A 66,255-nucleotide genomic window follows, 5' to 3' on the forward strand; every position below is an offset into this window, starting at 1 on the left:
CAAAACTATTTTAGTCTCTTACAATAGTGTTATGTATAACGTAGTTACTACAGTGAGAATATTACGTAATCAATTTGTTTCCAAAACTACAGCGTTATACATAATAATTAGGATCCGAGTTTTATGAAAAATTATATTTAATATTAGATTTGTCACATTAATTAATATATTTAATATTATGTTCCAAAATTGATAAATCATTATAATATTCTATTGTAAATTTTATAAATTAAATTTAAATGTCAATGGCACTCTTGTAAATAAATTTCAACTCTAGGATTTATTTGCTAAATGTCTCCAAAAATATATATATATATATATATATAGATTAGAATCTTACCAACTATCTACAGTAAAACCTCTATAAATAAATAATTTTAGGATCAGAACATTTTCTTAATTTATAATGATATTTTAATTTATTTATAAATTAATATTTAGATAGTTTAAATTAATACTTATTAATTTATAGATGTATTTTTTTATTTTTTAAAATTTTTAAAAATTATAAATTGAGATAATTTTATAAAAAAATTAGAAATTGAGATAATTTTATGGAAAAAATATGATTAGACTTTTGGATATTGTAAATTTTATGGTTTTGAAATTCAGATTATAATTTGAGAATAAATTACAAATAAATTCACTTACACATATGACATACTTAATTTGAAATTTATGAATAATAATATCAATCATATTTTAATAGCCTATAAAACTATCAAAATAAAAATTATGCATATCTAAAAATTAAAAACTTAAAAAATAATTTGCTTTTATATGATATGCTATATAGTATTTATATGAAAATATAACATAACATTTGTTTTATAGAGATGAAAAGAAAATTCAATTTTTAAAGAATATATTAAATCAACATATGTAAATTTACACCATTATTAATTTATGATATTATTAGGACCATATTTTCTATGAATATTTCAAATAAATTTATTATTTTATTATCTTATCAAATTTTGTTATTTTTTATACTGGCCTGACTCGAAACCAACAAAATTAATTAATTTGTTTATTAATCTATAGAGTATTAATTTATAGAGGTTGTACTATATATAAAAATATAAAATATATTGAAAAAGGGTAAATGGAATTTTTTGTTCTTTTTGTATCTTGTGTCAAAAACCTTATAAAACTACAAGAAATTTTATATGAGTGTCATATCAAAATTCTGGTGGAAGTCTAACGATAAGGCACGAGGCTTGCATTGGGTAGCTTGGACTAAAGTGTGTAAGGATAAATGTGAAAGGGGATTGAGTTCGTTTTCTGGAGCAATTTAATGATGTAATGTTGGCTAAGCAGTATTGGCGGTTAATCCATCATCCCACATCTTTAATGGCTCAAGTGATGCGTGGTCGATATTATAGGAATAAACATCCTCTATTGGCCAAAAAAAACACATTCTCCTTCTTTTGCTTGGAAGAGTATTTTTCCAACTAAAGGTGATGTGTCTGTATTTTATAGGTTTTAACCATAGTTTTTAGGTTTGTTTTGAATCTTTTATTGAGTCAAAGTGTGCTTTTAGAGTCTTTTTAGTCTTTTGTGAGTCTGTACAGGTTCTATGTCACTTTGGAAGGAAACTGAGTGTTTCGGAGATGGAATCATTCATTTGGAGCTAAATTGGTTGAAGACCGATCGGACAAGCTTGCAGTTGGAGCAAATGCAGAAAAACATCCGAGATCGGCTGATTCTCATTCGAGATCGACCAGTCCCGTACCCGACTCAAGTTTTCCTTTTTCGTTTTAAACCGACTTTTAGGATTTTATTTTACTATTTAAGCATGAGGCTCGACCTCTAGAAAGATAACTTTTATTCTACACAGCTTTTGAATACTTGTAAGCTTTGGGAGAAGATCTCTTATCCTTTCTAACCTTTTGGAGAAGAATTCTGAACCCTTTTATTTCTCTTTGCAATTCAATTATGATTTCTACATCTTTGATTTGCTGTTCTCTTACTTCTATGTCTAAGTAGTTTCACTATTGGGTTTCTGGTTTCAAAAAGGAGTTTATGATTCTCTAAACTTAGGTTGTTAGATTTGGGATTGATCTTATAGTTCTTCATCTACTGTTGTTCTTAATGCTTAAGCTAGACTGATCACCTAGATTAAGATCTTAGGTTTAATTCATCGTGGCACCGAAAGTGTTGTTGAGATACTTGAAAGAAACATAGGTGAGCAAGGTGGACCTTAGCCAACGGAAGTTGAAGTTGAGGCACCTTGTGAACAAATCAAACTTGAACTTTAATGCTTGCTTGTTTAGCTAGATTCAAACGGAAGTTTAGGTTTTAGTTATTTTTTTGCATAGTTAGCTAACGCTGCTGAAGTAGATTAGCTTTATAATTGTGACTTGAGTTTAAGAACGGTGCTTAATGCTTTCCCAATCTATCATCTAAATTTGTGGTTGTATCCCCTAACTGTTTCCCTACGCCCAATATCTTCTTTTGAATTCAAAACTCTTATTTTATTTTCTGTTTTCAACCGGTTACTTGAAACACAAGCTTTCTCTTTGCCTTAGCTATATTTGATCTATACAATTTCATAGTGCATCGTTTGGTCTCTGTGGATTCGATCCTGAAGTGTTACGACGATACTACTAGATCGTGGTTGAGTGCACATTAGTTTTTAATTGACCTTTGATCAATTTGGCGCCGTTGTCGGGGACCAAAATGTTGCCTTTGAAATTTTAGATTCACGTTTTGTCTAAGGTTTATTTTACTTTATTTACTGATTTGTTCTTGGGTTCTTTCTCTTTTATTTCAGGTGCATGCAAACAAGAAGCCACAAGCCTACTGATTTGCGTAACCTGCAAAACAAGGAGTTAGCACAGCTTGAACGCGAAAACCGCAAAGCAAGAGCCCAGATCAACGCTATGGCCGACAGAGAAGAAACAAATGCTCGCCAACCCAACCCTCAGTTAGGCATCGCTCAACAAAAGCGGAGGCAGGACCGGCAAGAGCAAGCTTCACCGAATCCGCCAGCAAGGCAAACCACCTTGAGGTATGAAGATGCTCACAACAGGTTGTTTGCAAATCGATCTGCAATTCAACCCAGCTCCTGGAGGCAAGACTATGAGCTTAAGCATAGTCTAATCAATTTGGTTCAGAATCATGTGTTCAACGGGTTGCCATCGGAGAGTCCTCTAGATCACATCGAGGCTTTTGAAAGGCTGACTAGTACGACAAGGTCCAATGGTGTACCCTACGACTACCTCATGTTGACATTGTTCCAGTTTTCTTCGGCGGACAAGGCGCTGAGATGGCTGAATCTTCTGGATCCTGGATCGCTCACCACTTGGGCACAATGTAGAGCAGCTTTTCTGAATCACTTCTACACAAAATCGCGCTCAGCCAAACTGCGAAGCAAAATCACTACATTCTCTCAAGGAGGCATGGAGACTTTTTGCGAAGCGTGGGAGAGGTTCAAGGAATATCTGAGAGACTATCCTCACCACGGTTACACCCAAGAGAACCTGATGAACATCTTCTATGGAGGTATCGAACAGAAGTACCAGATGGCGTTAGACACAGCTAGCAGAGGAGATTTCTCCACCAACACCGCAAATGAGGCCAATGCACTGATTGAAAATCTTGCGGCAAGCAATAGCAATCATGGCACACAATACGATCGTACGGTACGGGTCAATGTTGTCAAGACTGATGCTATTAAGGACCTCACAGCCAAGGTGAATCTCCTACTGAAAAGGGATCACCAAAACGTTAACTTGTGCGAGGAGCAAGCCGGGGGGATATGCAGAATTCGGAGCTGAGACATACCTTGAGGGTACGGAAGAGATGAATTACATAGGACGGCAAGGAAACTTTCAGAATCGAGGTTTCAACCAGAATTTCATGAATCATCCTAACTTATCCTACAGAAGTAACAATGTTGAAAATCCTCAAGATCATGTCTATCCGCCGCGACCTCAGCAGGGCAATTTCGCACAGGGCTTCCCAAACAAAGGGACAGGCTTTGGAGGATCGAATTTCCAGCAGAAATCTCAAGGCAACAACTTCTCACATGGTTATCAGGCACTTCCACCGCAATCTGCTGCCCCACAAGAAAGTAAATTGGAACAGATGATGCATGCATTGCTGGAAAATCAAAAGAAAAATGCCACTGAGGTGAATGTCAAGATCGATAGCATGTATTCAGAGCTAAATGGAAGAATAGAAACGTTAAACGCTCACATGCGAGTGTTAGAGAACCAAGTGGCACAGTCTGCAGCGAGAGTCAAGGCACCTTCAGGAACACTTCCAGGGAAAAACGAGGCTAATCCAAAAGAATTCTTGAATGTCATCACCCTTCAAAGCGGCAAGGAACTGAAAGAACCGCAGCAGAAAGAAGGGACTGATCGATCCACGACACAGAAAAGTAACTCCGATGAGGTTCCTAACGCAGCTACGGACGACATTGAAATATCTGGTACAGAAACTGCAGAGGGAGAACAACCCAGCAAACCCCAGCCGCAATATGTACCTAAACTTCCTTTTCCCACACGTCGCAAATATAAGATACAAGAGCGGGAGTACGCAAAGCTGAAATCAGTGGTAGGAGAGCTTCAGGTCAGACTCCCTTTCATTGAGGCAGTCCGGATGGTTCCATCTCTTAAGAAGTATATGAAGAAGATCCTTATCGATAGGCTCAGTTTGGAGAAAGGAGTAATGTATCTCACGCAAGAATGCAGTTCAATGCTCCAAAATCGAATGCCGGAAAAATGTGGAGACCCAGGACCATTTACTCTGCCTTGTACAATATGAGATCTCAAGTTCAACAATTTCCTCTGCGATTTAGGGGCAAGTGTGAGCTTGATGCCACTCAGTGTTGCAAACCGGCTAGGTCTGTACACTTTCAAGCCGACCCAAGTCACCTTGGGCCTAGCTGATCGGTCTACCCGACGTCCGGAAGGAATATTGGAGAATCTGTCAGTGCAAATTGGAAATTGCTACATACCCACTGACTTCATTGTTTTGAAACTTGACGAGGAATCTCAAGAACCCATTCAAGTTGGAAGATCTTTCTTGGCCACATCTGGTGCAATGGTAAACGTCCGAGAAGGAAAAATTGATATGCACATGGATGATTTGGTCTTGAGATTCTATCTGGAGAAAGTAGCTAAGAAACCCACAATCAATAGCCAAACCTTCTGGATTGACACCATAGGAGAAATAGCTGATGAAATCTATGAAGAAGTATGTTCGAGTGATCACTTGGTTGTGGCATTGACAAATAAGGAACCAGAGTTGGAATACTTGTATGAAGAGACCGTGAGAATGGCAGAAACACTCGATGCTGCAGAAAATTTGGAATGCGAGGTCCTTTTTGTCAATTTGCAAACTGGACTCACCAATCCTGACATCGGACTGACCGATCCCGACATCGGACTGACCAATCCGGCTCTTTTTGCGGAAATCACAAACAAACGTAGTGGAACGACCATTCCTGTTTTTGGATCGGTTGATCCTGAACTCTATTCTGAGGCCAAAGAAAACCAGGAGGACTGAAGCGAACTAAAGGCTCCAAAATTGGACTTAAAGCCACTCCCAGAAGGGCTCAGGTATGCTTATCTTGGACCAAACTCAACATATCCAGTAATTATTAACTATAACCTGAATAATGTTGAGACCGCACTCTTGCTCTGTGAGTTGAGAAAATATAGGAAGGCATTGGGCTATTCCTTGGACATTTCAGGTATTTCACCGGAGTTATGCTCTCACCGCATCCACCTTGAAGATCCTTCGAAGTCTTCTATAGAACACCAACGAAGGCTAAACCCAAACCTCAAGGAAGTGGTGAAAAAGGAGATCCTTAAATTGTTGGGAGCCGGAGTTATTTTCCCGATCTCCGATAGCACCTGGGTGAGTCTGGTCCATGTGGTACCAAAGAAATGAGGGGTGAGAGTAGTTGCGAATGAAAAGATTGAGTTGATCCCCACCAGAACAGTCACAGGACATCGAATGTGCATCGATTACCGCAAGCTCACTGCAGTCACCAGGAAAGATCATTTTTCCCTTCCATTCATCGACCAAATGCTTGAGCGCCTAGCCAATCACCTTTATTATTTATTTCTGGATGGTTACTCTGGTTTTTTCCAAATCCCGATACACCCGGATGATCAGGAGAAAACGACTTTCACATGCCCGTACGGCACCTTCGCTTACCGGCGGATGCCTTTTGGGTTATGCAATGCCCCGGCTACCTTCCAGCGTTGCATGATGTCCATCTTTTCTGACTTGATACAGGATATCATGGAGGTATTTATGGATGATTTTTGGTTTATGGCTCATCTTTCTCTTCTTGTTTGTCTAATGTGTGCAAGGTTCTTGAACGTTGCGTGGACAAACACCTTGTTCTGGATTGGGAAAAATGCCATTTTATGGTCACCAATGGGATTGTCCTTGGTCATCAAATTTCCGAGAAGGGGATAGAGGTTGACAAGGCTAAGATTGAAGTGATGTCCGGTCTGCAGCCGCCTAAAACAGTGAAAGATATACGTAGCTTCCTCGGTCATGCTGGATTTTATCAACGGTTCATAAAGGACTTCTCCAAAATAGCTAGACCACTCACCCAGCTGTTATGCAAGGACATCTACTTTGAGTTTAATGCAGAGTGTTTAGAGGCTTTCCTCACAATTAAGCAGGCACTGGTATCAGCTCCAGTAGTTCAGCCACCCGATTGGAACCTGCCATTCGAAGTTATGTGCAATGCAAGCGATTTTGCTGTTGGAGCGGTTTTGGGACAGCGCAAGGATAGTAAGTTACATGTTGTCTACTATGCTAGCAGGACACTCAATGGAGCACAAACCAAATATGCCACGACAGATAAAGAATTGCTCGTCATAGTTTTTGCGGTTGAGAAATTCAAATCCTACTTGGTTGGCTCCAAGGTGATTGTCCACACCGACCATGCTGCACTGCGCTATCTATTGACAAAAAAGGAAGCTAAACCAAGACTGTTACGATGGATCCTACTCCTGCAAGAATTCGACCTTGAAATAAAGGACAAGAAGGAGCGGACAATGGAGTGGCAGATCACCTTTCTAGACTGAGGATTGATGCTGAGATTCCTATCGATGATCGGCTTCCTGAGGAGAATGTGTATGTAGTCGCAACATATGAGGAATGTTTCAAGGACTAAGCCGACGCTAAGGTCCTCCAGCAAATCGGTGATGATTCCCCATGGTATGCTGACATCGCAAACTATTTGTGTGATGCAGAGGAACCACCCAACTTTACTGGTTATGCGAAGAAGAAATTTTTGCGGGATGTGCAGCGCTACTTCTGGGATGAGCCATACCTTTACAAACATTGTGCTGATGGCCTTTACAGAAGATGTGTCCTAGAACAAAAAGTTCCGGGAATTCTTTTTCACTGTCAAGGATCCAACTACGCAGGCCACTTCGCTATGTTCAAAACTGCGACCAAGGTACTTCAAGCAGGCCTCTGGTGGCCTACTCTGTTCCGTGATGCACACAATTTTGTCTCCCAATGCGATGCTTGCCAGCGATGTGGGAACATAAGCAAAAGGAATGAGATGCCACAGAATTTTATCTTGGAAATCGAAGTGTTTGACTGTTGGGGAATCAATTTCATGGGACCCTTTCCACCCTCCTATGGCAATCTCTACATACTTGTGGCAGTAGATTACATCTCCAAATGGGTCGAAGCATTAGCAAGCCCCACCAATGATTCGAAGGTTGTTCTCAAGATGTTCAAACACATAATTTTCCCACGGTTTGGTGTCCCGCGGGTGGTAATAAGCGATGGTGGTACTCACTTTATCAATAAACTTTTCGAGAATCTTCTAAAGAAGCATGGAGTAACACACAAGGTCGCTACACCATATCATCCTCAAACTAGTGGGCAAGTTGAGATCTCAAACCGTGAAATTAAAAGCATCTTGGAGAAGAAGGTGAACTCAACAAGGAAGGATTGGTCTGCTAAACTCGATGATGCTTTATGGGCCTATCGGACCGTTTATAAAACACCTATTGGCACCACACCATTCAAGTTGGTATACGGAAAATTCTGCCATTTACCTGTCGAGTTCGAGTACAATTCACTTTGGGCGACAAAGCACATGAACTTTAATGTCAAGACCGTGGTCGAACGAGGCCTGATTCAGCTGAATGAACTTGATCAGATCCGCCTGAATGCCTATGAGAGCACCAAAATCTACAAGGAGCGCACTAAAGCGATGCATGACAAGAAAATTGTTCCTAAGAATTTTGCTGCTGATGACTTGGTTTTACTCTTCAACTCTCGATTGAAGATCTTTCCTGGCAAGCTATGTTCTCGCTGGTCTGGACTTTTCCGCATCAAGGAAGTTATGCCCTATGAAGCCGTTGTTCTCTGGAACCACGATGGTAAAGAGTTTACCGTTAACGGTCAGCGCCTAAAGCCATATCTTGCTGATCATGGTCCAACTGAGGAATCTACCATCCCTCTGATGGATCCCCATGCTGCCAGCATGAACAGTCAGGCTCGCGACTTTAAACAAGCGCTCATGGGAGGCAACCCAATGGGGTTAGTTCTGTTTTCCCTTATCTTTTCATATTTTTCCTTAGGATCTTGTTTTTTTTTGTTTTCGTTTAGGTGTTCGCCGCTGGTCATGTTGGTATTGAGTCTTCATGAGACAAGTTTGAAACGCAGAAGATGCATTCAAAGAATGTTCCTCGGCTGTTTCAGGATCGGCCAATCTATTTCTGGATCAGCCGATCCCCCGTTCCAGGTAAGTAAATTTGTGGAACATGAGAAAAAAGAAGGGAATTGGTTTCTTCTGGTTATTGGACTTAAATTGAAACGGGTTAAACCGGGATCGTGCCCAATACCAGAATTTTAAACCTAATTTCATCTTCTTCCTTCCTCTCTTCCCTCTCGCCGACCCCGATTGGACATCCACCTTTCTCTCCCTCTCGATTTTTCTTTATTTTGTTGATGTTTGGATTCAATCCAATCGGATTACACCCTTTCCATTTCCCACATTTAGAATCGGAGTCGAACAAGGTAAGTTTTTCACTTCCCCATTCTTGTGTTTGATTCTCGACAATTTCCAGGTTCAATTTTTGGTTTTCATAATTCTTTCAAATCTTCTTTCATTGAGCTGCGAATTGTTGGTTGGATAGTTCTAGGGAAGTTTTGGAACTAGATTTAGGCTGTTGTGGCTTGAATTTAGATATAGGGTTGTAACTTATGTTGGTTGCTTAGGAGAATTTCCAATTGATTTCACTATCTCACTTATTGGAATTCTCTTCTTTTCAAGAATATGCCTAAACGACGCCGCAGTGGTAAGGAACCTGCCACTCCAACCATCGAATCACCAACACGAGTTTGGACTGATGAGGATGCTAAGTGGTTACAATTGTTGGGTCAGTGTAAGATGGAGCCGACTTGGTTTGCTGACCGAGAGCTCTTTGGGAGGATGGCCATACTTGCAGATTTTGATGAATTGGTGAGGAACATGGGGTTTGGTTCTTTTGCTGAGAAGGCATGTGGCTTACCTGAGCAACTTGCACGAGAGTTTCTCGCTATTGTATGGGTCGATCTATTTGACGGTCCTGACTTGTTAGCTGAGCGTTGTTCGATCAGCTTCTTTTTCCTCAAGAAGCACTACACCATCTCCATGCTCGACCTTTGTGACATTTTTGGTTTCCCTCGAAACAAGCAATGCAAGATGGAGAAGCTCGACAGCAGGTCAGATGTTTGGAATCTGATTGGAGCTGGAAGCTATGTCTCACGCGGAGCCAGGCAATCTCGTATTTACAACCCAGTCCTTCGGATCACTGCTAAATTCTTGAGAAACACCATTTATGCTAGGGCTGATACTAACACATTGCAACTACCTGAGTTGTGGATGTTCTTTCACAGTCTTCGTCGGTTCCTACATCCTCCGACTTCTCCAGTTCACCATCAGACTCATGACATTAACTTTGGATTCTTGCTTTCTACGGAGTTCGAGAAGGTCCGAAAAGACATGGCCAAGGCTAAGAATAAGAGGATACTCATTGGTAGCTTGGTGACTCCTATCATCGAGTATTGTGGCATTTCCTTGCCATCACCCACTTCAGCCAAGAATAGGAGGCTCCTTGACCTCAAATTTTTGTTTACCGTTGAGATCCTCGTGCGTAAAAATTGTGTCTACAGATTTCAGGACAGAGCTGGTCACCTTCGTTACATGAGGATTCTTATGCCATCCTGCACTTCACTTCGCAAGACGGAGAACATCGCCTTTGAGCCTCCTATTTTAGCACTATGCGATCTTGAAGAGGTGAGTCGGATGGAGGAGAGTAGATATGCTTCCCGCAAGCCCACACATAGTACACAGTCGGCAGCTGCCTCAGCATCCTCCCATCCAGCTCGCTCGTTCCCACCGTTTCCTCCCTTTGATGTGAGCCAATTTGTTGCTACTCATCCTATCAAGGAACCTCAATATGAGTTTGAAAGGTGGGTCTACGACACTCAGAGGAAGAACAACATGCTGCTCACTCGACTGGCTACTTGGCTTCAGGGACTTGCATCGTCCTGTTTTGCACCACCACCGTCGGATCCTATTGCTGCCAGTGACGACGAGGATGCAGCTACTGAGCTTCTCTGTTATGACCATTCTGAGGCCCCCTCACCTTCTCGCTAGACTGCTGCCTCACCGCGAGTTGTTCTTTAACCTTTTTTCTAGGATTTTTCTATTTTCCTATATGTCGTCGGAGGTCCCTTTTTCTTGGCTTTGCTTTCACACTGGGACGGTGTGAAGTAAGGTTGAGGAGGGATGTCTCCAAGTTACTAATGTCGTTTTCTTTGGTTGTTTCCTTTTAATTTTTCGAGTCTTTAAGTCCTTTTCTTATTTTTATTAAGTCAAAAATGTTGGGAAACTATGATCATTTCTAGGAATCTTTTGCTTTGAACTAAGACTCTTATGATTGTTTTAGTACTTTTGATTTTTGAATGAGGCTTGGAAAGAACATGAGCAGTCTCAACACGCCCCAAAAGACCCTCACCAAAGAGAACACTAAGCTGATCCGATGTTGTCTCTAGCTTTGAAAGGACTTAACCGGATCTAACTTCTTGCCTTGGGACTTGGTATACATCGAACAAGACTCCTCCTTTAAGCCTTACAAGACATGCATCTCCTCGTAAAGTATGCTTCCCCTCTCTCTTCCCTTCAATACTCAATAAAAAAAAGTAAAGAAGAAAGAAAGAAGAAGAAGAGGATATAGGTAATAAAGAAGTGAACCAAGGGTTGTGCGTAAACCCGTGCATCCTTCGGAATTCATGGAAACCTGTCCAAGGAAAAAGAGCAGAGGATCGATAAAAAAATACAATGATACCCTAGACAATTAGGGAAAAATCCATCCTTTCGAAGTGAGAAAAGAGAGAGGAAAGAAAGCATATGAAGGAGGTCTTGGGCATTAAAGGTTGAAGGATTCAATAAGTTCGGTGATCGATATTCCCTCGGTGAGACCACACAATTTCACTAATCTGATTTACAGATACAACTATGGGGATGTTGAAGGTTCTTAAAGGTTGAGGAGTTCAGAGTAGGGAGTGTTGATCCTAATCATGGGCAGAGTACAAAAATTAGTTATTAGTTTGATTTGATGAAGAGTGCAAAGAAGATGTTCCCAAGAATATGTGAATTTTCACTTTCAAACATTTTCTTTGTTCCTGAATTTTTATCTGTTCTTGCTTGAGGACAAGCAAAGATTCAAGTCCGGGGAAACTAATGTGTCTGTATTTTATAGGTTGTAACCATAGTTTTTAGGTTTGTTTTGAGTCTTTTATTGAGTCAAAGTGTGCTTTTAGAGTCTTTTTTAGTCTTTTGTGAGTCTGTACAGGTTCTAGGCACTTTGGAAGGAAACTGAGTGTTTTGGGGATGAAAGCATGCATTTGGAGCTAAATTGGTTGAAGGCAGATCGGACAAGCTTGCAGTTGGAGCAAACGCAGAAAAACATCCGAGATCGGCTGATCCTCATTCGGGATTGACCAGTCCCGTACCCGACTCAAGTTTTCCTTTTTCGTTTTAAACCGACTTTTAGGGTTTTATTTTACTATTTAAGCACGAGGCTCGACCTTTAGAAAGATAACTTTTATTCTACGCAGTTTTTGAGTACTTGTAAGCTTTCAGAGAAGATCTCTTATCCTTTCTAACCCTTTGGAGAAGAATTCTGAACCCTTTTATTTCTCTTTGCAATTCAATTATGATTTCTACATCTTTGATTTGCTGTTCTTTTACTTCTATGTCTGAGTAGTTTCACTATTGGGTTTCGGGTTCAAAAAGGGGTTTATGATTCTCTAAACTTAGGTTGTTAGATTTGGGATTGATCTTATAGTTCTTCATCTATTGTTGTTCTTAATGCTTAAGCTAGACTGATCACCTAGATTAAGATCTTAGGTTTAATTCATCGTGGCACCGAAAGCGTTGTTGAGTTACTTGAAAGAAACATAGGTGAGCAAGGTGGACCTTAGCCAACGGAAGTTGAAGTTGAGGCACCTTGTGAACAAATCAAAATTGAACTTTAATGCTTGCTTGTTTAGCTAGATTCAAACGGAATTTTAGGTTCTAGGTATTTCTTTGCATAGTTAGCTAACGTTGCAGAAGTAGGTTAGCTTTATAATTGTGGTTTGAGTTTAAGAACAGTGCTTAATGCTTTCCCAATCTATCATCTAAATTTGTGGTTGTATCCCCTAACTGATTCCCTACGCCCAATATCTTCCTTTGAATTCAAAACTCTTATTTTATTTTATGTTTTCAATTGGTTACTTGAAACACAAGCTTTCTCTTTGCCTTAGCTATATTTGATCTATACAATTTCATAGTGCATCGCTTGGTCTCTATGGATTTGATCCTGAAGTGTTACGACGACACCACTAGGTCGTGGTTGAGTGCACATTAGGTTTTAATTAAACTTTGATCAAAAGGACTAGTGGAACAAGAGGCAAGGTGGGCGGTAGGTTCTGGATGTAACATCTCGGTATGGCGTGATCCCTGGATACCGGACCATCAACCACGACCAGCTAATGGTAGGGGGAGATTACTACATCCTAATCTGATGGTTAATCATTTAATTAATCCAATTACGAGGGATTGACATTTGCTTATTTATTGAGGAGTTTATGGATCCGGCGGATATTCTGCTTATTCGGAGTATGGCGGTCAGTAAATCTTTTAAACCGGATAGTTTGATTTGGCATTATATTAAATCCGGAAAGTATTAAGTTAAATTGGGATATCGGCTAGCACGGAATTTACTCAGGAAAGTTAAATACGGGTTGTCGTGTATGGCCTTCCGGGCGCAAGCTTGGAAGCTTGAAGTCCCTCCGAAGGTTCAACATTGTTTTTTTGGCAGATTGCGTCTGGTACTCTTCCCATGATGGACCGGATTGTTCATTGGGGTGTCCGATGCGATGTTACGTGTAAACGGTGTGGTTATGCGGTGGAGACTACAAATCACGCTCTTTTTCAGTGTATCCGTTCGCGTAAGGTATGGGATATGTCTCCGATTCTGTTACTTCCGGATGGTTTTACCTATGGATCTGTGTACTCCAACTTAGACTTTGTCTATTGGCGGACATCATCTCAGTCTGGTAGTTCATATATCTGTTATCGGCTACCATAGATTTTATGGTCAATTTGGAAGGACAGAAATAAAAAAGTTTTTCAGGGAATAGAGGTAGAGCCAATTGATATCATAAATCAGGCGGCTTATGATAAACTACTGTGGGAGGAGGCCAAATCCTTCTCCGCGAGTTATTTGGATCCTCTGGTAACCTTGGAGGTTCGGGACCCTTATCCCCGATGTCAGATTGATGGTTCCTCGAAATGTTCATACCCTTTTGTGGGTCTGGGGTGGTGGTATTGTAGTAGTGAAGATAGGACGATACTATTGGGAGCACAAAGCCTTAGACGCAGCCATTCACCCCTTCATTCAGAGTTACAAGCCTTGATTTGGCCGATGGAGGCCATATTGGCGGTTGGTGTTGCATGTCAAAATTTTGAGTCTGATTGTTCTGAATTAGTTGCGATGGTGTAGTCCCCAGACGATTAGTCCGCCTTCTCGAACTTGTTGGAAGATTTTACCTCCCTTCGACGATCCTTTCCTTCCTTCACTTTTATCCATATTTCGCGGATGTCAAATGCGAGGGCAGATTGTCTTGCTCGTTCTTCAAGATCTTTAGTTTCTGAAACTTGTTTTGTAAACTGTTTCCCTCCGGTTTGGGCAACCAACCTTGAGTCATCTTTTAATTTAATGTTTGGTTGGAAAAAAAACTACAAGTAATTTGAAATGGAGGGAATAGTAGTAAACAAAAATCTTATTATCTTATCGAATTTTGTTATTTTTTATACTGGTCCGACTTGGAATTAGCAAAATTTATTAATTTATAATGTTTATTAATCTATAGAGTATTAATTTATAGAGGTTTTACTATATATAAAATATAAAATATATTGAAAAAGGGTAAATGGAATTTTTTTGTTCTTTTTGTATCTTGTGTGAAAAACCTTATAAAACTACAAGTAATTTGAAATGGAGGGAGTAGTAAACAAAAATCTTAAAAATTAGATGCGCACAATTAAGTTTATAGATCATATCAAATTCATTACCTAAAAGTTGAAGACATATATTAACTTTCTAATATTTTACTAGATTGTATTAAATTACGTCTGTATGTTTACTACCGTAATAATTACTTAAGCAAAGAAACGAATAAAACTTTAATAATTATAAAACTATTAATAGCCATATATATAGTCGACTATAATAATTTTTCCCGTCAACGAGACAGACCACAGCCGTCGACGTCGTCAAGTCAATCAGCACCGGTCTTTGTCCATTTTAGTATTATTCCACATCTAACGCCGTCAATTATTTCCGTCCATCTCCTTCCTCAAATCTCAACTCTTAACCCCACAGACCATTCTTAGCTGTACCAAAAGACTCTCTCTCTCTCTCTCTCTCTCTCTCTCTCTTTCTCTAGAAACACACTGATTCAACAAAGAGAAGAATCAAATCTCCAGATATTGGGATCGTCGTTGAAAGCTACAAAGTCAGACTCGTCTTCTCAGGTTTCTCGTCTTCTGTGCTCCCGTTTATCTTCTACAGTTTCTGGATCTATATTTTTAGGCGTGATCGATCTTTAGGTCTATGAACTGATGTATTTGGTGGCTAGATTGAACGTATAAATCTCTAATTCGTATTGCTCCGAACTCGGTTTTGCCATTGTTGACTCAACGTACTGATCCTGAGTACCTTAATTTCAGCCAAATATGCAATTTTCTCAGTCTTAAACTAATGTTTGTGTAGTTTCTAGGTGGTGTTTTTGGAATCGGTAAAATGGCTAATCGAGTTAAAGAAGACGAGAAGAACGAAAAGATTATTAGGAGTCTTCTCAAACTTGCTGAGAACAAGAGATGTATAAACTGTAACAGCCTTGTAAGTTTTTGCTCTTCTTCTTCTTTTGTTACTGTTTTCATCATTTCAATGGAAGCCAAGGAATATGAGACAAGTAACTTTTTATGTTTCCCTTGATATCATTTCTTAGGGACCACAATATGTTTGCACTACTTTCTGGACTTTTGTTTGTACTAACTGCAGTGGGATACAGTAAGTTTCTTCTCCCTATTCTTCTTTTGTAATAGTTAGTGTTCATGGAAATGCTATTGATCTATTCATTATGTATTTTGAACAGCCGTGAGTTTACACATCGTGTTAAATCGATATCAATGGCGAAATTCACCTCACAAGAAGTTACTGCTTTAAAAGAAGGTGGAAATCAGGTACGCAAGCGAAATCTCTCTTCTTTTGATGACTGATGAGTTTTTATTTTTTTTCTTTTCTTGGCATTTGTGGTTTTAGTATCTTATGTTATTGATTTTGCCTTGTAATATAGCATGCTAAGGAGATTTATTTTAAAGGACTTGATCAACAGCGGCAGTCAGTGCCTGATGGCAGGTATTACAAAATATCTCTTATTGTTGTAGAGATGATGGATGTTTTACATTGGCTGATTGGTTCTTTTATTCTGTTAGTAATGTAGAGCGGTTAAGGGACTTCATCAGACATGTATATGTCAATAAAAGGTATACGAATGAGAAGAATGATGACAAGCCTCCAAGTGAGACACGTAGTTCTAGTGGCTCACGGAGTCCACCATATGAAGATGTATACGACCGTCGTTACAGCGACAGATCAAGTCCTGGTGGGAGAAGTCCAGGGTTTGAGCCAAGTAACAGGAATGTTGGTAATAACAGAAAAAGCCCTGCTCGTCCTGAGATCCTGAATGATTGGCGCAGAGAGGATAGATTTGGGGCTAAAAAAACATCAGACGAGGGCTCCCAATCACCTGAACAAGTAAAAGACTTGGGTTCAGCTAGTCCTCCCGTAGCTCGACCTGTTAGGGAAATTTTAGGTGACAGTGTTATTCCACTTCGTGTGGGAGAGCCTCCAAAACCCCCTGTCAGCCGAAATACTGATGCTTCCGCGCATGCAAAGGTTTGGCCTCATCTTTTTCACAGTGCATGAAGGATGTAAAGTGTATAAGAGCCATTGTTACTCTGTTTATATTCATGACCCTTTCTCTAAATAAAATTGTTGTAGCACATGCATTCGTGGTAATACAATCTAATTCTTAGGGAAGAAAGAAAAAATGTTGATGTTTTCTGTTTGTGTTATTTCAGTCAGGTACATCATTGAGTAGTTTAATGTCCACAAATGAGAAGCCGCCAGAAGTGAAGCTGGAGACTGCTTTAAGCCTGATTGATTTTGATACTGATTTTGAACCTCCTGCTCCATCTGTTTCAATACAAGCACCAGAATCAACCGCTCCTCAGCCTACTCCACAGCCTGCAACTTCAACTAATGATAACTGGGCATCTTTCGATGCTGCACCCAGTGCCCCTAGTTTAATTGTGTCGCAACCACCACCCAGTGGAAACACACTGGATTCACTTCTCTCCCAGTTGGCAGTGCCTTCTTCTGTGCCAGGTCAGACGTCTACACCATCTAGCGGACCTGGGCATCTTGGTCATTCCACGTCACAAATCTTTGCACCATTTCCGAATGAACATTCAAGTGAACAGGTGGGCACTTCAGTGCATGATCTCTCATGGAACTGCATAAAATTCTGCTTCCAAAATATAATGTGCTTATGCTTCTCGGATTTTTGTAACAGCCATGGAACACAGCCTTTGCATCTAATGTGCAAAGATCAATGAGTGCACCGTCACTGCAACCTCTTCAAGGAGTCCCTTCTGGTGGCCTGCAGTCTTCTGAGGTTAAACCTTCCGGAAGAAACGAATTACCAGCGGTATCAATTTAATTTTAGCCATTTGACCTGTGCTTTCTATATCTTACCATCTTTGGGAGGGTAAATGACATGCTAACCTGTCTACAGGATTTATTCGCTGTAAACTACCCATCATACCATGCAGCAGTACCTGGGTGGCAAGCTGGTCCACCTTATGGTATGCGCTATGGAATGCAGCAGTATAATAACCCCGTGGTCAGTTTTTCTGATATATTTCTAAATCCACAACGAATTTGAGCATCAATGACATCCCAGCCTGTTGCTTTTTCATTATTAATCTTCTATTTCCTGCAACAGCCTTACCAGAACGTCCCGCAGCCAGTCAAGTCAATGAACCCTTTTGACTTCAGCACTGGGCCGCCATCACAAACACAAACGGTATGTCCTCTATCTCATTGGACTTAGCCAGAATAAAAATTTTGTGTGAAAGCAAAACATGTTTTGGAAATTAGCTTTTAGCGAAATTGCTACTTTGCAGCTGAGCAGATGTTGGCTTGAACACTTAATGAAATACTTGCGAAAACTTAGCTTATGAGTTAGTTGGTTAACCCGTTCACTTTACTCGGTTAACATCTACAATCGAGCAACTTGTCTTACCAAAATATCTATACAATAGTCGATTTGTGATTGCGATAAAGTGATGTGATATACTGTACAGGAAAATCAATTCCCTTCCATGGCTCCTCTCCAAGGTGCATTACCTCCTTCAGGCATGATGCCTTCTCAAGGAGTACACAATCATTTCAATATACCTTCTCAAGTCTCAGCCCATCCATCTGCAATGCCACCAAGTAAAGCATGCCATTACATTGTTATTCTCTGCTGTTGAATGATGTGTTTACTCCTATGAATTGTTTGATGAACTATTTGCTCCTCATTTACAGGATACATGTCTCCTCCATTACCAGGAAGCATGCCACCTAGGTATGACCTTCTGATTCAATTAATCCATTAGTGCTTGATCTAAACGTGATCCCCATGATTCCGTACAAAAGCTTTTAACACTCTTCCTCAAGATTTGGATGAAACCTCTGCTTATTTTATCTTTTCGTTTTTTGCAGCAATGTAAGCCCAGTCGGCGACATGAACGCTTCATATGATGCTCAACAAACATATCAAAATTTTGGAAGCTCGTTTGCTGCTGCAGTTCCTTTGAACCCACCTTCTTTCCAATCAGGAGGAAACCCGTTTGGGTAAGAAAAAGCGAGAATATTAGCTCGAGAGAGCTATGTTATGCTTGAGGATAGTGTTTGTGTTCTAAGGTGTAGTATAAGGTATCAAATTGAATACAAACATGGGTTAAAAATAGGCTGAACGAAGGAAGGTACGAGCCATGATCACGAAGAAAGAATTGGGTTTGTGAGTGTTAGATGATTTTTTATAAGCATCAAAATGTTTTGAAATAGGTTTGATATTTATTCTTTGGTGTTTCTATATTTCATTTCACTTGTGATGTTGTTTTATTGTAATAAACTTGAGGGTGGTAACTGGTAAGTCTTTCAACTCTTTTTATTTTTTGGGGCTATTTGTCGTTTAGAAAGTTCGTCAGGCTCCTCCTTTGTGTTGTACTGATTTTTTAAAAGGGTTTACACGTTGACCATAAAGTCTTGTCAAAATTGAACATTGGCAATTTAGAAATTGCTTTTGTGAGGCTTTTAAGATTTGGTGAAGTTTATCTTCCTCTCTCAACTCTGTTTTTCTCAAACTTGAAAAACAGAGTTGTTAAGTTATTTCTTAAGGACTAAAGATGCGTTACTTCTCTTTCCATTATTAAGCTTGTAGTGAAGAGTCTCTTCTCTTTATTGTTCAGGTTAGAGACCCTCTTCTTTGGAGTCTTTGATATGGCTCCAAGTTTACACTAAAACTTGGGTTTTGTTGCTTTTTAGCACCCAATTGCTAGTTTTACAACTATGTTACGTATAAATGTAGAGAGATGTATGTGTACACGTGTTCATGATTATAGGGTCACACACTCACAGTATTACTAAATCTATAGCTATATTTGTATATTTTTATCAACCTTTCTTTCATCCTAAAATAATCTACAATGCAAAATATATGATGCTTTCACACAGGTTCCCCAATCTTAATCTTCTATTCTACTTTTCAGCCAAATCCACAATACTGAGATGAAACGAGAGGTGACAAAAAGCTCTTTTTGGTGATCTCTCATGTAGTTCCTCGGCTTTTCAGTACCATTGGAGCCACCAACATCCAAACTGCAACAACCAGTACATCAAAACATCACAAACTGTCTTCATTCCTGTTAAAAAACGAGTCGAAGAGAATTTTTTCTTTACTTACTGTAAACGCCAACCGCGAGCCATTCGTTTACTATCCTTACCCAAGTACTTGTCCACCCCACGTCAATTGTCCACCTAACAAGAAAACCCGAGTATCGAATTATCGAACCACACAGTTTTAATAAGCTTTAGTTAGTTTAGTGTTTGGTATACAAAAAAAACAAGAACTTACTTTTTCATGGAATGATGAATGTTCCAGCCAACAAGTAGCATTGCAAAGTACATCGCTCCAGTAGCAAACACAAAATGGAAGAATCCGTATCCGTAAGGAATTGCATCTTCCTCATGATTCTCTTCTTTTCTAAACTGTAAAATTAGGTCACTTGCTTATTAGTCAAGCTTCTCTTTTGGAGTAGTTTTGCAGCAAACTTGGCAGAGCATAACAAACCTGGAAACATTGGGAATCTACTCCCGTGGAGAATGTCGCGATTACCATCGCAAGCAGTGCAACAACAAAGCTCTACAAGACACATATATATAGAGAAAATCAGGTTAAGTTCATTTATAATATCAAAAATTCACCAAGAGATTCATAGAAAGGTCTAAGATTTTTTACTATGATGGTCAGCCAGTCCGTTTTGCTAGAACCTTCCGCTTTTCTGTTGCAAATTTCTCCTACTGGCTCACTGCAAAACAAAATATGTATATATGACACAAGTACTTTAATGATCACAGACATATATACATAGAGACTACACTCTAATTGCTAGATGTTCATCTGATTGTTTTTGTACTGGTTGTAGTATTAAAGATAAAGATAAAATGAAACATGCCTTCGAATGGCGCACCAGCAGATGAACACAACATAAAGCCCCATAAGCGCCGGAGTCAATAATCCAGCATTAACCTGTTACATGAAAACAAAAGAAACATTTAATAAAATCCTATACACATACATAATGAAGGAAGAATACTATTGTTAGAAAACCTCGAAACCGGGACTCACTTTGGGGTGGAGAGAGATACTTGTCATGAGTTGGATGAGGAACAAAGTCCATGTGATGAAAAATATGTTGAGAAGGCATGATGGGTCAGGCACATACCATATGTACATCAAAATCACCCCTAATATGCATACTGTGTACGCAGTAGTTGCTAATAGCATTACATGGACACGGCTGCAACATAAAAAAGCTTCATCAGAAACACTCACATCGTTTTGTAGTATATGTATCCAAGCTATATAAGGAACAGTCTCATTGGGGTCTCACCATCTTTCTGCATCTTTTTGGGCTTGGAAACATTCATTAAGCCATGTAATAAAACTGATGATACTAATGAGCTGAATTAGGAGAAAGACCCTATAAAACAAGATAGTAAATGATTAGCTTCCGTGATTACTTTAAACCATCACATAGTTTCTGATATAGGATTAGAAACTATACCCTGCACCAAAATGGGCAATCTCTCCTGCAAAACAAGCAAAGAAAAAAGCCATTCGATCTAGTTACTTGTCATGATGCTAATAAAATTCTGATATATATATAAAAAAAAACAATCAGACGAGGAAGATTAGCCTTATACCGTAAAGTTGAATAATAGAAGAAGGCAACAAGAAAGGGAAAATGACTAAGCCAAGCCACATGAAAAGCTTAGCAAACCACCATCCTGAATGCCATTTATCTCTTGATGAATGCAGCTTCGATGTGCCAACGGTTGAAAGAAACATAATGAAATAGAACAGCTGGGAAAAAACACAGTCAAGGCAAAAAAGTCTCTCAAGCCATGAAGATAATGTATGTATATGAATATGAATGAGTCAAGAAAAAGGATACAAAACATCCAAAGCTAACTCGTAAAACTCCTTCAGTCCCTAAACACTCTCCACCATCTTTACAATTCTTGAATTCTGCAATAATGAATAAACGTAAAATCATCAATTCATCTGACAAAAACAATTGTCAAATTTCATAAGGCTAGTAGAATATAGACTTAGATAAACCGTACTTCTCATTTCGGTCAAGGCACCTCGGCCATAATCGCGCAAGGCCCAAGCCAACAGATTTGCCAAGAGGAATATCAGACCATACACATATCTAGCCATCCATGGATTGCAGCCATTACGAAACTGGATAAACCATGAACCGTTCTTGATTCCTTCATAGCTATTGTTGTCAATACTTGTACCGGTCTCCATAGGTCTTTAAACTTAGCAGACTCTCTCTTCTTCATGACATTGAAAAATCAGAGATGCTTGGCTGATCAATACCATCAATCCCGAATCTCCCGGTCCTTTGAGAGATTGTCCGTTATTTATAAGACCGGACTAAACACAAGGAAAGACACTCCAGAAGCGTGTAGCTGTCTTCCTTCAGAACAAAGAACCTAAAACAAGAAACCATGACATATAGGGAACGAGAAATCAAGTTTATAATCTCTCAAATCACACTGAATCCATTTTCTAAACAGAAAGCAAATTGTCAAGTATTTTTGTTAAGCAGAAGACAATAAAAGAATACGTGCAGTACAAGTTTGCCTAATTAACAAGAACTTTTTTGAAGGCATGCTTTTGATATGGCACAAACGTCAACGAAATCTCTAATCCATCATACTTTCAATGAAGTTGTATTGAACCATAAGATATTAAAAATTATTGAACTCCTAGAAGTCAAGAGAAGTATGTATTTATGAAATACATCAGAAATACAACTAAGAAGTGGCCAAGAAACTTTTTAAACGAAAGCTTAAAAGAAGAGATAGAAAAGGAAACAAATCCTTATAACTATTTGGTGGGATGAATGAATGTATACAATTTGCATTCTAAAATGAAACGTGTACGGACGCTATTGGGCTAACGAATCTTTTTGCTTTTCCTTTTTTGCATTTCTTTTTTTGCCTACCAGAAATTGAGAAAAGCAAACTTATTTTTAGAAGAGATTCACAAGTCCACTTTATTGAGTGAGACCCGTGGTAAGTGGTTACCTCTCAAACAATTTAATTAGAAAAGGATTTAACCAAAAAAGAAAAAGATCAGCCGAAATATGATATGAAGAAACTATATATTATATATGATCATATAATAAGAATAATATCAAAATTGACTTATGTTGATAGCTCGATCGGTGTAGTAATTAGCCATTAAAAAAACAATTTTTAAGGTTAAGAGTTTAAAAATCGGCAACAAAAAGGAAACTAATCTAACGTCCTCTTGTCCTTGTTCAAGGAGATTATGAGTCTAGGACCCTCAAATTTCTTAGATATTAATAAAGATATCAAAATTGTATAACATGTTGAGTTGTTCATACCTAGTGATTAAGAAGTTAGATAAATTCCAAAATTACTCTTTTTAGTTTTTAATAGAATCAACATTAAACAACATTTAGTATTCTAATTATACTAGAAAAAAAACTATTCAATATTATAAGATAAATAAAATACGATTTGTAGTGGTAATATTATTCTAATTAATTAAGCTCATTACACGCATGATGCCCTTGGGTTGTTCCGATCAATAAAACTATAATCTAATGCTTTCTTGTTACAATTTTTTACATAATTGAGTTTTGTCATGTAAGGAAAACCCGAAAAAATAAAGAAAACGTATAAATGAAGCATAGAGAAGAAGCATCATGTACCTGGAAATATCAATCACGCATAAATTAAGGTTTAATTATGTTAAAGTTACGTCTAATCTGTTAAAAAGGCTAGATAAATTAGCAGAAAGCAAAGAGAGGAGAGGACAAAAAAAAATAAAAAAGAAGGAAAAGTGAATATTGACTGGTCCCTCTCTGCCTCAAATCTTTTGGAAAAAAAAAGAAACTCATTTTAACATTATGGGTTTTGCAGAAGAAATCTAGTGTTTGGATTCCCAGAAAACAAATGGAAAAAAAAAATACTACAAAACTCGAATCCCCATTCATTTTCCCAAGACACATCTGTGAATCGCAAGATTCATACTAAACACTTAAAAAAACGATTCTTAAGTGTAGTTATTATTATATAACAAGTAACAAGGAAGCACATGCATGATGCATGTTACTAATTAAATCTGATAGATCCAAACAAAAAAAGAAAGAAAGAAAGAAGAAGATTAGATTGAAGAGAACCTGTTTCTTTCTGGTGCAGAAGCTCAAGATCGGATCTGAAGATGTGAAGAATGTTTCTTGTAAAAGGTTTTACTTACAAATGAGAAACCCAAAGAAGATTTGAGAGAGAAAAAAACAAAAATTAATGATTTCAGGTTTTGGTGTTTCGTTTGAGTTTTGATCTTTTGCCTTTTGTTCTCTTTTTAAACACTTCTTAATAGTATATATGTGTTGTTGTGTAATGGGCCTATGGCATGCGTAGAGTATATAGATTGTGGATCTTTTTTTCTCTCATTTTATTTATATATTTATTTATACATATATATATATATACATAATACATCTTTTTTATGTTTCCTAATTTGTGAGCATATTCAATAATGAGGATACTCTTTTCTTTTTTAACAGTTTTTTTCTTTTTTCTTTTTGGTTAAAGTTAAAAAAAAATATTATTACATTGTTCTGTCACCTAATTCGTATGATTATCTTTTGCTTTCCCGCCGTTAAGTTTACTGTCTCCACTCGACGCCCTCCTATCTTTCAAGTAAAACCATGATAACTTTAACAGTTGAAATGTAAAAAAATGGAAATATAAAACATTATTAATATTTTTAGAATAATTTCAAAAGCCCGAATCAATATTATTAGTGGCAGATCATATCTAACGTAGAATGTTGTGTTCAAAAATCCAAATCTGATAGAAACAGATCAGCAAAATAAATTTTCAATTCGTTTTTGTTTTTTTGGTCAAACAGCATCAATCAGAATTGCTGATTTATTGGACATGCTACATTTGGATAAATGAAAACAGATAATATGGACACAAATGTATATTTTGGGTTATAAATGTGAGACGTTTTGCGTAAAACACATTTTGATCATATTGATGAATTAAGGCATGTGATAGCTACGCCATCCTTCGTTAACGGATTCGGAGTGATTTGACCATTTTGATGAAATTAATAAATAAAACGTTAAAAAAACTGACTAATAGTTGAATACTTTTAAAACTAGAGGTATTGTTGATAATTTCTTAGTACTATATAATTAAATAGTTTTCTTTTACATAACGTCTTTTAGTCTTTGTATATCATATCTGGTCTAGAAGTATCTTAGCTTAAGAGTTTTATTCGATTTGATTTATTCGTGTGCTTAATTTTAGTACTGTATCACATAAAATTGAATCGTTTAACGGTGGTGTTTAATTGGGTAGTTAATAATAATATATACTACTATCTAAAACTGTCATTGAGTATATCTAAGTGGTTACATATTTTGAATCAATTAAATTTTGGTTTTAATTCTATAGATTTTAGTTAATACTAAATATATATATATATATATATATATATATATTTTGTATTCTTTGTAGATGTCACAAATGACAATGTTGGATGCAGTATAAAGATTTCAATTAAATAAATAAATTAAATTTTGGTTTTATTTGCATATATTTAATGTCAAATAATATACTCTGTTTATCTTTCTCAAATTTGCATAGACGTTACAAATAAATATGTGTGAGACAATATTATTATATGTGAATTAAAAGTGGTCTTAATATTTACTACAGTATATATATATATATATATATATATATATATATATATATAATTTTCCCTAAAATTAAGTAGTTCCCTCCACTTGTAAACTACAATATTAATAAATAAATAAAAACTTCAAAAATAGAAGACTACAACTTGCTAGTAAAAATATCAAATTTGTTACCAAAATTACATAGTTATAAATAATTAATTAAATATTTACCTAATGAAAATTGATAATTAAATGAAAAAATCATAGTTTTATAGGCGACAAAAAAATAGAAAAATTATAAATATGAAGTTTGTGTTAGAAAAAATAATTATTTAGAAAGATTATATATTGATTTATGTAGTATGCATATATCTAATTAATTATTAATTATGAATGATACGTTTAGATTCCCTATATTACACTGTCAATAAATTATTTTAATTAATAAACTTAGATTTTCACATAATCCCAATAAATAATCAATATTTGTTTCAGTAATAATAAAAAGACAATAAATGTTATTCAATCTATAAATCCTTCCTCCGAAACAAGAGAAATATTCCTCACACCTTAAACAAAAAACACACCCATGGCTTCTATAACAAATCAAAATTTCATTTTCACACTAACCATCTTTTTTCTTGTTTTTCTAAAAACATCTTCAGCTTTTGGAAACCATTCATCCACCAATGGGTTTTTACCATTCGCATCCAAACATGTTATTATCATTAACAAATTGATCTCACGTGCAACAATGACTGTGCATTGTACAAACAAAGGGGAGGATTTAGGCGTAAAAACACTGCCCTTTGGAGCTAGTTTTGATTTCAAGTTTCGTGTCAATCTTCGTAAGACGACAAGGTACACTTGCACTTTTGAGTGGCCAAATACTAAAGCAACGTTTGATATTTTTAAAGTAGATAGAGATGACAATCCAAGAGGTAAATATAGAGTCTGCAGCGAATGTATTTGGAAATTTTTTGAATTATCCCCTTGTCGGGATAGACGCGACGGAGGCCAGCCTGAGTGTTTTAGATGGGATTCTTAGTGATTTCAAAATATTCAATATATGTTTTGCATCTCCCTTGATTAAAAGTAATAAAATCAAAATGTTTGGTGTTTGAATTTTTGGTTAATTTTCTTTTTTTTACACTAAATTTTATATATTGTTACTAGTCTCCATCAAAGAAAGAAATGGTTACAAAAGCAAAATTCCAAGCCAACAAGGCTACCATCATCGTGGCTATATAAACCTAACAACGCACATAAAAGTGATCAAAAGTAATATTTTACTGATACTTAATTCAGTAATATTTTTATTTAAGTTACGGATATTTTTGATCAATTATTATTCAGTTTTTTAACCACATATTAATTAAAATAAAATTCCCTAATTATTAGTAGATCAAGCAAGAGTAAAAGAGTTTAGGACCAATTATTATTATCCACTCAATTCTCACATCCAAAATACCTATGACTAGGTACTAACCCGTGGAAAACCGCAGGCTAAACTATTTGTTTGATGAAAACTTTTAATAATTTATTTTGTTATTATGTTATTTATAAAGATTTGTGATTAAAAATTTGGTTTGCTTATATTAAAAATTTTGTATTTTAAAAATGATTATTAAAAAACTGTCAATAAAACATTTGCATGTAATGAACTTTAGATTTTATTCGATTAAATTTTTATAATCTTAGCTGTTAATTTTTTTTAAAGTACGAATTAGTTTTGATTTTAATAGATTTTTATTTAACTTTTCTACAATTTATTTTATTTTATGTGTCCCCAATTTTCGTTTTTAATTAATAATATTTATTTAATTAATTGATTTATTTTAATTAAGTTTTTCTAATGACAATTAAATGTATTTTTTTACACATTTTAAGGTTAGTTTCATATTTGTACTTCCCAATTAATATTGTAGGATGCAACTACACATCATCGCTGTTACAGGGCCGAGTTTGAGTCGTGAAGGACTTTCGGATGTGGACCAGAATCAAGTCGGTTGGTTTGTGTTTCTTTACAAGGAAGAAAGGCAAGTTTCCAAAAAGGAGAAGGAGTTGCAAACCCTAAACCTAATTGGAATAAGGCGGCTTCAAGGTTATATATAAAGAGAGGCAAGGGTTCACAATGGAAGAGAGAGAGAAGAATCACCAACTTAGAAGCAAGAGAAAGACAAGTTAGAGAGAGAGAGTTTTCGGGTTTAGAAAGCCTCTTGGTAATCTATTGTCTGTAAGGGTTTCGGGTAGATAGATTTCTTATTCTTCTTGTTCTTGTTCTTTGGGTTGTTCTTATACTAGAAGCATAGGTGAATAAGCTTCAGGATCTTGAATGTGTAATTTACAGCGCATGGACACATCCATAAACACACTTTGGAGAGCAACATGCATTAATAGTTATATAATTTTAAACAAACTTAATTCATGATCAGACAAGTTAAAAAATATATATTATTGTAGTAAAATTTTCTTTTATATGCATGTCTTATGAAAATAAAATAAAGTTTTGATTCACATAATTTATTGAAAATATATTTAAACAAAGACGAGTGTGCATTTTCTCATTAAAAATTATTGAAACAAAGACGAGTACAACAATAATTAACATATACAGTTCGCAAAATATTCTGCAATGAAAAACAATAATGTATTTTTTTTTTTACAAAACTGAAAGATGTTTTGAGAATTTTTTATAAACGCAAACAAAAACTAAAATTTTCATTTGAAAGAACCAAGACTAAATAAATTTGGCATATATAAGAAGATATTGGACCATCTATGGAGAACAAATGGCATTAAGCATGAGCCACCACCAGTCACCAGCAAGAAGAAAAGGATAACCACATTCCTTTGAAATATCACTCTGTCAGGGTTGCGTTATAATACGGCAGTTATCTTTTATAGAAATGATTGTAAATAAAATAACTATTAACGCTATTAGAATCACTTGTCTAAAAAATTACTTTTCACAGAAATAATTTGAACTTGTGAGATGAGTAAGATTTGACCATTCTATAAACAGTATAAACCATGAGTCTTATTAGTTATTATTAGTTAATACATATATTTTAGATACAGCTATTAACGCTATTAGAATCACTTGTCTAAAAAATTACTTTTCACAAAAATAATTTGAACTTGTGAGATGAGTAAGATTTGACCATTCTATAAACAGTATAAACCATGAGTCTTATTAGTTATTAGTTAATACATATATTTTAGATACAGCTACAAAAAAAATGAAAATTTAAATATATTTATATTATGCATTTGAACGAACTTGTGTGTTAACGTTTATTATGCACTAGGGATCGGACCCGCACGCATGTGCGAGATTAATTTCTAAAAATTAAAATTACAATTAGATTTAGATTACTTTACATACATGTGAAGTTACATTTGTAAACGTATTTGTTAAAAATGTTATTAACATTCATAATCCAACTTTGTACCAATTTAATATTCAAACTATTTTCAGTTCGGTTTAAAAAAAAAGATAATTAGATTTAAAAGCATTAAAAAAAGTAAGAGAAAGACAGTACGTCTGTTTCAGGAACCCGTCCCGTCCCATATATGGTTTGTCCTGTTTCGGGAATCTGTCCCGTCCCAAAATATACACTTTCCTTTTAAAAATCAATTTCTCTTTTGTAAATTCAAAAGTTGGAGTTTTATAAGATTATGTCATTTGAAATATATCCAAACATTGCTAATGTTTATTTTTTTTGGTTAAAGAAAAGAAAAGAACATACATCTAGAAAAACATTAAAACCAACTTTTGAGTTTACAAAATGAAAATGTATATTTGTTATTATATTTTTTTTTAGTAAATTTATGTTGTTATTATTTATTTTTTATATAAAAAATTAAATTTCTGTCAATCGATTAATGTCGGTCAATACTGATCAATACCGGATTCTAGCAAACAAAGCACTAGAACTTGATGGTTATGATATTGTAGACAGAACTCATGTTTGTTCTGGAAGTGATCCATGTACGTGCAGGTTTTATTTTTGATATTTCTTTTTCTCAAACTACATAGTATTTAAATAATAAAGCTAATTTTATGATTATTATAGGATTGTTTTTTCAGTTTAGTTTTAAAATCGAAGAACTAACGGTTCTACAGTGTTTAATGGATCATAATGTCAAGAATAAAAAAGAATATTGATGGGTCTGTATGGTTCTACTGTAATGGGCCGTCATCTTCTCCACTCCTCATCGATTTTTCTTTCCACCGAAACATAGACGATAACAGCTGAATCGAAATTGATATACCCATATATTTTTAAAATCCATATACTTCTTCGATATATTTGTCTTTGTTAGAGTATTTGATTGTCTAAACGGGTAAGTTAACAGTTGGATCTGGTTTTTCATTTTCGTCTACCGGTTGAATTTTTTATTTGTTTGAGACCTAATTTTTGTCTTTCGTTTTTACAGATTTTCGCTGTGGGTTTCTTAAATTTTAATCGGGTATGATGCGTTTTCTTCATCAATTTAATCTAATTTACCTACAAATTTTCTTTAACATGAAATTTATTGTTTACGAAGATTTTAATTTCCTTTTTTTAAAAAAAAGTGGCTTTGTAAACAGTGTTGTTGTGAATTCCTCAAAGAGGTCAAGCGATTTCCCTACTGCAAACCGTGGAAGAATACACCGCGACAATAAGTGCCTTTGATTATTTTCGATTGTTCTGGAAGTGGTAAGTTAATCATTGGATCTGTTTCTCCATTTCAACTTAACAGTTTTATTTGTTATTTGATTTGTAAACTAATTGATATCTTTCCTCTCATCAATATAGACTAGCAGTAGATTTTGTGAAATGTAAATCAGGTATGAGTCTTATTCATCTTTTAGTTCTAAGTTTGAAACATATTCTATTTCATATAATCTTCTGAAATTCCATTGTCGTTTGGTGTAGTTTACGACTAATTGTTTTCTGAAAACATAAATCATTATTTTTTCTGTGATTTGCTATCCTTGTCCAAAGGAACACTGTTGTTGATATCACTCTACAGTCTACACATAGCCATGCACATACATATCAATTTCAAATTAAAAGGCATGCTCAAGATAATGCAAATCAAATAATGAAATATATGTACATCTTCTTTGAGTATTATTGAGAATATGTAACTTGAAAGTGTGTTGTTTGACCTATTAAAAAGGCAACAGATGAGCATGGAATTTAAAAAACAAACATTCCATCTTGATCCTTAACCTTGGTTCCCAATCGGGCTGGCTTCAATTTTATCGGCGTGCTTATTCTGTTATTCAAATAGACAATATAGATGTAAGTAACAATAGAAACAATCAAACTGATTTGTTTTAAGTTATTAAAAAGACTTTATAATACATGATTATACAATTGGTTTAATTACTTACCCTTTTTAATTGTTATTTCGCCAGTCTGGATGAAGTTCTGAAACATCATTGACTTGAGCCATGTGAGATGAAACCGGAGAAAATGTAAGTTTATTGGAAACTGTGGACACAAATGATCAAAGTCGCCCTTATAGAAAGGTTTTACCTTTCGTCCTTATAGCAGTGGGCACAAATGTTAAAAAAAAAAAAAAAAAAGTTCTCACCTTTTAAAGGTCATATCCTTGCAGGAAAGGATTTGATTATTGGGTGAGTCTTATATGGTTCTCCGCGTGATCCAAGTAAGTTTCAAATTATTGAGAAACTATATGAAAAACTGAACTATTTGGAACATGATTATTGATCCAGTAGAATTCCTTGTGAATTTCGAGTTTGAGAGTTGATACATGGTGTAGGCCTCCTTGAATTGGACGTATTCTTCATCCTGTTTCATATAATGACAATAGTGACATTAGTTTCATATTATGATAAACAGTGCTTAAGAATAAAGAGAATTAAGATTATACAACTTTGGGATCAAAGTGATACATTTACTTTGGGTTCGAGTTTTTTTTTTTGCATCATTGGCGACCAAGGTGATTATCTGACTTATTATTCTAGGTTAGGTTTGAGGTGTTTGCTCGTTTATGTCGTCTAGCCTTGTTTATATAGAAATTTGAGTTATGAGTTGTTGTGATTGTGTAAATTGTAGAATATTCTGTGAATCAATGAAAGATTATCAGTTAATGTGTTTATTTTATTTTCGGTTAGGATTGATATGATAAAAGATGATTTTTTATGTCATTAGATTAATTAACGTTTTTGTTTGCCATGATTGATATTACGTTTGGTAAGTTTTTGAAATACCTGATTTGTTGGAGATAAAATGAGTAACCAAAATGATATGATAGGTATTTCAACCATATTTTTTTTGATTCGGTGAGTTTTTGCAGATTTATAGACGAAAAATATGGTAATTATTTACTACGATGACGTCTATGCAAAATGGTAAGTTGTCCAAAACGGTACTTTAAAATCCCTTATTTGTTGAAGATTAAATGATTACCCAAAAGTAGAAAAATACTTAGGTTCACCCTTAGGGGTGAATCTTTGTATTCACCCCCTTTCCTCTCAACTAATCAGAATGTTTTATCTAATATTTTATTTAAAAAATAAATCAAAATTAAATTAAAAAGCAAAACTAATTAAGGAAACTAATTTTGTATACTTTTATTTAAAGAAAGTTAAATACTGTCTTGGTTTAGATTTTATAATTAAACGAGGTTATATATCGGTTTTGGTTTATAAATGAGAATTAGGGTTTAGATTTTATAATTAAAACGAAATTATATGTCGGTTTGGGTTTACAAATGAGGTGGTTAGGGTTTAGATTTTACAATTAGAACAAAATTATATGTCAGTTTAGGTTTACAAATGAGATGGTTAGAGTTTAGATTTAACAATTAGAACGAAAGTATATGTCAGTTTGGGTTTATAAATGAGATGGTTTGGGTTTACAAATGAGATGGTTACGGTTTAGATTTTACAAGTACAACGAAATTATATATCTGTTTGGGTTTATAAAAGAGCGGTTTAAGTTTTTAATTTTATAATAAATATGTACAGATTTTATTTACTTATTTTATAAAGGGATGAATGAAGAGGTTCACCTCTACGGGTGAACCCAAGTATTACTTCCAAAAGTATATGGTTTCGAATTTAAATGCAAGCTGCTAAGCTGTTCCAATTTATTTACCTTGTAGGATTGCGAGAACCAGTTTGTTTGGACACATAGCTATCTTATCAAATATCCGAATACATTAATAGCCAAACATAGAGGATCCGCGTGTTTTTTACTTTTAAGATTACATCTTTGTCCTCAACTGTTTTTTTCTTTGTTCTTTCCCTTTTTATTTCGTATGGATATTTCATGTCATACATGATTAATTTTTTTTTTATCTGTAAGTGTACTTCCCAATTAATAGTATAGATTTACTATCTTACTATATATTTTCTAATGTTTTCTAAAGTAAACATTTTGGTTTTAGTGACTAAACTCTAATATTATGCGTTGATCTCTCAATTTGGGAAAACACGAAATATCTATGTAACCCCAATGTTTTAAAAAATACTTATACGAATAGTTTTACAAGTACACCTATTTAAGTATTTAGCATTGTTTTTTTTTTTCCAAATTAAGAGTTCGAATATTCTTCTTTCATATTCTTTGTTATAAGTTTATTTTCTCTCGTTTAATTCTCAATTATAGGTCCAAAACATTATCTGCTTGCAGCCCATTAAAATACCAAGGGCAGTTCTGTTCAAGATACGACACTATTGAAGTGAAAAAGTTGTGTCCTTTACCTCCCACTAGATTAACATTTTCTTAGACCACCAAAATAAATTCTTCTTTGTTTAATTGCACCAAATTAACTTTTAGTTTGCCAAAAATATATGTGATATATTATACTATGGAATTATATACTAAGATTTTTTTTAACTCGTAACTTCTTAGTTGTGTCCATAACTTCATATTTATAATCCAACTATAAGTCCAAAACGTTTTTTTTAGAATATGAATAAAAATGGGGAAATCAAGTAATTTAGAGTGTATCATTGTTCTATTCCCCACAGTCGCACACCTTTTAAAGTGTTTTATGATTCTATTTTTTTTCTATATTATCAATCCAGCTCACTATGTAAATGAAATAAACACACGAATTTATTAAAAATTAAGTAAAAAAATATATATATAAATAGACATCGTTTTCAGAATATGACACAACATTTGTAGTAATCAAAAATCTTTAGCACCAATGAAGGACTTTTATTCGCATGCTGTTTATTAATTAAGTTTTTTTCTCCTTGTTTTGGTCATGTCTCACTCCTTCCCTAACTCTTTCGTAGTGAATGGAGACATATAAAAAGCGTTTTTTTATTTTGATTTGTTAAAACCGTACTACATTCACCAATTACAACAAAAAATGAAATTTGCGTTTTTGAAAAAAAAATAAATCTATGTGCGGATTTGTCTAGTGAATAATGCACTAGACAGTTTTCAAAAATTATAAAGGTCACAAACCATGCATTATTTTAAAAACCGCACCAATCAAAGTATTTGTTTATATAAAAAATATTTATATATGTCCTACGTTACTTTGTCAAACACATGCAAATACTGAAAAACCAACACTATTTATTATCTATCTAGGCCTCTTATTACACTTCTTAAATGATTTAATAATTTCTATTGTGTTGTATTTTTCTGTGATTGAATACTTGTACTGTTTACTTGATGTAAATAATTATAAATTCAGTTTCTATGTTAACAAATAAATTTGTAACATGTGGTTGCAAATACAGAAAATAAAAATCTTATTAATAATAAAGTATATAGTATTATTGTAAATAGTAAGATAAAACAAACAAGGATTTCTTGCTCCTTATAAATCATCACGAAATCGAGTTGTGAGATATCATATGTCCCAATTTTATTCTGGTCTTCCTCCAAAGAATAAACATGAATTGTTTAACCATTGTCAAGCATCTTTACGGCATGTTATAACATACAATAATATACAAACATACTAATTATTAACAAATTTATTTATAATATGTAATTCGCACCTCTTTTTTTCCATTCATATAATTAATACTAAATCGCAAATAGTTTTTTCACAAATCAAATATCATTCTATACCGCTTATTTTGTATAAACCGCATTTGTTCCGCAAACCGCATGTACCACAGTTGATTCGTACCGCACTCTAAAACCACTTTCCCTGCATAACCAAATACGCGGTCACCATTATTTTCCGCGCAAATTCGCCATTGTGACATATACATGTTCGCGTTTATTTTGGTTATGTCATCACGGAATCAAAACGTAGCGTTCCAAGTTGCTTTCTTATTTTAGGAGTAAATTGTATCTTGCTCTTTTTCTCCAACAGGCTTCCACGAGTCATTGTCATTTGCAACTGTTTCCAACTTTACATTCAGACAAAACTTACTTTGGACAAATCTTAATTCTGTAAACATAATTGTTTGTTTACATCAGTTTAAGTTTCACAGTTTGGATTGAAATGGAGCTTTTTGAAAGCAAAGAAAGATATTGATAACGAACAAAAAAAAAAGTGTATAGCCTAAGCTCTTATCATCTCATGTATCGAAAACAAAATCTACCAAATCCAACTAAAAGAGAAAAATAAAATTAATAGAAAACACAAAAGAGATCTTACTCTATACAAACAATTTCTTTTATCTTTTTATTTTATTTTATTTTCACAAAATAATTTGTTCTAAAAAATCTATTGCCCGTGTGTGCTCTGTGTAAGAATTGACCGACGACGCCGTATTCTGTTTTAATCTGTTTAGGGCTCTTGTGCCACGCCATCGTTTCAGTCTCCGGGTTCTCAAAAGAATCAATAGAATGGCGGTGGTGGAGGAGAGGCGTATGATACTCCGATGACTGGTGGTAGTGGTCCTTCATATTCAGGAGACGGTGGTGGTGGGCTTTGGTGGATCACCGGTGGTGGTGTGCTGTGGTGAACAACCGGTGCTGGTGGAGGAGATTCTTCACATGGAGCTGATGGTGGCGGCGGTGGAGAGCTGTAGTGTACTGGAGGTGGCGGCGGAGAATTGTAATGTACTATTGGTGGTGGTGGTGAGCTGTAATGAACGACCGGTGGAGGAGGAGAGCTGTAATAGACCGGTGGTGGTGGAGGAGAGCTGTAATGAGCGACCGATGGAGGAGGAGAGTTGTAATAGACTGGTGGTGGAGGTGGAGAGCTGTAATGAACGACCGGTGGAGGAGGTGGAGAGCTGTAATGAACGACCGGTGGAGGAGATGGTGAGTACTCTATGCACGGTGGAGGTGGTGGTGGTTCGATACAAGGAGGTGGAGGAGGAGGGGAATAGACTGGAGTGGGAGGTGGAGAGTAAATTGGTGTTGGTGGAGATAGATATGGATACATTGGTGGCGGAGGTGAATGTGGTGGCGGTGGCGGAGAGTAATGTGGTGGTGGTGGAGGTGAATGCGGTGGCGGTGGTGAGCTATAGTAGTATGGTTCAGGGGGTGGAGGAGAAAACTGTGGGGGTGGTGGCGGTGAATGAGGCGGTGGTGGTGGTGGACGGGTGCAGTAAACCGGAGTTGGTGTTGGAGAAGGCGGAGGAGAGTAAACTGGCGGAGGAGGTGGGGGCGGCGGTGGTGGTGGTGGTGGAGAATATACTGGCGGAGGAGGCGGTGAGGGCGATGGTGGTGGAGGTGGAGGAGAATAAACTGGCGGTGGAGGTGGCGGAGAGTTAACCGGAGGAGGCGGTGAATAAATCGTAGGAGGTGTTGAGAGAATTGGTGACGGTGGAGGCGATGGCAAAGAAGGCGGCGGCAACGGCGTTACAACGGGAGGACGAGGGGACACAGAACGACCACAACCAAACGACCCACAATTGACCGGCGGACGAGACAAGAACGCTTTACATTGCCCTGGAGACCTCTGAGCAGGTCTACCCGGCAAACAGTTTCTCCGATCATCAAACTCCGGCAACCTCAAACACACAGGCGCTTCTCCAGTGAAGAAATTGTAACTGTAAGTAAAGTTCTCAAGCTTCGGAAGCTGACAAATACTCGCCGGAATCTTCCCTGACAACTTATTATGCGCCACATTAAGCTGTTCCACCGAAACCATACCACCAACACTCTCCGGTAACGGCCCAACAAGTTCGTTAAAACTAACATCAAACACCGTCACGTTCTTCAACCGTCCGATATCAGACGGTAAACAAGAATTAAGGCCATTGTTCATGAAGATGATCTCGTTCAAGTTCTTCATCTCCACCAAGCTCGAAGGTACACAACCATGGAACCGGTTATTCGCCAATACGATAACCGAAACCGGAGAATCACCAAAATTCTTCGGTAACTCAAACCGGAACCGGTTATGGTTTATAAAAATCGCGTCGAGATCTTTACTAAAAAGCTCTTTCGGTACAGTTCCTTCGAACTCATTAAACCGAAGATCTAAAAACTTCAACGACGGTAACTGCAAGACAACCGTCGGAAACTTCCCAGCGAACCGGTTGTTACTTAAATCAAGCTCGAATAAAAGCTTTAACCGGTTAAACCGATGCGGTACAGTACCACAAAACCGGTTTGAATTAACATGAAACAAAGCGAGATCTGATAACAACCCAAGCTCTTCAGGTAAATAACCGGCGATATCGGCGTGGTTTAGATCGATTCCAGCGACGGTACGAATCTTCCGGTTATTAAGCGACGGAGAACAGAAAACTCCGGTGTAGTTACAGACATTGGATCCGATCCAATTCGAAGTGAAGTTGTTCGGATCAGAGAGAATCGCTTGTTTCCAAGCTTGTAGAGCTACGTAAGCATTTCGTAATCTCGGATTCTCGAAGACTAGAGAAGGATCGACGGTGATTTTGACGCTCCGTTCAGCGAACTCGAGTAATTGACGGCGTTGGATGTGACGGACTTCGTTATCGGAGAGAGCACCGCCGTGAGAGGTGGTGAGATTGATGAGGAGAAGGAAGAAGGAGAAGAAGAGGAGAGTTTGAATCGTCTTCTTCATTACACTGCACAAGTCATCTGAGTGGAGTGGGCAATGGGTGGGGGGTGGAGAATTCGAAAGAGAAGCGAGGGTAAAATGGGAAATGTGGATTGAGTAATGATGATAATAATGTTATGGAGGAGTTTATTGAAGATACGAGTATATGAGGAAGAGAAGAGAAGGGAGCTTTGTGTTAATATTGTTGTTGTGTGGAAGGAGAGAGATGTTGGAATATAAATGAGAGAGTTACAGCTCATTCACAGCTCAAGCTTATCTTTTTTTTTTTTTTTTTTTTCAAATTTTGTTTTTTCAAAATTTATAGTTATTTATCAAATTAGTTAGCTCTCTCACCTATTCCCCATAAAATCTCTATGTTACTAAAATAATTATTAGGTGTGGATAATCCGGTTTATGGTTTGATTTCGGTTTAGTTTTTTTTTTTCCATTGTTTTGGTTTGGTTAATTCAGTTTTTTTTTTGTTTGCTTTTTTCTTAAAAATAAAACTTTAGATATAATTAAGAAATAAAAATCTATCTAGTATTATAATATATATTCGTAATTTTGTATATAATTAAATTAAATTTGAATTTGGTTTGGTTCGGTTAAACTAAAACTCAAAAACGAAACCAAACCGTTTATACATAAATTCTGAGTTGGATGATGCGTTTTGGTTTATGTGGTTATTTTTACTTGCCTCTCTAATATTAAGTATAGTTACTATTACACTTTGCATGAAAACATAAAATGGTGTTTATTTTGAAAAAAATACCCTAAAAATTATTTGTTTTGAAACATACATAATACTTTTTAAATTGGTATCTCATCATTTCTAACTGAATTTGATCATATTTGTTCTAAGGAATGGGTTTTTATTTTAAATATTATTATGAAATGCATGTGATTAGTTGTATGAATATATATATATATATATATTTATTACAATATATCTATATATGTTACACCTAAATGAGGAATTGTTGATCAAGTTGATTCCAAGCTAAAAGATGTCTTCACCGAAAGGTCTTGTGGCCTCTTTTTTTTTTGTCTACTTTTTATATCTCTCAATCATCTCCAGCACATACAATATTCCATTAATATTGTCATGAAAGCTGTAAATTAATGTAGTATGGACGATTTATAAAATGTTGATAGATGCTTTCCTTAAACCATAATTTTTAATAATCTAACTTAACAATATCTCTCTCCCTCTCTCAAAATACGAAGCCTGATATTTTAATATAATAAAGGAATAAATAAGTAGGCATGATGTTTTTTTTTTTAAATAAAAACAATTTGAAAGAAAGAAAGAAAAAACGCGCAAAGATTAGGAGGTGAAAGAAGAAAAGGATAATGCCAGCTTTTGATGAGAGCCTTCTTCTTCTTCTTTTGTTTTCTGCTGGTGAAAATTCCTTTTCAACAGATTCTACAGAAGCAAACAAAAGCAAAAGTCTTCAAATAAAAGACATTATGAGATGATGACATTATTACATAAACTAATCATGCTTATGTTAACAATGATTGTTGTACTAATGTCTTAAAGCAATACTATTATAAAGAAAAATAAGAAGAGGCAGTTACGTAATAATGAAAAAATAAAAAAAATTAAAGAGAGAGAGAGAGAGGTGGTTAAGTGGTCAAGTCGGTGTTTTCTTGCCGAGTTTCGGCGTATCGGTTGACCGTGATAACCAATTTTAATTTTTAATTTAATGCAATTTGCCCGTTGCTTATGAAATTTGTTGATATCACGAGTTTAGTTTATTTTTCATTTATTTTATTAACTTTCACGAGTTTAATAGTTTATTGATTTTTTTTTTCTTTTTTGGGTTGAGAACCAAACACTTGAATGAAAACGCGGTTGAGTGTTAGACTTTGCAGAAACAGATGTTTTTCTTTTTTTTGTAATTGTAGTTGTCACTAAAATGGATTGAGCAATCCGGTGCAGTGGTTGATAGCAAATTTGGTTTGATATTTCCACAGGTATTATAATGTATTTTTTTTTTACATGTGTAAGCGTTTGAATATGTTAATTACTAAAGAGACATTGTGGTTTAAAGTAATTTTTTAGAGAAAGGATATTTATTACGAGGAATTTATAAGTTTCTTCCATCATTTGTTTTTTTTCTCCTGTCATTTTTTGTTGGCCAAGCTGTTATACACTTTAGGAACCTAAAACTAAAAAAAAAATAGAATATAATTGACTCATATACATTTTAATTTTTTTTTTTTTTGTCGAAGTTATCATTATAGATAAAATAGTCGTATATACAGTAATTAGATTGACAAATAATTCATTACGAAAACAACTCATCATAATTTTATCTACTCTAAATTTCATTACCCGGAATGAATGGTAAAATACTGGTGCTTTACATCGAGAGTTTAAAAAAAAAAAAAAAAAAAAAAAAAAACAATGGAGAACCATAACACCTCAAGCTGCTCATCACATTCAGTCGCTGTCTTCTGCGGAGCTAGGCAAGACGATTGACCAGCTCCTGGTGAAGCTGAGGGCGCAGTTCGATAAAGATAAGCGCTGGTTACGCGAGAACTTGGTGTTGAAGACCGCCGTCACGGGAGTCTGTCTGTTCCATCATCGGTTCCTCAAACCACTATGGCGGATCGAGATCTTCCACCATCTCGGCAACAAACCATCATGAAGAGTTTATATCTTCCTCTATCGAACAAATGGTGGGTGTTCAAGTCCAAAAGGCTTCTTACACAGATTGGACCTTTAAGGATCAATTTGTTGCTAAAAATTTCAGAAAGAGAATGGTGTGCATCAAGCAAAGCTATCACAAAGTTCGGAAAAGAAGGATGAAGAAGGATCATCGTTATAACTCTTTGCATCTGGCGTTCCGAGTTTGTTCACCTCAGAATCAGTTGTATCTCGGTGATGATAGGTTCAGTTCGATGGTAGTTCTTATGGCAGAGGAAAAGCAACAAAGAGGAACTCGAAGAGCTCTTTTCAAGTATCGATTCCACCAGTTTCATAAAAGAAGGTGGAAGGAGAAATATCGAGTTGTGGTAGCATCATTCAGATCAAAGCATTACTCTTGGGTGGTTGCTAAGAAAAAGGTGAAAAACAGCTCTCATCCGTTTGCGTTCCCTCCTTTGAATCAGTTGACTGTGAGTGTGGATGACCTCATTTCTTCGTAAACACTGGATTCTAAAGATTATGCAAGATCTTCAAGGCTGTTTTTAAAGGTAAACACAAGTGGGATGAAACGAAGATTTGATTGCGAGAAGGATCTAGAAAGAAGAACACAACGTTAGCAACATGTTTGGCATATTACGGTATGCGTTTTGGTTTTGGTTCTTGTTCTTCCGAGTCTAGAAATCGTTTCAATAAACTGCAGAAGAAAGATCATGGAAGTCCTTCTCAAGAGAAAGGAGCAGGTAGTGAGGTGGAATTATTTTGGTTCCCTCCTAAGAATTATGTGCCGGGGAAGCTTGGTGCAGAATTAGCTAACCATGGAAACATCTTAGAAGAGAGTTACAAACTTGATAACGTTCCAATGATTATACATAGGGCTCTTCAAGGGACACTACTGAAAAGTGCAGGAACATTTCTCACTTACAGCGAAGGAACGAAGTGACAGGATTATTAATGTAAGGAACATTCATGGTACAGATGAGAAACAAATCACTGTTTCGTCTATCACGGACGAAATGTTCAGGAATGGAGATTGGTTTTCTGAATCTTCGGTGTTTAGCCGAGTGTGGGATCCTGGATAAATCAAAGCTGAACAAGATCAGTTGGTAGAGTTCTTAGAATTTTACCGTGGTGATCAAATGTTGATGAAACTGCAGAGAAGTATGGTCAGAGATTTACAAGATAGACTAATAGGTAAGGCCTTGACGTTACTGTTATGTTTGGTTGTTCGAGAGAGGAGACTGAATATATATTGTAAGCTTGGGGAAGTGAGACTTGTTTGCCTTGATGATGAGGGAAGAACCATCAGTGACGGGTTGCAGAGCTGCTTAGAGGCTTCTCATATTGCTGGAATTCATCAGCTACTTCTGCGAAGGATTCAGGAATTCAGTAGTAGGGTCAAGGAGCTTCAAGCGACATCTCAGGATCTACAATGTCGACAATATCAGTTTTTGACTTCAAAAAGTAAAGCTGGAACATGCAAGACACTACATAACAACCATGTACTTGCTAACTTCAATTGGGAACCATGTGGATTAGTGTGGATAGAATTTATGAGGAATTGTTGTAGAAAACTTCACAAAGCTAGAATGGGTGATAAGTTGATAGTATTGGTCTGTTTCAGGGATCACAATAGTTCTAAAAACCAGAAGTTGCTGCTCACACATCAAGGGCTAGAGAGTAAGAAATTGTCTGGTGATAAGAAGCTTTATGAGAAAGGGTCTCGATTGGAAGTTCATTTTGTTGAATTTGTAAGATTCAAGGCTTATATAATGGAGCTGCTAGTTGTAGAGAGTGATCATAGAAAGGACATAACTACGACCGTGACAATGGGACGACTTTCGGACATGTCTCTGGCAGCTAGAGTGTGGGAGCCATGAGAGATTCTCTTACTAGTTAACCAAGTTCAATGGGAATGGCTCAAGAAGTGTTGCAACTCTGATCCAAATTTGAAGCTAATACGAAGACAAGACGCTGAAGAATGGATCAGCCTTTATGATAATGATGAAGAGCTGAAGCGTAGTACTAGAAAATTTAAGATGAGGCGTGAAGAAGAGCAAGAAGGAACCCAACAATATGAGCAAAGAAGCAATGTTAGAAGGATTGTTTACTATCTTGAGGACAAGATAGCTTTAAAAGGGGTGAGTATGGTTATTAGAGGCAAAAGCGTTAATGACGCAAAACATGAACAGTTGGTGAGTGGTGAATGTCAAAAGAGGAAGCTAAGCTCCAAATATCCTAAGGAGACTCCAAGGCTCAATGAAAGTGAAGACCTAGGCATTGGAGACAGAGTTTCAAAACAGTGTCATCAAGCTCAAAGGTTTCAAGGAAGCATCGGTGAAAGTGATCAGATTCTTGCACATGTGTGGGAGGAGAAGCATAAAGGAGAGACTGCAAAGCCATTATACGTATGGTTTGAGAAGGGTGAAAGAAAAGATTGGCTTTTTGCTTCCAACATGCTGGAAAAGATTCATGGTTACCGCAGGTATTTGGAGATGGGTGCTATCAGGTCGGTGACATCTATGGGGGTCTATTTGACAGGTGCAGCATTGACTGAAGGTAAAACGATAACTGAAAAAGCTGGAGCAATCAAGACGAAGATCAGGTTTGGGGAGTTTTATTTCTATCCACCTTGAGGACAAAGGTGGTTCTTCAAGGGAACAGTATTGATAAGAGACCATTTGGGCCTCGTTTAGTTCTTAATGGGCTACTAAAATAATGTTGTCTAAGCCCTTTATTTCTCTTCTTTATATCTCGTGTTTGTTCTCTTGTAGAAGGTTATCGAATTATCAACTAAGAAATATATAAAAAAAAATATATATATATATATAAACATATTTTCATGACATATAATAAATATAAAAATTTAAAACTTATAACAATATATGCTATATTTATATATATATTAAAAAATACAATAAAAATATTAATTTATGCTCTAGCGCTGTCTTATTCTAGTGGTATTAGGTCATTTGACCCCATAACTTAATTATTTTGTGATTTGTTGATAATTTTCGTTTTACTGTTAATATTGACAGTTATTATAATGGTTAATTTTGAGATTTATTTTCCTATGCTCTTTTTTTGGGTCAAAATATTTCCCTATGCTTATATTCTATCTTTTGCTAGCTTTGGCAACTTTTTTGCTTCTATTATTGTTTAATATCTTTGATCTAAAACAATATGACTTTAGATATACACAACAGTAACTATTGTGCATCACAATCTATATATTTAGATAAACAAATAGGAAAAAATCCCCACAACAAAACATCTATTATTATTTGAATGTTAAATATTAAAATTTTTTTCTGTTGGAATAAAAATACCTTATTTAATTATATGTGTTTGGAAAAATCTTGTGTTTCGAGTTTAAAATTGTTAGCGTTGAACATATGTTATAATCGATAGTCAGTGTTACTTATAACACCATATTTTTAATTAAACTAAGTACAAAAAATTATTGTCTTTTGTCATTCCAAATTTTTTTGTTTTCTTTGGTGGGAGAAATCGAGAGATTGGTGAGTATCTTGATTCATCGGTTCTCTTGATTTCTAAAAAAATTCGACGAAGAAGAAAAGAAAATTTATATTTTGGGTTTTTGATTCCATATCATTTTGGGAAGAATGGCAAAGAACAACAATGACATTTTGCTTAGTATAAATTAAAGATTTTGGGAGAATTGCAAATAACAACAATGACTTTTGCTTAGTATAATTAAGGATTTGGGGTGAATGGCATATAACAACAACTTATATTATATTATATTAATGGATGATTGATTTTTTTTTGTAGGGAAATAGAATTCAATCAGAGGCGTTAATTTATTGTATGAAAAAGTATTCAATGTTTTTGTTAAAAAAATAGAAAATATTTTTAGTTACTAAGTACAATTATTTCTATTTTGTTTTTGTCAAATATTCAGCAATTAACAATAATATTGCCATTTTAAAAAAAAAACCTTAATTGATCCCGTAAAACATTTAGCCAAATTGTGCTCCAAATAAATAATTTAAAATAATGATATATTTGTATTAATATTCATCCATGTAAAAAGTATTTCAAGTAAGGATTACCAAAGTCAAAGTGTTTTCTTCACCATAATGCTTTTTTTTTTGTAAACATTTGGAGGTTCCTCAATCCAAAATTGTTTGGTACTAAACCAATTAAAATCCAACTGACCTATAAACCACCCAAACGATTTTGATGAAATTGTGACAAATGTGCATTAGGTAAATTCATTCTAATTAACCAATAATCAAGTACTTTCATCTTTACAAAATAAAACCAAATTCTCGAGAGATAAAAGACTCTTCCTCGTAAGAAGGAAAGAGGAACAAGGCCAACCGTATCACTTGATGTTTTGAAATTACCGGTGAGTCTCTCCACCGGTGTTACGTAAGACCGAGTTAGTATCTATTATTTGGCTCCGTAATGTTGAGAGTTGAGAGTATTGGTTTATGTAATAATTTGGTTGACTGTGCTGCTTCCTCGTAATATAGTATATGATGTTTAGAGAAATGTTTCTAACTTTTAATACAATTTTTGATTAATTTTATATTTTTTATTATACAGTTTTATTTATAATTGATTAAATTTTATAAAAATAACTATTTTTTAATATATGTATTTTAATAAAAATATTATATATTTTAAAACAGAAAGAACTACTTTTTTTTACATATTAGTGTCTCGTAAAAAGCGATTTCTATTTTTTAACTCGCTAAATAGAATAATCTTAACAACTCACGCCGTCACGCCTACTCCTAGTAAAATAAAAAATAATAATGTTGTAGAAAAAAAAAGTATTATTCGCCGGCGACACTCTCTACTGTAATTGGACCGTTTTAGAAAAACCTGGTTAACCAAAATTTGTAAGGGTTTTGCTACAGTAACCAGAAACGCCTCCTAAAGTCCCAAACCCTTTACCGACGATCTCTCGCGGTTCTGGGTTCTCTCTTCACAAATGAATTCAATTCAACGTATCTCGTTGACAACGCGGCGTGGAAAAAGGCTAAGCACCACCATCGAGTCATGTGTACGCCATTTCTCCGGAGGACAACATGGCGTAATAAAGGACGAAGGAGACTGGTTTCACTCCCCGGAATGGTGGGATCCTCACGACGGCGGCCACACGGTTTCACGAGCTGTATCTGTTAAAGGAAACGGCGTCGTTTCAGTCGTCGCTCACCCTTCTTCTCTCCCTGTGAGTAAAAACTCTACAATCAAATTCTTGAAACGTTAGCTTTTTGTTTTCTTGATTGATTTGGGGAATTTTTCTAATGATTTATGTTATGTAGAGTAGAGATTCATGGGGAGAAACTGAGAGATGGTTAGAGAAAAGGTATATGGAGATAATGCCTAGAGATGGTGAAGAGGAGAAGAATGGGATGTTTAAGGTACTTGGCTATCAATGGCGTTCGCTTCGCTTTAACGATGATACCCGACAAAGCACTGTGAAAGTTATGGCTGCTTGTAGAGCATTGCAACCGAGTTCTGTTTTCTATATGCAACAACCACATTGTCTTGCTGTTCCATGTGAGATTTCAGATTTGTTAACCCTTTTGTTGTGCTATTTTGTGTTGCTTTCAGAGATCTAATAGTTTAAGCTGTAAGGAATTCATGGACTTGGATAGACAGAACATGCCTTGTTCTAGTGACTTTGATGTAGGAATGTTTCTCTGTTTCCAATTAAAAAAAGGGTCCAGACTCTGTCTTTGGTCGCTGCATTATTTTGTTTTCATCCACACAGTTCAAATGAATACCCAAATGGTGAAAGAGAGGACCTCATTTTAAGGAATGAGGATTAAAGGATTACTTATTTTGTATACCGCTTGTTTGTAAGTATGCGTAGTCCTGTGTTTCCAAGTACAAGGGTTTAGGTTGATGGTGACTGCTGTTTTTTTTTTTTTATCTGGCATTTGCGTTATTGTTAAGCCGGACTCTTTTTTTCTTATTGTGGGTGACAGATCTGAAGAGCATGGTTTCAGTTGGATTGACTTCCCTTGCAGCTTCTAAATTTGATATGAGGAGTGTAGCTATTGGGACGAAACAAATGCGCATATTATGCATCGGTCACGGTGGAGGCAGTTTGCCGTTGTTTTTAGCTAAACACATTCTTGGTAAAAAAACAATATCCTTATCTACACCTTCCATTTCTCTAGTTACTATATTAACTGTTGTGAATGGTGTTATTACTCTGTCTTCTAGGTGCTGTTGTTGACATAGTTGAGCTCGACCCACTTGTTATCTCAGAGTCGGTTCGAGCAATGGGGTTCCCTGCATTCTCCGTCATGACAGCAACCGGGAAACGTTCAATACCAACTCCTGACATTATTGACCAAGTGATGTGGCGAGGCATCCATGAGAGACTCTTCCTCTACGAGTCAAAAGCTGAGGAGTTCATTCTGAGGAACCAAAGTAATACTTATGACATGGTCTTCATGGATGCTTATGATGGAGCAGACATCTTCCCTCATAGTCTGTGGGATTCCAGTTCCGTGTTCATGAAAGCTCTGAGCAAAGTACTTCACCATGAGCATGGAACTATGGTGGTGAATCTTCACTCTGATGCAGATATCTCTGACATAGACAGATCGAATGAAGGTGTAACAACGGGGAAGTATGTGAGAAAAGTCGGTAGAGCTTATAGAAAGGGTTTAATGGAGAATGAGAAGAACGGGATGGTGTTTGCTTGTGAAGTGCCATGGCTATGTAACGTATCTTTGGTGGTGAGCAGAGCGATGGGCTTAGAGGGAAGACATAATGGCAAAATCATGAGCAGTCTAATGAAGACTTCACTAGAAGTGGACCAAATCTTGCGTCTGCCTTTCTCTTGCTTGGATTATCTGAAAACTGGTCTTGCCATCATATAACTTCATCTCAGGATTTGAGGTATGTCTTCTAGTAATGTTTTGCGCGTAGAAAAGAGTGATACAGCAAACGAAAATTGGAAGGTGATTTTAAAGTCTAAGGTGCGGAAAACAAAATCAGGTTTCCAGTCAGTCAAAGAAGCTTCTTGTTGTTGTTGTTGTATGACTACTATTTTTTCTACTACTAGTGATAGCTTGTTGGGGTTTGTTGATCATGATGGTGCACGCCTAGTCGTCTTCTTTACGTAGTAAAAAGGCGGAAACTTCAATAGGAGTTGTGTTTCTTGCATTCCAATTTGTTGGTTGCCATCTCCGTTGGGAGAATTCACTAGTAGCAGCATGTTTTTATTCCATCCCTTCGAACCGTCGTTTGATGTTTTTCTCTATATTGACGCCGACAGCTTCTTTGTTACTACTTCCGTCTTCGGCCATTGTGTTGGTTAGAAGTTAATTAGCTGATATTGTGATTTGTGACAGAGATAACCTCTAAACCTTCGAAAATATTCTGAATACTGAAAGTTTTACTCATGTGGAGAGAGAGAGAGAGAGAGAGGGAGAGAGAGAGAGAGAGAGAGAGAGAGAGAGAGAGAGGGAGAGAGAGAGGGAGAGAGAGAGAGAGGGAGAGAGAGGGAGAGAGAGAGAGAGGGAGAGAGAGAGAGAGAGAGAGAGAGAGGGTTAGAGAGAGAGAGAGAGAGAGAGAGAGGGTTTGCGGAATCAAGCAGAAGATGGAATAGCCATAAGAGGGAATTTGCGGAAAATCACGAGACCGGTTGCTTCAGTTAGATCATGTTGAACCCTTTGTGGTTCGACATGCATTCTGAAGTTGAACCTTTTCACAACGTTGGCCAATGTCACCCCGATCAGTGCCGATGTGAATCCTATTCCAGGACATATCCTTTTCCCCGATCCGAATGGAATGAATTTGAAATCTAGTCCCTGAAAATCCAAATCCGAGTCTAAATGCCTTTCTGCCCTAAACTCTTCTGCATCCATCCCCCATGTTGTAGTGTCTCGTTGGATTGCCCAAGCATTGACTATAACCTGCATTTCCCAGTAATATTTTTTGTTATTATTCATCCCAAATAAAAATTATTGACACAAAATGACCAAAGATAACCAAATAATTGATTCTATATACAAATACACACGTGAAAAAAAAATTTATGTAGTTGTCTTGCACATGCTAAGCCAAATGTGATGAAATAGAAAGTTCGTTTCTAATAGTATAACTGGTTATCAAACTTTACTATAAATTTCATAATTTAATATGTTCTTGTAAATTATAAATATATGAGTATGAATTATGTTATTAAAAATTTCACCTGTGTGCCTGCAGGAATATTATATCCCTTTAACTTGACATCTTCACTAAATACTCGTGGAACCAACAGTGGAGCGGGTGGACGCAACCGTAAAGCCTCCTTAATAACAGCTTGCAAATAATTCATCTTCTCAGCTTCTTTCTCCGTTACAAATAAATCTTGTGGTGAAGTTGAACGAACCTCTTCTTGAAGTTTATTCATGGCCTTTGGATGTCTCATAAGCTCTGTCATTGTCCATTCAAGAAATGACAAAGTTGTTGCCGTTCCTGCTAAAAACATATCCTGATACAAAAGAATGTAAAAGTCAACATAATCAAACAAAATAGAAGACATATTTTTTTAATATAATTTGTAAACTCGATGTCTGGTCTTACCCATATGATAAGTTTTAAGGCATCTTTTTCAAGCTTGAATTGTCCTGTCTTATCGCTTTGGATCGTCAGTAACTTATCAACCAAGTCCGATTTGGTCTCTTTATCTGCATCTTCATGTTCTTTTACAACTCTTTCCAAAAAATCATCAAATCTTTTATCTACTTCCTCCATTTTATGATCAATACCGCGGAATCTGTCGATCCATGACAAACTAGGAATGTATTCCCCTATAGGAAATTCACCCGTGAGTGCGGAAAATGCCCTCACTATGTTCTCAACATCAATTCCATCTTCCTTGCTGCTGTATTTTCTTCCCAAGGCAGCTCTACATATTATGTCGTTTGTCAAAGTCATTAAGAGTTGGCTTAGATTTACCGGTGATGGAGAAGAAGAAGAACTAGCTTTTTCCAGCTTTTTAATCATTAGTTTTATCTCGTCTTCTCTTATCTTCTCGTATGACCGAACCATTTTGTTGCTGAGTAGATTCTGGATGCAAATACTCTGCATCCAACAAATATATTTTAGATCATTAAAAGTACATCACATATAAAGATCAAAATAATACTAAAAACACAATAACTTTTATTTAATAGAAATACCCTAAAATAACACTAAAACAAGTTTTATGGACAATTATAGCAAATCATTTCTGAACTAAAAAATTTATACATTACTTACTTATAATGAAACAGCTAATTTTTTTCTTTCTTTTATAATACAATACAGAAGAAGAACAACTATATCTTTATCTTATAGTGAATTAGATTTGAAATGAGCAATGTCCAAATTTTGGAGGCTATGTTTGAAGATAATTTTATTTTTGTGTCAACATTTGAAAATAAATTAGTTATGCGCATGTCTTGTAGAAGTAACAATAGTTATGGATTCTTCTAAGAAAGAAGATAAAACCAGTTGTTCTTTAAAGTACCTTCATTTGTCTCCAATATTCTCCGTAAGGGGCAAAAGCCACATCTTTGCCACCTCTCAGAATTTGATCGATCACTTTAGTTTTGGCCGATTAGCACAAATGAGATCGTGCGTCTTCAGGACGTCATGAGCAGCGTCGGCAGAGGAGACTATGAGGACTGGTGTCTGGCCGAAATGAAGGAGTATGAGTGGTCCATATCGGAGACTCAGAGAACGGAGAGAGCGGTGAGTATTGAGGCTGAGCTGGTGGAGGTTCCCAATCACCGGAAGTCTCCATGGAGACGGTGGTAGGTTAACGTTGTTTGTGGCGTTACGTTTGAGAATGGAATTTAAGAGAAGTACCAAGAGAGTGGCTAAGCAAAAAGTTAGTAATATCATTTCCATTTCTAGTTGATTCTCTCTTGCAAGTGTACTTTTTTTATTTATTTAAGTATTTCAACTTCCTCTCTACTTTGTACTTTTATAGAGGCTATGATCTCAGCGTTTTAATTTTACTATCTGTATGAACGGCCCTCAAAGGTGCTCCATCCCCTTGGTCGTCCTAACGTGTGTTATTAACTATTAATGCGTTTGAGGTGCTATATAATTATAAAATACTAAGAGAAATTTAAGATAAACTTTTGTGTATACTCGTGACAATCACCAAGCCATATTAATTCGATGATCGCCGATTCGCCGTTAATCTCCCTGATAAGAAGCTTTTTTAATTACTTTAGCCATACTAGGTTTTACCCCGTGGTACACCACAGATCTATTATTTTGTTGATATATATACTGTTAACGGTTGTAGGTAGAGTTTTGTAGAAACTCTTGATTCGCAAGTTGAGAATATACATTTTAGGATTTGTTAGTTATGATTTAGGAATGAATAATCTGACATATTCTTATTATGATTCTCAATTGATATTATTGCATTAATAGTGTACATTTAAAGCTAATAAGATCTTACCGAATATGTAATTGTTTATTAAACGCAAATTAGATATTTCCTAAGATGTATTCATCTTGAATTAGTTGTTATATTATAGGGATGTGATTAAGAGGATGTGATTACATAAATTGGGTTATCAATTCTTTTTGTCAAACTCGATCCTAAAAATTCGGCATGCAAATTAGATATTTCCTAAGATACAATGGACATTAATTGGATGTAAATAAGTGTGATATAGATTAAAAACCTGCACAAAAATTTGGCAATCTTAAGGAGGATCTGGATAATTGAATCGGTTATAATTTTAGTTAAAAACCCGACCCGAAGTTGGCAAAAAGTGATGGCACCCTATTGTACTCCAAAAATGTATTCCGAACTCTATATGTGGATATACTTGTTTGGTTACAAATATCCTAAGATAATTTTTAATATATATCCGTTTATAAAAATTCAAATCACATTATATGCGAAAAAATTCTAAAATTTTATTAACTTTATGTATTGAATAGTAATTAAAATAATTAAATATAAGATTAAATAAAAATGAAAGGAGAATTATATTTTAATCTAACATATTTATTTAAATTAGATAGATATATTTTAGGAAATTAATATTATCAAATAAGGAAATGATTGTGTTTGGTTGTAAGGATTGTAGAGAATTTAGTTGAGAATTGTTTGGATACAAAGATAATAGAGGATGACAAAAATGTACTTCAAAAATGTTAAGATAGATATGTTAGTTAGGATTTTGATATTATAGACAAATACCATCTTTAACCTTATGTATATATACTGCGAAAATTCTTAATTATCGGGTTATGAGAATAGCATGAATTTTAAACTTATTTTAATACGTCAATTTTTTAACCGAATTACATCATCTACTAGATAAGGACCCGCACGATGTGTGGGTTTAAAAATTGTTATAGAAAATAAATCCTCAACTTTAAACAATTTTTTTCAAATGTATAAAAAAAAATTATTTCCTAAAATAAATATATAAATAATTTAAGTAGAGAATATTTGTATTTACCTTCATACATTTATTTATATTTATATATTTTTAAAATATTATAACAATTATTACAATAATCTAAAGCTAAATTATATCCCATTAAACTTTTGCCAAATACTCATCATTACAAATATTATTATTGTCAAATTTCAAAAACGTTTCACAATCACAACTTATTCACAAAATATTTTACATGCAACAAATTCATCAAAGCAACATGTAATAAGTAATCACATACAATTTTACTCTATGTTTTACCATTAAAAATATGTTCTTACACCCAAAATTATTTTATTGTTAAAGTATGCTCTTTATCACCACCTATAAAATGTATTCTAAACAAATTAAACAAATTTTATGTTGCTTTACTTTCATTTTGGCATAATTATAGTTCTTATAATTACTAAAATTGTTTTGTGACATAGTTTCTTTAACCATGAAATTTTGTTTACTCCAAAGATATTGGATGAACAACTGGTGAAAATTATCTACTCGATTACAATGATTTTATGACTAACCCAATAAAAGTTGAAAAATTAAAAGAAAGTTAATATAATATTATAATTATAAAAATTATTGTCATGGTGGTATATATAAGTCTTAGATCATTCAAATATACAAAATAGAAACTTTATATACAATCCAAAACATGACATATGTCATAATCACGTTAAAATGGTATACCATTCCATCTTCCCAAATTTGAAACCGCTTCTCAATTACTCGATCAAGCAGCTCTTGTTTCAGTACCGGAATCATCAACACTATTCAGAAAAGAAAACTCTAAATTTTGACTAGAAACATCAACCACCGACTTGTCTTCCAAACTTTTAATGCTAATAATTGTAGAATCACTTTTGGAACCTCCATCAGTATCTCTATCTTCGATTAAATTAGTGGACATTATATACTTCGATTTCATTTATTGCATCTGATAGCTTTCATTGAAAAACCCGCACGAATCAAAGACCTACGCAATAGATCAGCAAATTATATCAGAAAAAAAAATCAAAGATCAAAGCTTTCGATATAAACATGTAATGTTATTTAGATATAATATTATTTTCTTAATTAGCTGTCATATTATGTTTCAAAAACAATAATTCTTTTGACATAACTTATGTTATGCTTTTTAAATTTGTTATTCATTATTTATTTATTAATAATAATATACATGCTTAGTGAATTACTTTTTTTTGTTTATAAATGTCAAAATCTTATTGAGAAAACACATATAATATACCAGTAGATTAGTTTTGTTAATTTTCTTTTTTGATTTAGAACTTTTTTGTAGATATAAGCATGTAAATTTTATTTAGATTTAATGTTATTTTCTTAATTAGCTGTTTTGAAAAATAATAATGTTTTGACAAATGTCAACATCTCATCAATATACTTAATACGTGTCATGATTATGTTAATGGCTAATTTGAAAACCAACTTTATATAATAAAAAGATTAGTTCAGACTTCAATTCAAGCTTTTTTCCTAAGACTGCCATTCGGTTTTTCATGATCTTCTTTTTCTTCGCATGTGCCTTCACAAATCTTGTTGCAGTACTCATTATCCAAAATTGGCAAACAAAGACATAAAATTTTGTGCAAACAAAGACATAAAATATAATGTGTTAGGATATATAGTATAATTATACGACCAAATATTGATGGCACATAATATATTTATTTTACTATGTAATGGTTGAGAATCTTTGTAACAGTGAAATTTTGATTTTTTTTATATAGTATAATTATAAGACTAAATATGAATGACACATAGTATATTTATTTTACCATGTAGTGGTTGAGAATCTTTGTAACACTGAAACTTTGATTTTTTTCTTTTCTTTTTCTTGTCGTCTATAGTGAATCTTTGATATGGATGGCACAACCACATAGTATATTTATTTTAGTTGTTGTTTTTTTTTAATATAATAAAATTACAATTATCTTATGTTTTGTTTTACCCAAAACTGTAATTTCTGATCGTTAAAATTGACACGTGTCATGATATGATGAGTTACTAACTTTGATATTTAATCATTAAAATTGACACATGTCACAATCTAGTGAGTTTTTAACTTTGATCTATGATTGTTAAAACTAACGTGTGTCACAATCTGATGAGTTACTAACTTTAAGAACCAACGTTTATACAATAAGATACTAGTATTTATGAAATACATTTAAACGAGAAAGCTTTGTTTTTAGTAAGATACTATATTAGTACTACGTAAGAACTTGTCTCATGAACGGGTGGATTTTATGTTATTTAATTTTACTATTTTTATATATTGGAATATATATTTGACTAAGTTATTATGAATTTTTAATACGCTTGCAAATTACAAAGTTGTTATGTTTGGTTCCATCATATAAAATTTCTAATTTTGTAAATTTTGATTGTTGAATAAATTACAATATTGTTTCATTTTATCTTTAATTAGAAGAAGATTATTAAAATTAATTTTGTGGATTTTGTTTACTATACTTTTTGCAAGAAAAATTAATTTTAGTAAAGTATTTTCTGATTTTTATTTCTAACACTCCTCTCGATTACTATTACTGTACGACAAAAAAAAGAAAATTCTCTCATGCGACATTATTGAGAAAACTCCTGCTTTCAACCTGTTTGGTGTTGATGGAGCCACTGTTCGCCGGTGTCAGGGCAAAACCACTTTAACCTCTTTTTGGTTTGAGAATTAACTCTTGTCCTCTTTTTATTTATTTTTTCCAATTTTTTTTCTCCATTTTTTCAAACTTTTCAAGCTCTTTTGAATTGTCTATATCCCGACGATTGTTCACCAATCAAGGACAGAGATGGTTTCGGGCGAACTCCCTCTCTCAAATTTTATCCGCAACATCAAAACAAAAGCATTCAGAAGTCAGCAAGTTAACAACGAAAATTGGATCTAATATTGGTTCTCAAATTTTCTCGATCTGGCAAGAGGTCTCCCTCTTAGACCGGCAGATGCACCATGCTTAAGGGAGATGTTGAAGACGCACGACAATTCTCTTCTAGGGGCAGCTTTACAATCTGAAACGAGTAAGTCTTCTTGCAACCCCGCCTCACCATCGAGCCAACCTCATCTTGAACCATTGTTGCATCTATTACTTCCGATGAGCCTGTTTTCACGGAAAATCCTTCAACCCTCTCTGGTCAGCCGCCATGGTCTCTATCCATAGATAGCAAAATCGTGATTAGGGTTTTCTTTGGTGGACCCTAAGTCAATGTTTGGCCCAATAAAGCTCCTGTTGCTTAAGCCCATTAGGTGTGCTTCAAGTCCAAATCCTTTTAATTTTACGTATGGTCCATTATTTCAATTGCCGAAGTCAAACCCTAGTCGATGGTGTGGTCTATATTACAAACTCTATGGAATCCATTTGAGAAGTGATTCACTTTTGCTATTATGGCGTATCTTTCATCTTCTAGGAATTATGGTAAAAGTACCTCTAAGGCTTTGATTTATGAACCTTATTATTTTGAAGTTTTAGTATCTGTGGATCCCGATTCCAATTTGGCAGAGCTTTGTTACGGATATGGCTTGTCCAAGTCCAGTTCTCATTTCTTAGCAATTCTAGCAAACAACTTCAAGCATCAGAGCAACTTAACCTTGCTCGAACCCTTGTCAGTCAAAGTGCTACCTTGTGTAGATCTTCTCATGCCCGCGAGAATCACAGCTTTGGCCCCTTCATCACCGCCACTTTGTTTTCACTACAAGAAAACAATCGATTTGCGATGGAAATACGCCCTTGCAATTTTGCTATGGATTTGTGACTAATTTGCTACGAAGACGAGGACACTTGCAAATCCCTTGCAAATTTGCGAGGGAAAATTCCATCGCAAATTTGGCGAGGCGAAAACAATTCCTCGCAAACCTATCGCAGCATTGTGATAGATTTGCAAGGGACTATATTCGTAGTAAATTTGCAAAGGGAGCTGCGAGGCATTTGTGAGGTGTTTAGGGTTTAGGGTTTAGGGTTTAGATTTTTTAGGGTTTAGGTTTTTCAGGGTTTATGTTTAAATCTGAAGTGTAAACATCAAGAGAGAAAAAACTTTTGAGATGTTGAGATGTTTAATAAAACTTTGACGTTAAGACACGAAATATAATATACATATATAAATCAAGATGTGATGTTTAACGTGGAGTGATATACTCTTTATCATGAGGCCGAGTGTTGAAGTTTTTTGAACCAGTTGATTAAGTTTAAATGAATCATTTGTATTTCTTGAGATTTTGATTAAATAGATTTTAAAGAGGATAATGTAGTTTCTAGTAATTCAGTAAATGAATTTGATTAAAAAGAGTACACACATTTGCGAGGGATTTGCGATGTACCCTCTCTAATCCCTCGCTACTCCCTCACGGTTCCCTCGCAAAAGTATATATATTCTTTTTAATCAACATGCCAATATGGTTAGTAATGATCATTTACCGGCAAACTAAAGGAGAGCATTATTAACCAACATCAAGAGACAAGAAATTTTTGAGAGCAAGGAATATATTGGTATGTCAAGGAAGTTACTAAGATGTTTAAAGAAACTTTGACGTGAAGAAACATAAGATCATATAAATCCAGATATGATGAAAAATATAGAGTCCATAGTCTAGTAATTTACCAACCATACAAAAAATGAGCTTTCCAAATCAGAGGAAAAACATGAAATAGATATTGTATCACTTACAAATGTGGTACCACTTTAAGAAAACACGTTGTATTTTGCAAGCATGTTGAACTATGTTTTGTATATCTTTTGAGTTTTTGATTGAGTAAATTTTAATGAGGAGATGTGATCACTATTCCTTACCTTTTATGTGCATGTGCTTGAGTTTATGAGCTTCTTCATCCATGGACTGATCAATTTGATTAAAGAGAAAACATTTGCGAGGGATTTGCGAGGGTTGTGCGATCGTCCCACGCGAATCTCTCACAAAGTTTATGTATTTTAATTGGTCAGTTTGTCGGCTTGTTGCGACAAATTTGCGAGGGATGTGCGATTATCCCATGCGAATACCTCACAAAGTTTGGTGTATTTTAATTGGTCAGTTTGTCGGCTTGTTGCGACACATTTGCGAGGAATGTGCGATTGTCTCAAGCTAATCCCTCGCAAATTTTGGTGTATTTAAATTGGTCAGTTTGTCGGCTCGTAGTTAATCCGTCGCAATGCATGCGAGGGATTTCCGAGGTCACAAAATATTATATATACAAACGAGCTTTGGTTTATGCGAAGCTCAAACTAACTCTCTTTCAAACCCTAGCCGCTCAAACTCACTCTCTTCTTCGTCTTCTCCGGCGAACCCTAATCTAAATCCTCTCTAATTCCCCGATCTCCTTCTTCGTCTTCTCCATCAAACTCACTCTCTTCTTTGACTTCTCCATCAAACCCCAATCGGAATTCTCTTTGATTTCATCTTCTCCATCAAACCCCAATCAGAATCCTCTTTGTCTTCTCCGTCAAACCCCAATCGGAATCCTCTTTCCCGATCTCTTTCTCCGTCTTCTCCGTCTTCTCTTCTCCGTCAAGGTATTAACCTAAACCCTAATTTGAGTTTTTTTTCTATTTCAATTGTTTCTAGTAATTTTCTTAGATATGATTAAATTTACTTTGATTTCCCGATTTCTTCTTCGGCTCTGTTTCAATCCTCTTTCCCGATCTCCTTCTCCGTCTTCTCCGTCAAGGTATTAACCTAAACCCTAATTTTAGGTTTTTCTATTTCAAATTTTTCTAGTAACTTTTTCTTAGATCTGATTAAATTTACTTTGATTTTTCATATAGATGTTTCATGGTAACGATTACACAAGGTTCCTCTCTAATCAAGGTGTACCCGAACCCACCAGCTCCCACCGTAGCCAGGGTTCCACCGGTTCTCAGAACACAGCAGCGGTCCAAAATAACTGCCGTTCAACCTCGCAACCACTGTCATCTCATCAACCGCCGCCTACTAATGCGAATCCAGAGATTGGTATGTATCCACCTGCTCGTTCGTCTTCTACTGGAGCTTCTTTCCGACTGAACAGTCTAACTCTGGAAGACTTACTCGATAGTCCTGGGCTTGCAAGTTTAATGAGGCTAGATCCCCGCCGACCTCAAGGAACCCTCTGGTAATGTTTTTAATTTTATATTAGAATTCTAATGTTTTTAATTTCACTTTCGAATTATAATGTTGATTTATATTCTTTGTTTCTCTGAATTTTGTTTGAAGGTTTGACCAAGATACTGCTGTTGCGCCTACTGTATGAAGCATTTTTGAAAGAGATTTCAAAGAGCCTCATGCCAATTGGACACAAACGCCGACTGCAGTGGTTGACCTTTGGTATGAAACTTTTGCGGTAAGTCATTTTTGTTTTCAATCTTTACATATATATTTTTTTGTGGTTAACTCAGACTAATATACTTTTTTCTTGGAAGCAATCATATAATTGGGACCGAGCCATAAACGATAGAGTTAGGCAGGATTTTGAAGGCAAGTTGAAGGAAAGGATGTGTGATCAAGTGTCTAGGTGGAAGTTAAAGTGGAAGCGAAAAGGTGATGAGGCAAAGCCAAGGTGGATTGATCCTCAAGTATGGGAAGGTCTGGTTCGGTATTGGCTTGATCCCAAATCAGAAATCAAGAGCATCAACAGCCGTAATGCTCGATATCATGACCCAGATGGCACCGGAATATATAAGCACCGCTCAGGCCAAACTTCTTTTAAAGCTCGTGCTCGAAAACATGTAAGTGTAGTTATGTAAGTTTAGGCCTTCTTTTACTTTTTGCACAATTATTCTTTGACTAATCAATTCTCTTTTTCTCTAATTTCAGTCTGAGCTAACCGGTGAGTTAACTCTAGACTTTCTATGCATCTTAGAAAACACTCATCGAAAGCCCGATGGGTCATTTATGGATGGAAAGTCCTAGTCTTTGTTCAATGAGGTGTCGTCCAAGATTCAAGAGTTGGAATTTGAGCTTTGTACAAGGGATAATGGAGAGAGTGCTTCTACTGGAGTGCCCGTTCATATCAAATACAAATTTTACACATCGGTAAGTTTTATATATTTTATATACTCTGTATGGATGCAATCATATAATAATGTTGAGTACTGCTTCTGCTGGGGTTGCCAATCGTATAGTAATGTCGTAGTATACTTTGTAGTTTAGTTATATGGTTAAATTTTCATATGATAATTGTCTCTCTTTCTTATGTTTAACTTACAAGTTCATATGTGAAAACAGGATTTTCGGGGTTGGTTCTATGCAATTTGAAGCATCTTCTTCCAGTAGCTGTCCACCGCCTGTGTCTCCGGCTAATGATCCGGTCATTTTGGCTTAGAAACTAGCTGGTACTGCGGAATGTATTCAGACTCAAGAGACTCAAATCGAAGAGAGTGCACAAAGGATGCATAGCTATGATGCTTACTTCGACTATCTCGCTGAAAAAGATCCGGAGTTTGCTGCAAAGTTTCGAAACCCGACCATGAACAACCCAGAAGCCAACCCAGTAGCCGGAGAAGAGGGCAACACCGATGGAACAGGTACCAACGCCGGTAGCAGAACTGGAACCAGAAACATCACCTCTCTCTCTCTCTGTCTTTTTAAATGCTCTTCCTTTTATCATCTCTCTCTCTCTCTCTCTCTCTGAATCTTCTTAAAGACTATGTTTTGTAATGTAAATTTTTTGTAAAGACAAGTTAACTTTAATTTTTCAGTTTGGATTTTATTAGGAATTTTAATTCTAATCCTAATTGTAAATTGAAATTAAAATTTCAATTCAATTTTAACTCTATTCCCAATTCTGGATTAATTTCAATTCAATCTTGCAACGTATTTGCGATAGATTCAGTTTCTCGTAAATTGCTTCAGATATACGAGTCGAGAGGTTTCTCGCAAACTGGTAGGGATGTGCGAGGAGAGTTGTCCTCACAATTTGCGAGGCGTTTTGCGAGAGATTTGCGATGTATGCAATTTGCAAGATGCGATTTATGAGGAATCGTAGTATCTCGTAAATCCCTTGCGATTGTTGATTTGCGAGGAATATGCAATGAATTCTTCCATCGCAAATCGATTTTTTTTCTTGTAGTGTTTGTTCTTATGACAATGGTCATCTCCTCATCCATTGAATCGTTCATGGAAGAAATGTCGATAATCCTTGATCTCACATTTACCAAAATGCTTTCTAGATTTTGCTCTCAAGAATTTATTGTCGATTAACCCTATCTATCTTTGTTTCTGTGTTGTTTTGGCATTGGAGAATACCCTTTTCGTTTGTGTTTTAAACATTTGATTTTCAGAGTTCTCTTCTCTTTCTATTTGTTCTCTTCTTAAATGTAACTGAAACGACCGCACCCGGATTCCAAATCCCCACATAGGATCCATGGGAAACGATCTCATCGGAATTCCATAATTTCGACGAGACAACTGGCGTAGAAATCGCTCCTTACAAAAACTCCCACAAACACACCCAACCACCCCTAGCGACCGATTAACAAGAGAGGTGGGCTGAAATATTTGATTCCGTCCAGCCACAGACAACACTTCCCCATAGTTACTCCAATTCACTATCAACTCCTCAAGTACCCCCGACGCTCACAACATCACTTCCGTCAATCCCACCTCATCCAAAACTAACTCCAGCTGTCTTCCTATGATCCAAACACACAGCAACCTGCTGGTGTCGACCGACACCACCGTGGTGTCACTCGACACCCCAACCTTACTCGACACCCCAACCTTACCACAAAACCGTCTATGTTAGACCACAATACAAGCACTTGTAAGCACTTGATTAAATCACAAACCAACCGTCAATCTCACAAACCCACTGTTGGATATGAAGCTTATAGCATCACGAAGCTACCTACCTAATTTCACAGAAAACGGATTTTGTTTCATCCTCAAAAACGTTGCCCCGAAGTAGCCATCTCGAACTAGTTCGCGCTGTTCATCCGCAGTTGTTGGTGTCGACCAACACCACAATGGTCTCGAACGACACCAACCCAAAAATCCTGATCGAAGCCTTCCTTCAAGCTTTTTCTTACCGCAAATCCCTAATCCACTACAACTATCGATTCTCTAATCGATCTAACACTAAAACAACAACACTTACCTGGATTACAGCCAAGAGAAAGCCTCCTTGTGTCTCCCAATCTACCATCAATCTCCCATCCATCCCCTCACACATGAAGAAGACGGATCTCCCTTCTTTTCCTTTGTTTCTAACACAATATCTTCACTCCACAGCAACATATCTCTTAATCCAAGCCAGGAAACTCCCAAAATTCTCAAGAACATTGTCTAACCCTTTTTCCCCCCTTTTCACCACTCTCGGGAACGGCCAAAACTATCCCCCAATGACCCTAAGTCGACTTTCTCTTTTATACAACGGTTAGGGATTCCTAAATAAGCCAAACTAAACCAAAACGACAATTTAAAATAATCCAGTCGAACCGAAATTGATGGTGTCGATCAACACTCCACTTGGTGTCGATCGACACCCACTTCCAAAATCCTCAATTTGGTTCGCCGATGTTACATTAATTAAAACAAATGTTTGCCAAAAAAAAAGTAAATTTTTTTTTGTAATTTAATGCATTAAATTTTGGTATATATATTAAAATTTTGCTCATATTTAGTGGCAAGATTTAATATTTTTAAAATTGTGTAAATATTAATACACATTTATCCCACACGAATTGAATTCTAATTTATAATACGCATTGGTCCACGTAGTTTGACACATCTTATCATAACAAAGAGCTATTTTTTTTTATAAAATTCTAATATACTATAAAGTTGATAAAATTTTATATATGTTGCTGAAAAAGAGAGAAAAATAATCTCTTTATAAATTAATAACAATTATTTTTTTTTTCAATAAATTAATATAAAAATGTAATCATAATGTTATTGGCATTTCAGAAAGTAAAAGTTTTATTGTATATTGTCGTTTAGGAAATACAGAATACTTTCCACCTATGGTCATATTGTCATTTCAGGAAACAAAGTTAAACAATTATTCTTGTGTCTTTATCATTTTGTAAATAAAGTTAGACAACTTTATGCCAAACGATTTACTTTTGAAACTTGTAAAGTATGAAATAAAATATTTCATTCACAGCAATAATTTAAATTTAAAGGTGTCTTTGATCTCCTTCCTACTCTATCATATTAATTTAAATTTAAAATATTGAAAATTTCAAACATTAGGTAGAAATGGAAGTGGAGGCAGGAACAAATCACATCTCCCATACATCCATTTTTATATTGAATCGCGATGCACATGTTTCTTTTTAATATTTATGATATTTTCAAATTTACTATAAAATTACTTTTTCAAATTAAAAGATCACTCTAATATTTAGGGATCAAATCAACAAAGACTACTAACATAATATATTTAACTAGGTACTATTCTGCGGAAAACCGCGAGCTGAACTTTTTTTTTATGAAAATTTGTAATAATTTATGTTGTTATTATGTTATTTATAATAGTTTGTGATTAAAAATTTGTTGCTTATATGATAATTTTTGTATTTTAAAACATTTGCATGTAATGAATAAAATTATTTAAATTTTTGTGAAATCTTTGCTATAGTTGTGAAGTAAGTAAAAAAATATAACTAACATGTAAAAAAAAATTTATCTGTTAGTTTTTTTTAAGTATAAATTAGCTTTGATTCTAACAGATTTTTTTTTACTTTTCTACAATTTATTTTATTTGATGTTTTCCCTATTTTCGTTTTTTTAATTAAAAATATTTATTTAATTAATTATTTCATTTTAATTAAATTTTTCTAATGGCAATTGAATGTATTTTTTTACACATTTTAAGGTTAGTTTTATATTTGTACTTCTCAATTAATATAGTAGGATAATATTTTAATGATGCTAGACAAAAAGATATATTAAAATTGCAACGTAAAACAAAAAAATAAATTAAAAAATTGTAAATTCAAATGGATTAAACGCCAGGCCTAGAAAATTTTTCAAAAAATCATGGAAAATCAGATCAATCAATTAATCAAGTAGGATTCAACAATTAAGCACCGTTTTTAAACTCTAAACATAATTGTAAAATAAATCAGTTCTCACTACAAATATATCTAAGTTTAAAACCTGAAAATCTAAATTACTTTGTAAAATCCAAGTTAAAAACTAGCTTTAGAAACAAATTTAGTTTGTTCACAAAATTACTAACTGAAATCTTTGTGTAAAAAGTAATTTTGCTCATCAAAAGTTTTGTGAGGAAAACAAATTATATTCTCTTATCAATCAATAAACTTAAGATATAAATCCAGATAACTAATCAAAGATCTAACTTTAAGAACAACCTATGGTGAAGAACAAGAAAGATAATGAATCCAATTAATAAATTAATCTAACAATCCATGAAATCCCTAATGAGAAACCCTAAACCTAACAAGCAGATCTACTCAGACATGATTAATAAAACACAAATCATGAATAAAATATATAACATTAAGAAATTAAAAGAAGAAGAAAATGAGTTCTGAATCTCTCTGAAGGAGTCTTGATTTTTCTCTCCAAAAACTCTCTAAAAATCTCTCAGAATTTTACAAAAATAAAGCATAGGTCTAAATAATGACCTATGAATCCTATATATAGTGTAAAACACGTCTTGGACCTTAATTGCAAATAAAGAGTATTTCTATGCCGAATTTGGAAACATTCTGAACTTCAAAAAGATGAGAAATTCAATTGCCGTCAGAATGACATGTCGCTTGATGCAGGGAGTATTTCTGTCACCAATTTTTCTCTCCAAGTTTGTTTCCTCAGCGCTGATCCTCTAGATGCTCCAAAAGGCTCCAAAATCTACAAATAAATCAAAGACGTACCTAAACCTGCAAAGACTCAAAAAGACTCTAAAAACACAAAAAAATACTCTATAATAGACTTATAACATGGCTAAAAACACCTAAAAACCATGATATATCAATTCACACTAATGTTGTTAGACAAAAAAAAAGAAGACTAATGTTAATGTTTGAGTTGTAATACTTTTAATACTCAGCCAAGTTGGGTTTATTTTTCACTGGAAACTTAAATGATAATGTTAATATTAGAGTCCTTACCAAAAAAATAAAAATAATATTACTAGATAAGGACTTTTTACAATGGCATTTATCAGATGAGGGATTTTCAAAATCCCTTGTTGATTTCCCATTCTCAGCCCATCGAAAAAAAGAAACTGCCATGCCCACAAAATTTTCTTTTCTCCCATTCCTCGCCCATTTTTTTTTCTTCTGTTTGGCTAAAATGATAAAATCTAATCTCCTCCTTTGTTATTATGTTTTCGGGATCTAATCGAGCCCTAAATTAGATGGGCGCGAGCTCTGAAGATCGACCTTAACACCTCCATTGCCACCTCCCCTCTGGGTCCGTCCCTGAGCAGTCATCTCGAGGTATTAAAGCTGAGTTTGACTTTAATTGATTGCTTCTTCAGATTTTGCAAGATTAGTCTAGTGGAAACTGACCTTAATTTCAAAAACAAATTCGAGAATTATAGTGGGGGTATTGATTGATGTTAGGGTTTAGCTCGAATAATACTGTTTCCTATGTTCTTTGTTGATTGAACTCTATCTTCACTTCTTTGGTGTTATTACTTGTGGAATTAAGATGTTTCTTTATTAATGCAGGGAAATTGAAGAGGTTAATCATAAGCAAGAGCTAAGCATAGACGAAAGTAATAATTCATGGTAAGTACAACTACCCACTTTACTCGCCCTGGGCAATCGGCGGGTTCGGGTTATTCGGGTCGGGTTATTCAATTTTGGGAAAATTAGGTTTTTAAAAAATTTCGCCGAATTTAGCTAAAACCAATTTCGATTCGGATCGAGTCGGTACTTGGGTTATTCAGGTCGGTTATAGGATTTTAAATCAATTCCGAATTTAAACAAATTTTTTACTAATTCGGTTAATATGAACCGAATAAACAAACAAAAATAAGATAATGAACTAAAATGATAACCAGCCCAATAACAACTGTACCAATCAAAAAATAAGTCCAATAGTGACAAAACCCAATTGGCAGATCCACTATACATTAGGGTTTTCAAGAATGATTTAGCTGCGGCGCGGTGAGTTGTGGCTGCTGTGGATTAGAGACGGCGAAGGTGGAGGTTCCTCGACGTCCATTTTTTCACCTGCCATCATCAAAACCACATGAATATCGATAACGTAAACCAGTAAAATCATCAAATAACAAAAAATAACAGTTTGCGTTATTGTTGTTCTCTGATTAGGTTTCACCGTTTACGTCCTTTAGTGTTTTTATGATACATGGTTTCCTGCTCAAATTACCTTTTATACACAAAAAGGGTTATGGTTTTTTTTAGACTCTTTTTCTTGAAAAGTTTTAGTCAAAAAAAATTAGACCCTAGTTTTTTGCCTACCTTGCCACCCCTAAAGACTGGCCTTTGGGTTTAGCTCAGTAGCTAGTGCTTAGGGTTTAGTATCCCTCTTTTAGACCATGTTTATCTGGTTGTTGTGTTATAGTCGGTATGTTTTTTTTATCTTTGATTTGGGTTCCCCTCGGTAATGGTTTTTAGGATTTAGTATACCATCTTATATTTTGTGTTTGTTGTTGTGTTTTTATTAGCTTATTTTGTAACCTGATTATCAAACTTTCCAAACCACATACTTTTTAAATGGATTTAATAAACAAAGGTTGGTCTTGTGTCAAAGGAAATTTATGATTCGGTGGTCTCTATTTGTAGGATTTGAACGTGACACACAGTAGCTCTTACTCAAGAAAGAAAGGGAGCGTGACATAGCATGAAGGGTAGATTTATCTTTTTCTGTCTGCCGTAATGCCAAATTCAAAAACCAGGCACGAAAATAGCAGAAATAAAATATCAAACCAAATAAATGGCATTTTGTGTAATAATCCGGTTAATACTAAGACTAGTGTTAATTTTGCCATCTTGGGGTGAAGATGTGCATGCTAATGGCTTATTCCGAATGGATTTGACTTTAGCAAACTACCATAGTTAAGATGGGAAAGAAGCAGTACAATTGATTTTGATAACTTTACAATTCTACATAACATCGATTTCTAATTGGATAAAGGAAGCATTAATCATCTAATTCTTTTCATGAAATGAATATAACTCTATTTATTAGATTACCTTTGATATATATGTGATCAATTTAATTATAGCACTATAAAAAAAAATTAGATAATTATGAAGAATTGATTTTATAAATCTGTAAATCATCATTTCATAACGTCGAACTGCGACAAACAAATAAGATATTTTTTTTGCTAAGAAGCTCTCACTTGTTACATAATTGAAGAAAACGAACAATAACCGGATAAGACTTATAGATGATATATATCATGAAAATATCTCGAAAATCCAACGATGGACCTTCGGAAGTGAATTAACATACATTTGCGATTAGGATATATAAGGTTACAGTTTTGAAATGATACTAGGTTTTCACAACTAAATTATAAATTATTGTATTTTAAATAATAATTTTTAATTTATTTAGCTTTTAAATTCTCAATTAATTAACTTTTATCTAATTAATTTATAATTTTGTTTAGAATGTTTTTTATTCTTAAAACGTTTTATACAGTTTATAACCTAATTACATTAAATTTATTATTAGATAGAATATAAAATTTTAAAACACTTAGTTTTGTTTTCTATAATTAAACAGAAGTATATGCATATATGGTATGTTAGTGTATATTTTTATGTATATACAATTTTTTTTTGAAATATTAAGAATGTGTTGTAGTATGTGTAATATTTTGTAATTCATATATTAAATAATTTATAAGTTAATTTTCTAAATTATGACTAGAAATCTATTGTATATTAAATAAACTAATAGTTTTAATGTTGGTTCTATAGTCCAAACCCGCTATGCTAGGCGGATCACGCAACATTGTTCAAAGATTTTTAATCCGCAAAAACTTATCATCTGAAACCTGTGAAAGTAAAATATAGTATGTGAGGCTAAAAGTCAGTTTTTTATCAAATCAGTTTTTCAAAATTAAAAAAAACAATAGCTCTTCACTCACCTCCTTATAAAATAAAGAAATAAAATA

At 35.1% G+C, this 66,255-nt stretch overlaps 6 protein-coding genes, 1 long non-coding RNA gene, 1 other non-coding gene and 1 pseudogene across 32 annotated transcripts; 5 read left to right on the top strand and 4 right to left on the bottom strand.

Annotated features, from left to right (window-relative positions):
* Nucleotides 1-3,365: 3,365 nt before the first annotated feature.
* Nucleotides 3,366-3,472, bottom strand: LOC147934220 (small nucleolar RNA R71). Its single transcript, XR_015573446.1, has one exon. It is a non-coding gene; the product is annotated as a small nucleolar RNA R71 (small nucleolar RNA).
* Nucleotides 3,473-13,152: 9,680 nt separating this feature from the next.
* LOC147934221 (uncharacterized) lies at nt 13,153-14,036 on the top strand. The gene is made up of 3 exons (XM_087472547.1): nt 13,153-13,158; nt 13,353-13,487; nt 13,644-14,036. The coding sequence occupies exons 1-3, from the start codon at nt 13,153-13,155 to the stop codon at nt 14,034-14,036; spliced, it is 534 nt and encodes a 177-aa protein (XP_087328673.1).
* A 722-nt stretch (nt 14,037-14,758) lies between these two features.
* LOC104723867 (uncharacterized) lies at nt 14,759-18,914 on the top strand. Of its 6 annotated transcripts, none has more exons than XM_010442291.3 (13): nt 14,759-15,070; nt 15,309-15,437; nt 15,547-15,608; nt 15,694-15,781; nt 15,895-15,956; nt 16,034-16,496; nt 16,682-17,083; nt 17,176-17,310; nt 17,398-17,505; nt 17,608-17,688; nt 17,969-18,101; nt 18,195-18,234; nt 18,372-18,914. In XM_010442291.3, exons 2-13 carry the CDS (start codon nt 15,339-15,341, stop codon nt 18,505-18,507), a joined length of 1,809 nt encoding a protein of 602 aa, XP_010440593.2. In that variant the 5' UTR covers nt 14,759-15,070; nt 15,309-15,338; the 3' UTR covers nt 18,508-18,914. The 6 variants fall into 6 exon arrangements, with proteins under 6 accessions (XP_010440593.2, XP_010440592.2, XP_010440595.2 ...); XM_010442290.3 differs by having other exon boundaries at nt 14,770-15,070; nt 15,316-15,437; XM_010442293.3 differs by having other exon boundaries at nt 14,915-15,237; nt 15,316-15,437.
* Nucleotides 18,915-19,162: 248 nt separating this feature from the next.
* Nucleotides 19,163-23,878, bottom strand: LOC104723869 (uncharacterized). 4 transcript variants are annotated; one of them, XM_087473239.1, is made up of 14 exons: nt 23,660-23,831; nt 23,189-23,245; nt 21,561-21,938; nt 21,389-21,462; nt 21,138-21,297; nt 20,999-21,023; nt 20,825-20,914; nt 20,560-20,731; nt 20,387-20,460; nt 20,170-20,239; nt 20,002-20,073; nt 19,786-19,919; nt 19,615-19,688; nt 19,163-19,529 (listed from the first exon to the last, which is right to left on the bottom strand). In XM_087473239.1, exons 3-14 carry the CDS (start codon nt 21,748-21,750, stop codon nt 19,480-19,482), a joined length of 1,185 nt encoding a protein of 394 aa, XP_087329365.1. In that variant the 5' UTR covers nt 21,751-21,938; nt 23,189-23,245; nt 23,660-23,831; the 3' UTR covers nt 19,163-19,479. The 4 variants fall into 4 exon arrangements, with proteins under 4 accessions (XP_087329365.1, XP_087329364.1, XP_010440600.1 ...); XM_087473238.1 differs by having other exon boundaries at nt 20,999-21,056; nt 23,660-23,799; XM_010442298.3 differs by lacking the exon at nt 23,189-23,245 and having other exon boundaries at nt 23,660-23,878.
* Nucleotides 23,879-25,737: 1,859 nt separating this feature from the next.
* Nucleotides 25,738-26,295, top strand: LOC104728141 (S-protein homolog 5-like). Its single transcript, XM_010447169.2, has one exon. The coding sequence runs from the start codon at nt 25,764-25,766 to the stop codon at nt 26,220-26,222; it is 459 nt and encodes a 152-aa protein (XP_010445471.1). The 5' UTR covers nt 25,738-25,763; the 3' UTR covers nt 26,223-26,295.
* Nucleotides 26,296-29,150: 2,855 nt separating this feature from the next.
* On the top strand, nt 29,151-32,547 carry LOC104723870 (uncharacterized). 15 transcript variants are annotated; one of them, XR_757438.3, is made up of 9 exons: nt 29,302-29,524; nt 29,618-29,650; nt 29,757-29,880; nt 29,980-30,011; nt 30,347-30,471; nt 30,588-30,701; nt 30,791-30,841; nt 31,493-31,547; nt 32,303-32,547. It is a non-coding gene; the product is annotated as an uncharacterized LOC104723870 (long non-coding RNA). The 15 variants fall into 15 exon arrangements; XR_757434.3 differs by having other exon boundaries at nt 30,588-30,647; XR_015571657.1 differs by having other exon boundaries at nt 30,354-30,471.
* A 2,081-nt stretch (nt 32,548-34,628) lies between these two features.
* LOC104723871 (leucine-rich repeat extensin-like protein 4) lies at nt 34,629-37,448 on the bottom strand. Its single transcript, XM_010442300.3, has one exon. The coding sequence runs from the start codon at nt 37,121-37,123 to the stop codon at nt 34,961-34,963; it is 2,163 nt and encodes a 720-aa protein (XP_010440602.1). The 5' UTR covers nt 37,124-37,448; the 3' UTR covers nt 34,629-34,960.
* Nucleotides 37,449-44,495: 7,047 nt separating this feature from the next.
* LOC104723873 (uncharacterized) lies at nt 44,496-47,125 on the top strand. 2 transcript variants are annotated; one of them, XM_010442301.3, is made up of 4 exons: nt 44,496-44,958; nt 45,053-45,290; nt 45,722-45,874; nt 45,963-47,125. In XM_010442301.3, the coding sequence occupies exons 1-4, from the start codon at nt 44,719-44,721 to the stop codon at nt 46,625-46,627; spliced, it is 1,296 nt and encodes a 431-aa protein (XP_010440603.2). In that variant the 5' UTR covers nt 44,496-44,718; the 3' UTR covers nt 46,628-47,125. The 2 variants fall into 2 exon arrangements, with proteins under 2 accessions (XP_010440603.2, XP_010440607.2); XM_010442305.3 differs by having other exon boundaries at nt 44,509-44,958; nt 45,058-45,290.
* On the bottom strand, nt 45,792-49,717 carry LOC109127313 (cytochrome P450 71A20-like; annotated as a pseudogene). The gene is made up of 4 exons (XR_015571662.1): nt 49,249-49,717; nt 48,321-48,821; nt 47,947-48,228; nt 45,792-47,665 (listed from the first exon to the last, which is right to left on the bottom strand). The product of XR_015571662.1 is annotated as a cytochrome P450 71A20-like (transcript).
* Nucleotides 49,718-66,255: the final 16,538 nt, after the last annotated feature.

Source organism: Camelina sativa, chromosome 11, assembly GCF_030686135.1.
Source record: "Camelina sativa cultivar CO46 ecotype springtype chromosome 11, ASM3068613v1".
Classification (NCBI taxonomy): domain Eukaryota; kingdom Viridiplantae; phylum Streptophyta; class Magnoliopsida; order Brassicales; family Brassicaceae; genus Camelina; species Camelina sativa.

What these genes read in the sequence shown, in the direction of transcription:
- LOC104728141 (XM_010447169.2), top strand. Translation starts at nt 25,764, where the DNA reads ATGGCTTCTATAACAAATCAAAATTTCATTTTCACACTAACCATCTTT.
- LOC147934221 (XM_087472547.1), top strand. An exon ending in AGTGTATCCGTTCGCGTAAG is followed by an intron (nt 13,488 to 13,643) that starts GTATGGGATATG and finishes TCAATTTGGAAG; the next exon opens with GACAGAAATAAAAAAGTTTT.
- LOC104723867 (XM_010442291.3), top strand. Translation starts at nt 15,339, where the DNA reads ATGGCTAATCGAGTTAAAGAAGACGAGAAGAACGAAAAGATTATTAGG. An exon ending in GTATAAACTGTAACAGCCTT is followed by an intron (nt 15,438 to 15,546) that starts GTAAGTTTTTGC and finishes ATCATTTCTTAG; the next exon opens with GGACCACAATATGTTTGCAC. An exon ending in CGCCATCACAAACACAAACG is followed by an intron (nt 17,689 to 17,968) that starts GTATGTCCTCTA and finishes TATACTGTACAG; the next exon opens with GAAAATCAATTCCCTTCCAT.
- LOC104723869 (XM_087473236.1), bottom strand. Translation starts at nt 21,750, where the DNA reads ATGGAGACCGGTACAAGTATTGACAACAATAGCTATGAAGGAATCAAG. An exon ending in TTCTATTATTCAACTTTACG is followed by an intron (nt 21,057 to 21,137) that starts GTATAAGGCTAA and finishes ACAAGTAACTAG; the next exon opens with ATCGAATGGCTTTTTTCTTT. An exon ending in CAAAAAGATGCAGAAAGATG is followed by an intron (nt 20,732 to 20,824) that starts GTGAGACCCCAA and finishes TTTATGTTGCAG; the next exon opens with CCGTGTCCATGTAATGCTAT.
- LOC104723873 (XM_010442301.3), top strand. Translation starts at nt 44,719, where the DNA reads ATGAATTCAATTCAACGTATCTCGTTGACAACGCGGCGTGGAAAAAGG. An exon ending in CTCACCCTTCTTCTCTCCCT is followed by an intron (nt 44,959 to 45,052) that starts GTGAGTAAAAAC and finishes TATGTTATGTAG; the next exon opens with AGTAGAGATTCATGGGGAGA. An exon ending in ACATTGTCTTGCTGTTCCAT is followed by an intron (nt 45,291 to 45,721) that starts GTGAGATTTCAG and finishes TGTGGGTGACAG; the next exon opens with ATCTGAAGAGCATGGTTTCA.
- LOC104723871 (XM_010442300.3), bottom strand. Translation starts at nt 37,123, where the DNA reads ATGAAGAAGACGATTCAAACTCTCCTCTTCTTCTCCTTCTTCCTTCTC.